Genomic DNA, 72,089 nt, shown 5'->3' on the forward strand with positions numbered 1-72,089 from the left:
TAGCAGGTAGCGCTGAAATGAATAGTCTCCTACACACTCCCATCTACAAATGCAATAAGCACTTGGCTAGGGCTTTATGGATTCTTAATTGCACCAGTCAAGTTCTAGGAAAACACATAGGCTGCTTTCTTGGATCTGTCACAACAGACGTCTGGCAAAGTATATTTAAACAACAACATCATAAAAACCACTGTGCTCAGAAGCACAGATCTAAGCAGAAGTTCACATTTTACTTTCACCCTAAATAGATATGAAAAGCGATGTGTTTTGTAACGTGTGAAGGCTACAGTTATGCAAATCTCTTGCGGCTTCTCACAAATTCCTTAAGGTTGGAACCTATTTCAATTACGAACCTTGCAATCTTCCCTTTAGTAGGCTAGTGATTCCCACCTTCCCCACAGCTTTCTATGAAATTTGTACTAGTCAAGTCATAACTCTGTTGGCTTCCCTACAAATTCTTCAGATGGTTCACCTGAGTGTGGATCCTTTAATCCTTTAATTTGAAATTCAAAATAAATTTGAGTTAGGCAAAATGGGATGGCAACTCTCGCAGAGGAAGAAAGACCACGTTCATGGCCCAGCAAATGTGATTCATGAGCAAAGACAGGCTCTGTAGAATGAGGTTATGGAAGAAATCCCTTTATTAAGCAGCCAGAACTGTCTAAAAGTTCACCTGATGCAGTGAATAATATAAACACAACATTGCAGTAATATAAAATTATTTTTAAAACTTTGAAATTTTAGGAAAAAAACAGAAAAACAAGATATGACATTAAAATATAATTCCACCAATACAAATCTGTTTCTGAAACCTGCTGTAAAACAACAAGAGGCCCAATCAAAATAAATAATATAAAAGCTACTTGAAACAGGTAGTTTTTTAAAGCCTCTTTGAAGACTAAGACTGAAGAGGCTAACTATACATCCCTTGAGAAGCAATTCCATATAGTATAGGCCACTACTGAGATAATCCAATACTTATGTCAAGGCACAAGCACATTCAGGTAAGCCCAAATGTTCCTTGTCCCCAAACATTTAGGGCTTTATAGGGGAAAACCGTCATTTTGAATTGGGCATAGCTCTCCTTGCTGGATGTAGAATTAACACACAAACAATAAGCAGCAGTGCAGATGGCACCAATCACCTTTTCAAGTGAATAAGTAAAGGTAAAGGGACCCTTGACCGTTAAGTCCAGTGGCAGACGACTCTAGGGTTGTGGTGCTCATCGAGGTTGCAGCTGGCCGAGGGAGCCAGCATTTGTCCACAGACAGCTTCCAGGTCATGTAGCCAGTATGGCGAACCAGAGCAGCACATGGAAACGCCGTTTACCTTCATGCCAGAGTGGTACCTATTTATCTACTTGTACTTTGATGTGCTTTTAAACAGCTAGGTTGGCAGGAGCAGGGACTGAGCAACGGGAGCTCACCCTGTCGCAGGGATTCGAACCGCCAACCTTCTGATCGGCAAGCCCTAGGCCCTGTGGTTCAGACCACAGTGCCAATCGTGTCCCTTTCAAGAGAATAGTGGGACAGAATTCAGTCCATCCTTTTAACCTTGATCGTTGCAAGTGATTGATGAAGTGATTGATGCTTTCAAAGCTGACAACATCTATCTGTTTGGTAGGGAGACATCTCCAGTGCAGCATGTTGTGCACAACTGCTAATAGATCGTGACATTTGTTTCACTTCCACATTGCTTGTGGAAAGAGAAAGACTAGGCAGGCAAGCCCAAAATTGGCCCTCCAGCTGTTTTGGGACTACAACTCCCATCATCCCTAGCTAATAGAACCAGTGGTCAGGGATGATGGAAATTGTTGTCCCAAAACAGCTGAAGGGCCAAGTTTGGCCATACCTGGACTAGAGGTACCATCAGATTTTCAGATATACAGCTCTTCTGCCAAGCATATCATTCCAGGTATCCCTATCCCTCTACAACATATAGTTAAAAACTCCCCCATATCCTGATATCATGCTGTATGTTTCTTTCTGCCCACTATTGGTAGCCAGTGATGTGGAGCTGAGGCAAGAAAATCCCGAATGAGGTGATGATGACAGGTTGCAGGTAACACCCTGGATATGTATGGCCCTGCTTGCAGGACCCTACAGTGTGCAGCAGCTCCACTCTAGCAAACTTCCTCAGATGACTTCCACACATCCATAAGGCAGTGGCTGAAAATGCATTGCGTGGACAGGCGGAGTCCCCAGATCCCGAGTGGTCCCCCCCCCCCCCCGTCATGTGGAATAACGACTCTAGACAACGTGCTATGGGATTAAATTGGCCACAACTTTATTAAATTTCAAATGTGGGTAGACCTTGGCTCAGGCATTGGGCGTTCTCCCTCCCCAGTCCCCAGCGGGGGACCTAGGGAGCATCAGGGTTATCCAGTGTGTGTGTGGGGGGGATGGGCCGGCTCTGGAGAACATATGTTCAAGCAGAGATAGCCGCCCCTGTTACGCCGCCGCCGCAGGGGAGAGCAATGACGACCTTTCAGCGTACGGTCAAAGCCTCCCTTCAGAAACCCCTTTAACGGGGAACCCTGGTATCGCCACCGCAAAGAGGAAGATGGACTAAAGGATTCCGCCCAAGGCCTGATACCGCCAAAGTTGTGACGTTTTGCTACAGGAAAGGCGAAACCTGCCAATGCAGGGAAATTCCTTTCCGGCCCTTTAACAGCGACCTTATCGTATCAGCGCCCGCATACCTGCGGAGAAAGGTTAACCTGCAAAACCTATGAAGAAAAGTTAACCTGCAAAAGAAGACATTAACTGAGGGTGGGTAGTGTGGGAGAAGAAAATCCCGAATGAGGTGATGATGACAGGTTGCAGGTAACACCCTGGATATGTATGGCCCTGTTTGCAGGACCCTACAGTGTGCAGCAGCTCCACTCTAGCAAACTTCCTCTAGATGACTTCCACACATCCACAAGGCAGTGGCTGAAAATGCATTACCTGTTACAGCTTCGTGTATCTAAAGAACAAATCTGATGTCTTCAGATTTACCTCTTACAACAGAAAAAAGCTAATGCACCAAATGGTCTGACTTGAACTGCAAATACTTGCTCTTTCTCCTTTTTTAAAAAAAATTATTTATCGTCTGTGCAAGGAGCATGCAAAAGGAAGATCTAAGTTTCCAATTAACATCAAACAGAGACTTCATCTTTCTTTTAAAGTCCACTAATATGGCTTGAATGAATGACTTTCTAATCAGTTAGTCAGGTGGGACTGATGAAATGGAATGAAAAATACTTATATAATGACTAGGAAAAAAAGATCTAATAACTTGAAATGTTCTGTCCTCCCAGCCTCCTGACCTCTACCCTGCTCTTAGGTAAATAAATGACTGTTAATTAAGAATGTTGAGGAAAATGTAGCCTTCCATCTTGTTTACGGAGTTGTAGTTAGGTTAATCCAATTTTCAGCAGCTTATTACTTCAAAGAAAATCCTTCAGTAGACTTATAATCTCTTTATGAAACACTAAATATATTTCCTCTTCAAGGCAGAAATTTGACATGATTGCAATGCACAGCATATGTTGCATAAGGCATGAAGCTGTTGTCATATTCAAGGGCTCCACGAGCACCAGGACTGATTTGCTGCAGCAGGAAAGCAGCTGTTGGCTCTCCAGCGGCACACGTTTGCCTATATCTCTGTCTGAGCAAAGGTTCTTCCTTGGAACATGCCTTGTGGGTGATGTATCTCTGGCATGGAACCTGCAGTGCCGCCATTTTGCTGCAAGAAATGGAGTTTGCAGTTTAACAGTGGTAAACTGTGAGCGGTTATTTAAGAGCTTGCTACTGTTAAACTTTGAACAGTATCCACCACCGTAATGGCAAAGTAGTCATAGCATGGGTGGTCTTTAGGGTCAGCTGAGCTGCCGTGTTTTGATCTCATAACATACACATTTGTCAGAATGAGGCTTTGCTGATTTGAGATGGTGAGCCTTGTTTTGTCTGTACTGCAGCAGTCACCTCAGCAGGAGCTACAGGAGATCAGTAGGTGGGAACAGCAGGGGCTGCTGCATTGCCTCAGGCAGCAGAGTGTGGATCTCTTTGCCTAATCCCAATAGATTCGGTTTTTGTTTTTAAAAGAGGGCTATGTATTTCTTCTTTAATTCTTTCTACCTACTTTTTGCTGAAAACGGGGATGAGGTTGTCTCGCCCCTGAATGCGTCAAAACAATAGAGTTTGAGGACATCCTAAATTAATAGCCACTATAATCAGGGCAGGGCTGCGGGTGGTGGTGTGGGTTAAACCACAGAGCCTAGGACTTGCTGATCAGAAGGTCAGCAGTTCGAATCCCCGCGACGGGTTGAGCTCCCGTTGCTCAGTCCCTGCTCCTGCCAACCTAGCAGTTTGAAAGCACGTCAAAGTGCAAGTAGATAAATAGGTACCACTCCGGCGGGAAGGTAAACAGCATTTCCGTGCGCTGCTTTGGTTCGCCAGAAGTGGCTTTGTCATGCTGGCTACATGACCCGGAAGCTGTACGCAGGCTCCCTCAGCCAATAAAGCGAGATGAGCGCCGCAACCCCAGAGTCGGCCACAACTGGACCTAATGGTCAGGGGTCCTTTTACCTTTATAATCAGGGCAACGTCCTGTGGCAATACTGGTCTTGACAACACCAGGATTCCCATGGGCCTCTGGGAATATCCAGTCTAGAATTTGTACAAGCATCAAGTACCTATGGCTCACTTTTTCAGAAATCAGCCTTGATTTCTTATGGAATGCCTTTTTGTAATAGACACCCTACTTTTTATTCTCTTTAAATAATATTTGTGTGCAGGTATAGAAACAAAAGGGACGTGGGTGGCACTGTGGTATAAACCACAGAGCCTTGGCCTTGCCGATCAGAAGGTCGGTGGTTCGAAGCCCCACGATGGGGTGAGCTCCCGTTGTTCGGTCCCTGCTCCTGCCAACCAAGCAGTTCGAAAGCACATCAAAGTGCAAGTACATAAATAGGTACCACCCTGGCGGAAAGGTAAACGACGTTTCCGTGTGCTCCTCTGGTTTCTCCAGAAGCGGCTTAGTCATGCTGGCCACATGACCCAGAAAAACTGTCTGTGGACAAATGCCGGCTCCCTCGGCCAGTGAAGCTAGATGAGTGCCACAGCTCCAGAGTCATTCGCAACTGGACTTAACTGTCAGGGGTCCCTTTACCTTTACCTTTACCTTTACCTTTATGGAAACAAATGCATGATTGTGCCTTTCCGTTTCTACTATTGTGAAACAAGAAGTGCCTTTTAAAGATAAGTTCTTTCCCTTGATGTTTTAGTTGGTTAATAATAATAATAATAAAAAAACAACAACAACAAATTTTGATCGATTGCATCAATTTATCTTGGGATTCAAACTCTCTGTGCCTGCCTATTCATCTCAACTCTCTGCTATGATTTACACTACTGATAAATAAACCTGCTTTTATTAGAGAAACGGATGCACCCGCAATAGCTAATCTAAATGTGTTTAATAATTAAGCACCAATTTGCAGGGGTGTCAGAGTTAAGGGTTGTTACAAATGGCTGTGTGACACTCCCACCCTCTAAACACAGTTGTATCTTTGGCTTAAACGTGCCTGATCTGTAGGAAATGATAAGACCCTTTAACCTGAACCAGGATCCCCATCTTCTGAAGCTGGAATCCATTCTAATTAGCTTACATATACAGTGTGGCCTTAGAATGGAATGAATATTGGACCCTATAACCAACAGGCATTATGGAGCCTTGGGGGGTTACTTAGGCCTAGCATAAATAGCCTGGCCTTCTGCCCTTGTATGTCCAAAAACGCAACACCTTTTTCCTGGTAGCTTCAGGGATAGGCCTCCAGCAGCTGACCTCTTGATGAGAACACAGCCCCAGGCTGTCCTTGAAATGGTATATCTACCTTGCAACCCAACTGAATTGAAACCTTGAGACTGTGCTCTGCAACCTAGGACCACCAAGGTCAATAGCTGAAGGCCAAAGCTTGAGCTATGGAAGAAAGAAAGCACTGTTCTGTTGAACATAGAAAGACTGAAAGCCAGACTCCATTTATTAATTGCATCTATTTACCACCCTTCTCACACAGGTGTTTTAGAATTTTAAAAACACTGAAACAAATAAAAGATACAAAGGTAGGTGGTTCAGGGATGCTGGTGGAAAGGGCACTGCAACTGGAGCAGGTCCAGATGTTGTCTTTGACTGCCTCTCCTCCTTCCTCTCTTTTTCCTTCCCACAGAGCCATTGTGACATAGGGTCGCAGAAGATTTGCAACTGTGTTTCCCCAATAATAGATTTGGCAGCCTCAGAATTGTACCAGACAACCATTTCACATTTAATGGTTAAGTCCTCACTTGGCAAAAGAACCTTTTCTTCTTCATTCAGGTTCATGTTGGAGGGTATGGAGTTATTCGACCCCCGAGGCATGTGAAGGTAATCCTGTACAGCAGGCACATCCAATAGGTAGACCGTTATCTACTGGTAGATAACTGGACATCTTTGGCTCCCCAACAACTTTGGCTCCCCTACAAAAAGCTCAACATTTTTGCCCTGCACCCCAAAGAAACAGGACTTTCCTCCCTCCAAAAAAGCTCTACAACTTTGACCTGAACCCCAAAAAAGGGGGTAGATCACCGCCAGTTTTTAACTGTGTGAGTAGATCACACTCTCTTGGGAGTTGGCCACCCCTGCTGTACAGGGAAGGGTTAATATTTAATTATGTTTTTACATATGTTGGAAGCTGCCCAGAGTGGCTGGGGCAGGTCAGTAAGATGTGTGGGGTGCAAATTGTAAAATTATCACTATGGAATGTGATGTCCCTATTTTCATTGGAGAAATGTAGGAGGGTATGTTAGGCATGTCCTGTTCCTTCTGTGTTATCAAGCATAATGGTTTTTTTCTGTGTGTTTTTTGAAGGTGTGTGTGAGGGGTGTTAACAGCATAACTCATTTCTCTCTTGGAAATCCCATTTAGAATTCTGACCTTTGGAGTTTCCAAAAGCATTTACTTTGTTGCTAGGAAAAACTAAGTTAAAAACATCACTCTGTCTTTGTGCGTATAACAAATTGTGTGGCTTTCCAAATTATGGGCACAGTCACAAAGAGGTCTCATGAATTTGGCTTAAAGCATTTGCAAATTGCATATACAGTGGTGCCTCGCAAGACGAAAAGAATCCGTTCCGCGAGTCTCTTCGTCTAGCGGTTTTTTCGTCTTGCGAAGCAAGCCCATTGACGGCTTAGCGGATTAGTGCTATTAGCGGTTTAGCGGCTTTTAGCGGCTTTTAGCGGCTTATCGGATAAGCGGCTTAGCAGCTTAGAAAAAGGGGGGGGGAGGAAAAAAAACTCGCAGGAACTCGCAAGACATTTTCGTCTTGCGAAGCAAGCCCATAGGAAATTCGTTTTGCGATGCACCTCCAAAACGGAAAACTCTTTCGTCTAGCGAGTTTTCCGTCTTGCGAGGCATTCGTCTTGCGGGGCACCACTGTATAATTTATGAGCTCTGTGATGTCAGTCCAGATAATAAACAGCCCACCAGTGTCTTCCACACAAAAAAATCCTACTGTTTGCCTCAAATTGCAAAAGAAATCTCTGAGGAACTATGCAATCAAGCAAAAAACTGCATGATATGTTATCTCTGCAGGATGGAAATTCTTGTGCATGGCTACTATATCTTACAGCGCCTAGGCTGAATTCTGTAATAGTTTGCAGATTATATGCATGAGAAATTCATGCAACTCCTGTAATGCTCATTATTCTGTTCAGATTCCCATAGCATATCCTACCCATCTTGCTAACTTAAAAAAAGAAAATGCATATTCCATTTTTGCTATTAAAGCCATTTCCTATTTTACTACTTTAACAAAGTTTCCAAGGCACTGAGCGCCTTTAAGTGTTGAACTGTGACTGATAATGTGATAAAAATATAAGCATAGCCAGATCCAGAAGAATTATTTTGTAATCATTTGAAATAAATCACAGTTTAGCCTATGTATCTTAAATTTAGTGCTTGGTTACTTTTGAATCTGTAGCTGCACTCTTCAGCAACTTTTGATTCCTCATTAGTATATTCAAATTCCGTAGATTTCCCTCCTTTTGCTGGGCACCCCTGCAATTTATTTAATGTTAGATCATAAATTTAAGCAAATTAGAGTCTATTCTCATTAAATATGAACGCTATATATCTAATAAACTCCGCATTCCTGGCATTAAATGAAGCATAAACCACAAAATCAACAAGAGGAGCTGTTGATCAAACTCTTTTGCTGTAATGAATATTAAAGGGTTTTATTAAAAATATGTTAAATGGTTCTCACATAAGTTAAGAAAAAATGGTGATTCTGGTGACCATCAGGAAAAGGTAATTCTTTGGTATGAATTCCTAAACTGCAAAGCATAGTTCTTATCCTTTTATTTCTACCCAGGTTCCATTTGGTTTGTAAGGACAGGACCAGATGTTATAGGAGATGTACGACAATTGTAAAAAGAAAAAGAAAAAGAAAAGAAAAGAAAAAGGAGTCCTGCGTCTCCTTCTTGCTTGTTGGTAATGGGTTGTTATACTCAGAACAGACTCATTGAAACTAATGACCATGACTAACTTAGGTCCATTAACTTCAATGGGTCTACTCTGAATAAAAATTAGTTGCATACTACTCAATGTCTGGAAAAATAAAATCCCGCAGCTTGGACAATGTATTGGGCAGATTTACCAGTGACAGAGGAAAAGCTACTGGGATAATCATTTCAGCAAGTGTTGTACCAAAAATGTCTTCCTCATGCCCCCCCCCCCCATTCTCTCTTGATTAATGAGAAAACAAACAGTAAAAGGTAAAGGTACCCCTGCCCGTACGGGCCAGTCTTGACAGACTCTGGGGTTGTGCGCCCATCTCACTTAAGAGGCCAGGGGCCAGCGCTGTCCGGAGACACTTCCGGGTCACGTGGCCAGCGTGACATCGCTGCTCTGGCGAGCCAGAGCCGCACACGGAAACGCCGTTTACCTTCCCGCTGGTAAGCGGTCCCTATTTATCTACTTGCACCCGGAGGTGCTTTCGAACTGCTAGGTTGGCAGGCGCTGGGACCGAGCAGCGGGAGCGCACCCCGCCGCAGGGATTCGAACCGCTGACCTTTCGATCGGCAAGCCCTAGGCGCTGAGGCTTTAACCCACAGCGCCACCTGTACTTATTATCAAAAGGGAAGGGGGAAATTTGGGGGATGAAATTCGTATGGGTGCAGAGTTTGTACTGCTTACCTTACCTTTTGAGGTAGCTGAGGGGTTGGTTTTGTGAGACACTTTATTCCATTCTACAAATCATCTCTCAAGTTGGCTGCTTCCTGAAACCCTCATCACATCCTTAGAAGGGTTTTGTCCTCTAGGCACCAGGAAGCTACCTACTGTTTTCTAGAAAGTTATTTTTATTGTTTTATAAAATAACTTTTGTTGAAGAGCAGGCAATTTCTCTATCTCTCTTTAAGTGAACTTGCTATCGTCCCATGCTACCACTACACCTAAGCTTAGGCCTGTTCAACCCTAAATCCAGGTAACATGTGGAGAAGTTAAGAAACACCAGACCCAGTGTTATGATCCTTGGGAGAACCCACTTCTTAGCTCCCTTCATTGTGAGAAAAGTCCCTTCAGTCCTATTTTCTTGTTCCTATTCCTTAACCAGTTACTCATCCATAAGAGGACCTGTCCCTTTATTCCATGACTGCTAAGCTTGCTTTGGAGTCTTTGGTGAGGGACTGTTTCAAAGTTTTGTGAAAGCGTAACTACACAGTCTGCTAGTTCAGCCCTCTCCACGAGCTTGCTGACTCTCAAGTAGGGATTACAAGACAAATCTATAAAATCTGCACTTTTCAAAACAGTATGTGAACTGAAACAATATGTGCACTTTTCCACACCAAGTGTTCCCACATCAATGGGAGGGCAACTGACAGCTTAGTTCAAGCTGGCCAAAGACTGGTACCCAATGAGATGAACATGGGGGGGGCGGGGGTGGAATGGTACATTTTAAAACATTGGCACTCAAAGGAGTAAGGTAAAGGTAAAGGTACCCCTGCCCGTACGGGCCAGTCTTGCCAGACTCTGGGGTTGGTGCGCCCATCTCACTTAAGAGGCCAGGGGCCAGCGCTGTCCGGAGACACTTCCGGGTCACGTGGCCAGCGTGACATCGCTGCTCTGGCGAGCCAGAGCTGCACACGGAAACGCCGTTTACCTTCCCGCTGGTAAGCGGCCCCTATTTATCTACTTGCACCTGGAGGTGCTTTCGAACTGCTAGGTTGGCAGGCGCTGGGACCGAGCAGCGGGAGCGCACCCCGCCGCAGGGATTCGAACCGCCGACCTTTCGATCGGCAAGCCCTAGGCGCTGAGGCTTTTACCCACAGCGCCACCTGCGTCCCCCCTACTCAAAGGAGTAAGACTGTCCAAAGAACGCAGCTAGAATAGCAAATAGGAAATGTCAGTTTCCTTCGGCTTTCGTTCTTGCCCCCACCAGGCATTTTAATGACACTATTTAGCACTGAAGCATCTTCCCCTCTCAGCACTGACTAATAACATGCTGAGATTGTTCCACTCTTTTCTACTAAAGTTTTATTGAAAAGGGGAGGGGGGAATGCCTGGGGATTTCACTCCTCACACGTTGGAGGACAAACTTCAGATACGGCATTTTGTAAAAAGGGGGAAAGAAAATTAAAAAGAAAGGTTAGTGATGGAGGCTGAGGGTGAAGGAGAGAAACAAGGGGAAGAGCTAATGAAGGGAATTAAATGGATCGAGAATTACATTGTGGAACAACAGTTGGAGGATAATAAATCTTTGAGTTGCAAGTGTAAAAAGGATGAACAATAAAAACAGGGAGGTGATAGAAATGTCACAATGCATTTTCAGTAAACATAAAATTTCATCTGCAGTTATGTGGATTGTCAGAGGGATTCTGGTATTAAGGCACATGTCCAAACAATACCTTCCCATGGTTTCTTTCTATTATAGAGAGGAATATCCCCCTCCCAGTTAGAAACACTACAATCTGTGTTGGCCTTTAGTTAACCTCAAGATCTGTGTTTAGCTATTTATTTATTTATTCCCCAGTATTTATGGGATGCTCTTTAACTGAGCTCTCAGGGCGGAGCACAAGAAATGACAAGCAAAGTAGAGACACATGCAAGAAAACAGAATTCCAATGAAATGTATAAAAGCAGCATAAAAAATGTATGGCAGACATAAAAGCAAATGAAAGTTGAAGCAGTGTTAAAAGCCTGGGGAAATTAGAGGTCTTTAACTGGTGCTGAAATGATATCAAGGTAGGCATGAGGTGAGCCTCTGTAGGGAGGGCAATCAATACATTAAGTGCCATTGCAAAAGAAACCCATTCCTTAATAGCCACATTCCTATGTCTTTGAAGGTTAAGTAAATGTGGTCTGAAGACTGGTGATCCTTTAGGTCCCTGAACCCAAGCTATGAGGGCCCTTCAAAGTCAAAACCAGCTTAAACTGGACCAGGGAAAGGACTGGGAACCAGTGAATTAGGTTCAGTGGACTCATACTTCCCAGTCTCAGTTAGCAAACCTGTAGCTTTATTTTGAATTAATGAAACGTTTTAAACTATCTTCAGAGGTAGTCCCATATACAGTACAACGAGTTAAATCTGACTTACACTAGCTTGATTTCAGTGTGACAGAAATGTGACTAAAAATGCAATCTTATGCAAACTTACCTGAAAGGAAGTCCCATTGAACTGATGGACATTTATTTCTGTGTGGACACGTACAGGGCTGCAGTGTAATTTAGGATAAATAATGTAGGCAACTGGTAGATATTGTGTCTTAAGGCTTTGATGATTGTATTTTGCTAACAAAACAAATGTTTGCCTACATTGACTAATGAGCAGAAACTGTGAGTTGAAGCGTTCACAAATAAAAGCTGACCTTAAAAATTGCCTCAATAGCTGCTTGGACTGGTCATTTTGTGTGGATGCCTGATTATCGTCTTCCAAAGCAACTATTCTATTCCAAACTTAAAAATGGAAAGCGTAATGCTGGTGGTCAACAAAAGAGGTTTAAAGACTGTCTCAAGGCAAATCTAAAAAATGAAGTACAAACACCAATAACTGGGAAACACTTGCCTGCGAGCACTCCAATTGGAGAACATCCTTTACCAAAGATGTCATGGGCTTTGAAGACTCTCGAACTCAGGACACAAGGGAGAAACATGCTAAGAAGAAGGCACGCTTGGCAAATCCACACCGTAATCAAGTGCCCAGAAACCAATGTCCCCACTGTGGAAGGACATGTGGATCCAGAATTGGCCTCCACAGTCACTTACGGACTCATTGTTAAAACCATGTTTATGGAAGAGAATGTTACTCGGCTACGAGTGATCACAGAAGAAGAAGAAGAAGAAGAAGAAGAAGAAGAAGAAGAAGAAGAAGAAGAAGAAGAAGAGACTCTTAATCTCAGGGTCGTGGTTTTGAGCCCTTCATTGGGTAAAAAGATTTCTGCATTGTAGGGGGTTGGACTAAATGACTGTGGTCCCTTCCAACTCTATAATTCTATGAAAAAGAAGTCTCATTAAGACCAGGCGTCTTTCTTGGCAGAGAGGGAGCACCATGTATTCTTGGTAGGAATGTCTCGCAGTTTCATTTAAAGTTACGTTAATTATCAGCTGCCACAAAGCCAATAGGTATTGATATTCCTATATCATTAAATCAGAGTTTTCAAGATTTACAGTATGCATTTTATATTTAAAAAATAATAATCTGCATGGTGCCATGTGATAGCCAACCTAAGTCATGCTTAGGGTAGACCCACTGAAATGTATTTCAGTAAGATGTATTTTTATGTGTGTCTACTCTGTTGGAAATCACCCATGATGTTTGGAAACCAACCTGGGCAATTTTTGACCTTCCAAGTTGAACACATACCACCAGTTACATGATGTGGCTTATGAGAAGCTCAACACTCCCTTCTGGTTACTGCACACTGTTGCTGTTTTATTCTTATAAGAAAAGAAACATTCAGTTTGCCAAACCCCTAGTGGACCGCCAACATACGGTATATGAATGATGGGCTGCATTCAGCTTGGTCTCTCACTAGTTGTGACTCCACAGTTTTAAGCATGCAAGAAATGTAGGGAGATGGGGACGGACGGACTGTGTTTTTGTTTTTTAAAAAGGAAGCTAACATAATAGCATCCTGAAAAGAGAATCTCTTTAACAAACTGTTTAGGCAATTAAAAAGAAAACCCCTGCTCATATGCCTCTGGTTAATAGAACACCATTTCTGCATAATGCAGTACTAATTTTTTGCTTCTCTTACATCCTATTTTTCATCCCTGGCATCAACGAAACCGCTTGCTGCTGAAATGTTCTTGTTTTCACACTGCTTGTATCCTGTCTGCATTCCTCGAGTGCCCTGGAACTCTCTCATGAGAGTTCATTACCCTTTAGAACACTAGGCAATATATTTTATTTATTTTATAGTGCAGTGCATTTTCTGTTTTGAAATTTGCTTTTTTTCCTACACACAACAAGCTTTGTTATTACTTTAGGGAATAACTGCAGATTACATAAGAAATAAACACATTCTTGGTTGTTAGAAGTTGTCAGGGGGCTATTCCCAGTATGGGCTCTGCAAAGGCAATGGGCGAGGGGAGAACACAGAGGCACGGATCCAACTAAAGTTAGCTGTGGCTGGCGAGGGAGGAGGATTTTGTTTGGCCCATATTTTAAAACGAGTTAACTTATTTATGAGTCCATGGACTTATGTGTGGGTGAGATTAACAATCAGATTGCCTGGTTTTTTTTAAAAAAAAATCTTTGCGATAAAGTTCATGCTCCAAAACTGCATTAAAACTGGGTTTTATGGGGAAAATGTGTACATGTTTTAGATAACTTAAATGTGTATGCATGTGGTGGGGTTAAATTTTTTGCAGAGGACAGGATGGATTTAGGGTTAAGCACATATATTGATATAGCTCAGAAATAGGCTTTGTCCATTCAGTTAAATATAAGAAAAAACCTGTGAGATTAGACCAAGGGTTCACCCACCCAAGCTTCTTGTTCTCCACCCAGACGCCGATGAGAAGCCCATAAGCTGAATCTTCGTGCAACAACCATCTCCCCACCTGTGAATCCCAGTTACTGGCTTTCAAAGATATATTGCTTCTGAAAACTGAATGTAGAATTTAACCAACTTGACTAATGGCCATGAGTTTGTCTAGTCCTCTTTTTTAAAAAAGTGGTGGCCATCATCACATCTTGTGGGAACAAATTTCAATGATGTCTTCTGTTAAGAACTTTGTTCTGCCCCCCACCCCGAATCTCCCAACATTCAACTTGATTAGACAGTCTGAGGTCCTAGTAATATGAGAGGAGAAAACTTCTCTGCTTTCTCTACAGTGTACATAATTTGTAAACCTCTGCCATGTCCCCCCCCAACTTGCCCCCCCTCAAAAAAACCCTCCTAAAAAGTTCCAAGTATCATAGGGGAGTTAATAAAAAGACAACAGGACACTACCCTTGAACAATTTACGGTGACAAGGTAAACCTAATTTTGCACCCATCAACAGTTAAGAGAAATTTGAAAGAAGTACTAAAACTCATTGTGAATGTGGGAGAGAGAAAAATAGAAGTCTCTTTTGCAGGGAAAGAAACCCTTCAATAGATTATGGGACAGACTTTGGCACAAGACTATTCCTAGTTTCTCACAAGGAATAAAGTCAAGCTAACGTAATCATGACTAACTTTATGAGCATAAGGTTCTGTGTATAACAGTAATCATCCACATCATATTTTTATTATTTATATGCCACCCATTTGACTTGGCAGCTCCCAAGAAAATAATAAAAACACACCAAAAAAATCAAACATTAAAAACTTTGAGGCTGCCTCCAGAGTTTGGGCAGCAGAAAAGTTACTGGAAAAAATCTCAACAGTTGTATTTTAGTTGCTCTGTTGATTCCAGAACGTTCCTTCTAGAACACCTGCAACGAAAATAATGTATTTCATTTTTAAAAATCAATACAATTCCTTCTGGAGTTAATTAAAATGAGAAATAACATACTCTGTTTGTCTGGGGACAAGCAGGTATTATCAGAATATCTACAGATAATCCCATGGCAAATTCAAGAGCTGAATATTTCGAGGATTGTAATCTAATTGACAGAATCCTTTAATGACAAATAACGTGGAAGGGAAACTACATTTTTATTCAGCAGTGTTCCTGTGAGCAATAACAGCATCTCAACTTCTTGGAGATGGCTTCATAAGGGACTTGCATTGTATGAAACAACATCTTCATAGTTGATAGGGTAAAGCAGAAAGTGGAAGAGCACAGTTCTGAACTAAAACTTTCTCCAAAGTCACAAAACTTGGAATGCTTGGAACCTCCTCCCCCCCCCCCTTTTAAACGAAATGTGTTAAAGCCTTGTTCTGCACCCAATAAGTGCAAGATGGCATTGCCTGGTGGTGCTGTGACCCAATGACTGCAGCAAAATACCATGCAAGGTTTTGACCAGTATTTTGTTTGTGTGGTGGCTTCATGGGGAAAAGCTGTCCCATGAAAGGACAAGGGCAGGCATGGGCAAACTCGGCCCTCCAGCTGTTTTGGGACCACAACTCCCAACATCCCTGACCACTGGTCCTGTTAGCTGGGGATGATGGGAGTTGTAGTCCCAAAACATCTGGAGGGCCGAGTTTGCCTATGCCTGGGCAAGGGGAAAGCCTATATAATGTTGCTTGCCCTGTAGCTCAGGACCATCTTGCCTCAAGAGCTTCCGGCCCGCCCACCCTTGGTTTGGAGCCTTCACTGAGCAATTTAGGGTCGCTGGTTGACAGAGCCGGAAATGACCCCCCCCCCCTCAGCCTGATTGGCACTTGGTTTCAGAATCAGAAATGGAGTTGTCGATGAACCTTTGGTACAACAATTTATACAAGCACTGCATTCTGATGAGAATCTAACATTTTTTGTCATTTGGGCATATCAAAGACCTATGGAACAAGCCAAAAAGATTATTTTGCAGAAGGAAACCAGATTTAGTTTTCTGCTTAATACTTTACATCCAGCAGGCTTGAACACTGAACTAGATTACATCTATTACCTATGAGTCACAATGTGTTAATTCTTAAAGGTACATCATAAATTTCTTTAAACATGAAAATATGGTCTCTTTCTTTAACATTTACAGAAATTGTAGCCACCTGTGTTAGAATCGATACTGCCTCTCTGTATAAAAAGGAACTTTGGCCAGTGATTGGATTAACTGAATTTATTTTGTTCCATGTTTCCATCATACAAGAATATGGTATGCAAACTTGTTGTTTAATTTGTATGTTATGTTACTTAGTTTGTATAAGGATTCTGTTATATCATGTTTGTTTAATTTAGAGTATGCATGGCTGACGAAGCCCAGTTGGGTGAAACAAGGTATTATCCCAGTATCCTTGTTGTGCCATACCTTCAAGTTTTCCATCTGATCCGATACCTACATACAAGGAACGTTAGAATCCTCAAAGCAGCAATATGTGGAACACAATAAGACAAGCATATCATATTGTGGTTATTGCCAATATGCCAATTTAGGAACTGAATGGACTTTATCTCCTGACCATCCATTGGACTTTAATTTTTCAAGATATGTTCTGTTTACAGGATGTGCTGGTCTATGGAATTACACTTTGTGAGATATTGTATGTTGAATTGTGTTTGAAATAGAAGTTACATAGTCAAAAACAGCCTGTTACATTGTGTGTGTTGTTACCACAACAAGGTTCGACACGGGCTGATTCCCTTGGAATGGATTTGGGAGCTCCAAACCCAGCAAATCTATTCCAACACACTGATCTTTCCTCTGGCACCATGTCAACCCTTACCATTTCTGCAACTGTCAATAAAAATTTGGCCTGATTTTATAACCATTATTTGTCAGAATATTGTACAGTCTGGTTAGCTGCTGCTCTCGTGGCTCATATAATGCACCTGCCTTGGCAATTCCTCAGATATTTAGTTCAAGTAGGAATCTCCTAATTTTCTTTGCATTTCACTTTAGGTGAAAGGCTGCGACCATGTAGGGCTGACCTGAGTGTTCTAAAACGAGCAAATTTTGACTTGAAAAGGCAGCAGAAGGTTTCTCGGGAGCTCCTTTTGTTCCGCTTTTTTGCCTTTTGTTTACGTTTCTGCTGCAGTTCACACCATGGTGCAGTATCCATGTTTCTTCCTTTGACTGTGGGTTAAAGCAGTAAGCACGCCCTTCCTCTGAGGGCCGAACTACCTGTGGCACCCTTCAAACAATTAACAAATTTGTGAGTAGCTTTTTCAAAGTATATTGCAGACTTGGTGGGTGGGTGGGGCTAGGATGCAGACCCTGGCGTGGAGACCATGAGACTTTAACCTAGGCCTGGGGACACCCTCCTTCTCCAGCCTCCAAACAGGAAGCTCCAAAGACAATGTCTCCAAACAGGGATTCTCCCCTATGCCAGGCATTAACTAGTCTCTGAATCAGAGAACAATCATACAGTGTTAGATTATTTTTGTACTGCCAAATGTTGCTGGTTAAGTTCAAAGTTCAAAGTTAGTTTTATTACGGCAAAAGCCAGCGACACAGAACACCACAAGGTCAAACAAAAGAAAATCAACAACAACATCAAAAAAAAAAAATACACAAGGGAACTTCGCAGTGTGCCATTCAACAAAAGAGATTTACGCTTCCTGATTGCTAGAGTGAAAAATTTGGCCACCTCATATGATATTGAGCTTGAGGAATCTTCCAGAAGGTATTTTCATAGAATTTTGGGGGAGGATTCCAAATAATGTTGTAGGGGTATAAATTTTGATAAAAGCGGCAAAATAAGTTGAACTCGTTCTTCACTATAAAATTCGCAAAATAGAAGGATGTGAGTGACAGATTCTACCTTATTAGACATACAGGGGCAGAGACGCACATGCATTGGTGCCCGCGTAAATTTGCCGTACAGCACTGCTGAGGGCATTGTCTCAAAGCGGGCTCTGGAGAAAGCCCGTCTATAAGCTTCATTAGTGATGTTAGTTAGGTAAGGGGCAGCTGCAAAATTAGGCCAAGCTTTTAAACATCTATACGGTTGCTGGTTAAAGAATTGTCAGCTGGAGTGACAAGTCAGTTTGGGTACAGAGTTTGGATTTAATCTTAAATCCAGAAACTAATGGACTTCTCCCAAGATGCACTACATTGAATGAATCATTGAAACAGGACAGATATCTACTCTCTTCACTTTTTTCTTTTTCTTTTCTTGCAGTATATTCCTATATGTTGTAGGAAGTGAGCTCAGGCCCTGGGAATACAATCCTCTCTAAAATTACATCACTTGTAAGCCAAATATCCAAATACACATGGGTTTGATTTTCTCGGTTTCTGTGAAAGTGTTTCACCCACTTAGAGGAGGGGAAAGGCTAATAGAAGCCTGAATAAGGTGTTAAATTGTCCATTCAGCCACCCAACTCCCAATTTGCACCTGTGAGGACACACAGATACTCCTGAGACACATTTTCTCCTTCACTTTTGTGGCAGAAGATGCATCTATTCACGTGCTTCAGTTAGGTTGCTTAATGTTCTTGCTGTTGTTTTAATATGATCCATAAGGCCAGTTGGATGGGGGGGGGACCAGGTCATAAGAAGTATTGTGAGTGCTGAGGGTTTTGTGCAGTCTTGGCAACTGTTTCTAAGGGAACTGGAATGCTGGGAGACTAACAGTTGGGGGCAACGTTCAGCCATGGAGAGGGACACCACTGTGGTGAGTTTGTGGAGACAATGGCAGATTATGCTCAAGTTCTTGGAGAAGCTGAGGTAGACTGAAGAGAACAGTGATGTGAGAGATAAAGGTTGTTGGAGGCTGGAGATCAAGTAGCCTGCAACCACCAAGAAGCAGTGTGGAAGCATTGCCTCCCAAGACCATCCAGGCAACTCCATTGTATCCAAAGGCAAATAGGAGGTGCTGCTAATCTCCTCCCACTCCTAGGGAAGAAATGGTGGGGCTGCCCTCTGGGGTCTCCTGGGAGCTGCACCCACCTGGTGAAATTTGAGTGGGCCCCTTCCCTCCAGTGATAACCTTTGATTTCAGCTTCAACAGTCAAGTAAGTTTGATTTGACCCCTCCTCCCTCTTATTCCCAGTGTAGATTTTCACTTGCCCTTTCTTACCTGGTGTTAAATATTTGGAAAAAGTCAGAAGCCCAAGGCAGTATAAGTTCCTCAACTAAGTTTATTCAACATTTGTCAGTGACAACAGCTCACTCATAGGAACACAAGAACCAAACTGACTGGACAACACAATAAAAAACCTGAGCATGAACTGACCATTGACAGTTGAAAGTACATGCGCATACGTGCCATTAGAACGTTTGTCTACCAACGCATATACATTAGAACGTGCCTTGTAACATAAAATGTGTTAAACCCAATACATAACACTCCTCCTCCCCAACTTCCTAACAAAAGGAACAAACATAGTCATCAAGGTGTGCCAGCCTTTTCCACTCCCGCTGGGACTGTCACTGTTCTTGTGCCTGAGTGGGTGACCCAGGAGGTTCCTCCAGTACCCGCGATCTGAGTGGGGCGATCAGTGAGGCCGGCTCTGAAGGGGTCACTGCTGATGGACCCACTGAGGATTCCGGCCTGAAGTCACCCTGCTGAGGTAGCTTAGTCACTGGCAACCCATCTGGTTCCCACTCTGGCCTGGGCACAGAATCTCCTGAAGTACCCATTTCTCTGTCCTCTGGTTCCACTTGAAGTTCCGTATTCGGAGGTGCCCTGGCTCTGATCTGGTCGAGGTGTTTCTTCCAAACCAGTCCCCCCTCCAACCCTACCTTGTAGGAAACCGGACCTGTACAGTGGGCGATGATACCAGGGATCCAACCCTGTCCGGGCCCATCATTTCGGACGTACACAGTGTCCCCCGGGGAGAGCCCAATTGGGTTGCATACGATCAAGGAGAGTAGTGAGCCTCCTCCCCATAAGTAACTCCTCGGGGTTCTGGCTGGTCACTGCGCTTAGGGTGATGTGTTGGGCCAATAAGAACTCCGCTAGCCAGAGAGTCCAATCTCCATGCACTATGTGCCTAAGCGCATCTTTGGTAGTATGGATCATGCGTTCAGCTTGGTCGTTAGTGGCTGGGTGAAAAGGAGCGGAATGAATATGGCAGATTCCATTCCTGGTTACAAATTCTTTGAATTCCAGGACTTCCGGGTTAGCGCCTCCGGCAATGGCGGAGCTCCTCCGAACGGGAGGAACTTGCTCCATGAAAAGTAGGGTCTGAACCGCCACGGCGAAGGCGGAGACCCACTGAAATCACAGGCGGAAGAAGCCTGTGAACTTGGGATTTGGCTGGCACCCTTTGCGCCTCCCCTACTCGCGGGGAAACCCTGTTTTTGGGGATCCGGAGCGACGTGGGGTGAGCGGCGCGGTGCTTTGAATCGACTGCTTCTTTCACGGTGAAGCCGCATTGCTGCTGCCGGAGAGCGCTGACTTTTTCCTGTGGACAACCCGTGAGTAGTACGGAAAATTGGATATTTAAATACCTTAATTTGACATCGAACGGGGAAGGTTCAAAACAGGAAGTCTGCCTTCCCCTTTTGTAAATAGACTGAAGCAAAGAGCTTACAAGTTAAGGCCTTGGAAAGCCTTATGTAAAGGATTAAACTTCCATCAATTGAAATTATTAGACCCCCCTTGGAAGCAGGAGAAGAGGGGGGAAATTTTGGACCGTGTATCCTGAAGGAGAGAGTGATTGGAATTAAATTGCCACTGCTCTGAACCTGGGAACGGACTGACAGTGATTGACGTTTTGGGAGAGTTCATTGACAGTGAAGAGAACGGATGTTGACAGTCGGTTGAATAAGAGAAATATATTGTTTCCATTGTCCGCTTCTGCATTTAAAAGGGAGGAAAAGTAACTGAAAATTGAAACCAACTTTACTTTTTGAACTTTCTTTGAAAGGATTGATACAAGTGGAGACTGTTCCCCTCTAGAGGGAGCTTTTGAAACTGTTACAAGAGTGGAGCTGGGAAATCTCCAGCTGCTTGATAAGAAGTGTGGGAACTAGAGATTGACCTTGGACATTCGAGAATGTCGACAGGAGAAGCCTTAGTAACTGGATTTTGCAAGATAAACTATTTGCTGGAACAGCTTCATAAAAAATTGGATGTTATGATTACTAAAACTGACATTTTGGGACCAAAAGTGAGCACCAATACAGAAATTATTCAGGATTTGACACAGGAATCTATTTTAGCAGGACAAATTGCTGAAAAGGAGAAGGAGAAAGTTGCTGTTGTCGAATCTAAAGCAATACAAGGGGGAGCCTTAGTCTTACAGACGCAAATCGAAGACTATAAGTTGAGGCCCTTTATGATTAAAACTAGAAAAAGTCAGACTTTGAAGATCGGAGCCTGGCCTGGACTGAAAAAGGAAACTTGGAAAGATCCCTCTATGCAGGGATTAACTGACTTTTGGAATATGGACTTGGGTCAGGAGGAGATTGGAGCTCGGGGGGCCTTTGGAGTTGGAGGAATTTTGAAATATGCCCTGAAATACTTTATGGATCCTAGCTTTAATTGTGGAAATTTGGCTGACCTGTCAAGAGGGAGTGGAGGTGTCGCTGGATTGGAGTTTCCTCGAGATCTGCTCTTTAGCATCAAAGAATATGAAGAAGAACTGCAGAAGGAATGTGGAAAAGAGTTAAGAGCCTCAGACATAAGATCTCCAGGTTGATGGACTGTATGGAATGGATGGAAGTGTCGGTCAGAGCCCGAGACCGGGGAGAGGAGATGGTGGAAGAAGATTGGAAGACTTAAAGTCTATATATAGAAATATTGTAAAATTAATGAGTGACAGGAAAATGTTGGAATGAATTTTTATGGCCTTAGTAGAAATGCTATAAGGAGTTAAGCTTAAATAAGTATACTAATTTTAATGGAAATAAGATTAAAAATATGTTAAGATATTTATATGATAGAAAATGGAGAAAGATGGAAAGGAATTGCTAAAACAATTAATGGAAGTGGAATACAAAGAGGGAGGTGTGAGGAGGTCGATGATATAAGGGAATGAAAGTTAGAATATGGAAAAGGTATGATGTATGTTTTTAAATTGTTTTTGTTTTGTTTTGTTTTGTTCATTGTGTTGGGTGATGTGTTGAGGTTGTGTTTTGTATGGTTTATATATTATATTGTATTATTTTTTTCTTGTTCTTGTTCTTTTTTTGTTTTTCTCTTTTCTCTCTTTTTCCTTTTTAAAAAGTAATAAATATCTTTTTTTAAAAAAAAAAACACAACAAAACACAAATTCTTTGAATTCCGCCAAAGTAAAAGCGGTCCCATTATCACTCACCAGTGTGTCTGGCAAGTCGCATGTTGTGAATAGCTTCCTGAGCACGTTTGTAGTTGCTCTAGCGGACACAGTTGAGGTTGGCACCACTTCGAGGTACTTGTACTGAGAGTCAACCACTATTAGGAAGTGTTGGCCCTGAAAAGACCCCATGAAATCCACATGCACCTGGGACCATGGTAACTGTGTGGACTCCCAGGTCTGTACTGGTGCCTTGGGTGGATCCAGCCAGGAGACGTGGCAGGGCTCACAACGTTTCACCCAGCCCTCTATCTCTGCATCTATGCCTGGCCACTACACATAGCTACGAGCCAATGCCTTCATCCAGACGATCCCCAGGTGAGACACATGCAGCCCTTCTAAGACTTTTTTTCTTAATGGAGGGGGACTATAACACAGCTACCCCATAACACGCAACCTCGGTGAGTAGACAGCTTGTCCTTGCGGGCTGTGTAGCATGAAAATTCTGGACCCTGCTTCCTGGACCACTCCCCACCCAGTCCGAGACACGGGACAACGGTTGCGGCAGCAATGTCCTTCACATGCAAGGGCTGGTCCGGTAAGCCTTCCAGCCACAGGATCTGGTGGGCAGGAGCAGGGTAAGGGCCGCTCTCCGACAGCAGCAAGCGGATGAGTACATCTGCATGACCCATGGCTTTCGTGGGTCGGTGCTGTAGCCAGTATTGGTAACAGGACAGGAAATGGACCAGCGCAATACTCATGGTGAAAGCATCTGGGGCGTCTGGCGGTCAGGTGCAAAAAGTCCTAGGAGTGGCTTATGGTCGGTAATGATAGTGAAAGGCCGACCATAAAGGAAGTCATGACTCCCTTAACTATTGCCAAACCCTCCTTGTTGATCTGGGAGTAGTTGTGCTCCGCCGATGTGAGAGTTTGGGAGAAGTAAGCCACTGGAACTTCCCTCCTGTGCAGAAGTTGGTGGCCCATTACTGTGCCCACTCCATAAGAGGAAGCATCGCAAGCCAGCATCACTGGAAGCTTTTCATCGAATTGTGCCAACACTGAGTTGGACACAAGCAAGTCTTTGACCCCTTGGAATGCCTTGGTCTCTCAAGGGCCTCAGACCCACGAGACTTTTTGTCCAGGAGCGTGTGCAAAGGCTCAGCTACGGCTGCCTTGTATGGGAGGAACGCATGGTAAAAATTAAGAAGTCCCAAGAAGGCTTGTAACTCTGCCTTGCTCTTTAGGTCTGGGGAGTCGCAAATGGAGCACACTTTGTCCTCTGCTGGATGGAGACTGTCCGCGTCAACCCGAAACCCCAGGAAATCCACACTGCTCACTCCTAACATGCAGTTTTTCTGTTTTACCTGTCCTGCTGCCTGGAAGCATTGGAGCACTACCCGTAATCCGGCAGCGTTGGAGCACTATCCGTAATCCGGCAGCAAAATCCTCTCTCGACGATGTGGCGATCAGCACATCGTCAAAAAACGGCGTGACTCCAGAGATGCCTTTAAGGATATGGTCCATTAGGCTCTGAAATAACCCTGGGGCCACGCTAACTCCAAACTGTAGACGTTTGACCCTGAAAGCACCCCTATGAGTCACAATTGTCTGCGGTGGCCTCGTCAACGGTTAGTTGCTGATAAGCTTGTGCTAAATCCAGATTCCCGAAGATCTTGGCTCCAACCAGGGTTGCTAACACGTGGCTCACCACAGGAACCAGGTACGCGTGGTACTGTAAGGCCCGGTTCAGGGTGCATTTGTAATTGCCACAGATACAGACTGAGATGTCCAGCTTAACTGGTGTGATGATTGGAGTTCCCCAGGTCCCTGAAGCTACCGGCTCTAAGACCCCTTGGGCAACTAAGTGATCAAGCTCCTCTACGATCCTGGGTTTAAGCGCAAACAGGACTCTACGGGCCTTAACCCGAATGGGTTGCACCGTGGCGTTGAGCTGTAGGGAAATTGAGGGGCCTGTTGTACAGGCTTACTGTGAGGCGGCAGGCAGCGGTGCTGCGGTGCACTCTTGGGCCTCTGGTAGCCAGCGGGAGCTCATGTATCCCATTCTCATCGCCAATGTTAAATGTTCGGAAAAAGTCAGAAGCCCAAGGCAGTATAAGTTCCTCAGCTATGTTAATTCAACATTTTCAGTGACAATGGCTCACTCAAAGGAAAACAAAACCCAAACTCACAGGACTACACAATAAAAGCCCCAACAAGAACTGATGGATGACAGTTGACAGTTGAAAGCACATGCGCTTACTTGCCATTAGAACGTTCGTCTACCAATGCTTATACGACTGGTTAGAACACACCTTGTAACATAAAAAGTGTTAAACCCAATACATAACATCTAGGTACCCCATTCCACTCCCTCCCCTGCCACAATCAGTGTTTCGTGTTCATTAAAAATAGAGGTAAAGGTAAAGGACCCCTGACCGTTAAGTCCAGTCGCAGACAACTCTGGGGTTGTGGCACTCATCTCGCTTTACTGTCCGAGGGAGCTGGCGCTTGTCAGCAGACAACTTCCGGGTCATGTGGCCAGCATGACTAAGCCGCTTCTGGCGAACCAGAGCAGTGCACGGAAACACCGTTTACGTTCCCGCCGGAGCGGTACCTATTTATCTACTTGCACTTTGAAGTGCTTTCAAACTGCTAAGTGGGTAGGAGCTGGGACTTAACAATGGTAGCTCACCCCGTTGCGGGGATCCGAACCACCTACCTTCTGATCGGCAAGCCGAAGAGGCTCAGTGGTTTAGACCATAGCACCACCCGTGTCCCTTGTGTGTTCATTAGGCATGCCCAATGCTTACTGAGATTTCTGCCCCCCCCCCACTTTAGAGTTTTCTTCTAATGTTTTGTTGTACCTCTGGAGACATTGGAGTTTTCCCAAGGCTGCTGACTCTTCCCTCTTCTGAATGGGTGCTACTGTGTTGGCTACACAAGGTTCGGCACTCACAAAATGAGTTAGATATAAACATATGGGAAAGGTGTCATCTCGGAGATCTAGTCTTAACTTGATTCCACTGCTGCCATAAAGGTGGCGCTGAAACACATGCAAAGAAGCAAGGGACCCCGTTCTGTTGGGAAGAAAATGTTCACAAGGCAGATCCATTTAGAGGTTTCTTGCTTTTGCTTTCTTCACAAAAGCACCCTCATCTGCCCTGAGTCTTCTACCAAGCCAATATATTGATACAATGAAGAAAAAAATAACCCCAGTTGTAAAAGAATTGGCATAGCATGGTCTGCCATGTTTAAGCATTGATATTGCTTAGAAGAGTATTTAACCCAAATTAGCTATTTTCTCATGTGAAATTAATTAATTAATTAATTAAATATCAACTACTGTTGCAGAAGGAAAATTTGCCAGTGGTACTCATGCCCATTTATGTGGTGCAAGAGAAACACTGGCGGAGGAAGAGGGGGCGGGGGGAGCGCACTGCCCCAGCAGGCGCAATCCCTGTGGGGTTCCATCGCGGCTGCCCCCCGCCCATGCTGGTTGCCCCACCCCCGCAGGTGGCGTGCCATGCCCCCAGAATGCGTGCCACACGCCTGCGGGCAGCACCTCCACTCCCAGGACACATGCCCCGCACCTTTGGGCGGACCACCATGCCCCCAGGTTGCACGCCAGTCCCACCCCCGCCTGCTCTCCGCCCCCGGTGCCAGAGCATGAAGCTCCGCCACTGAAGAGAAAGGGATTCTAGAACATTCTCTTTAAACTGTCCTTGTTGTTGTTTAGTCGTTTAGTCGTGTCCGACTCTTCGTGACCCCATGGACCAGAGAACGCCAGGCACTCCTGTCCTCCACTGCCCCCCGCAGCTTGGTCAGACTCATGCTGGTAACCTCGAAAACACTATCCAACCATCTCGTCCTCTGTCGCCCCCTTCTCCTTGTGCCCTCCATCTTTCCCAACATCAGGGTCTTCTCCAGGGAGTCTTCTCTTCTCATGAGGTGGCCAAAGTACTGGAGCCTCAGCTTCACAATCTGTCCTTCCAGTGAGCACTCAGGGCTGATTTCCTTCAGAATGGAGAGGTTTGATCTTCTTGCAGTCCATGGGACTCTCAAGAGTCTCCTCCAGCACCATAATTCAAAAGCATCAATTCTTCGGCGATCAGCCTTCTTTATGGTCCAGCTCTCACTTCCATACATCACTACTGGGAAAACCATAGCTTTAACATGATAATCTGAGATAGCTCAGTTGGTAGAGCATGCGTATCTTAATCTCAGGGTCGTCGGTTGAAGCCTCACATTGGGCAAAAAAGATTCCTGCATTGCAGAGGGTTGAACGAGATGACCTTTGCGGTATCTCCCAACACTATGATTCCACGAAATGTCTTCCCGAGTTTCTGCTTGGTAAAGAAAAGTTTATTATTAAGCAATACGTGTCTGTATATTTTAAAAGTCAGCAAACCTTATATTGCTGTTCTTGACTCCCATGATGTGAATTGCCATCCCAATGACTATGATGAAAATAAATTTATCAGCACCTTTTCCTCCCTTACTTATTGGGACAATGTTTATGAAATGGATTTTTATTATTTTATATCATTCAGTATTGTATATTCTGTTGTGGGCCATAGCTAATGCAGGAGTAAAATCGAATTCAATTGGCATTATGCCACATTATATAACATAAAATGCCTTGCTGCAATGAATGCAGCCAGCAATAACTGCCCATGGTCAAAATCTTATAGGAGAACAAAGCATAATATCAGACAATAAAACTATGGGGATTAAGTGCCCTCTGTTTTCATAAAGCCAATCTATTTCCCTACCACCTTGATTTCATAAAACATGTCCTTAACAAAACACTACTACTTTTTTCCAGAACACTTTATTTACAGGTCCAATTGAATCTAAAATAATGTGATATCAACAAGGCTTTCTCACATTTAATGTTCGGTCTTTGTAAGTAACATATGAAGACACCTGCTCAACATCTATTTGAAGAATGGTTCTCCTTGCCCAGATATTCTTTTTCTATTCTGATTTCACATTCAACCAATCACAACAAAGGAGCCAAGTCAAAGTATATCCTCTAGGACTCAACAGACTGTAGTTTGAGAATCACTGTAGTTTGGGGTTCGGGGAAGAGGTGAATTTTGGTAAAACATTCAGGGAGATGTTTGGTGACACTTCAAAGAGGCCCATAGATCTTTTTCACTTTCACTTTTAATATAAGTCCTCAAGCCTCTCACTAGCATCTACCTGGCACTGTATTAACTTAGATTAGAACAACCATAGGCGCGTGTTAAATCACTACATCTCTCACAGGCTGGGGGGGGGGGGGGTGAAAATGTATGTTTGCCCGTAACTGGCATAGATTTTATTCTGCCAGTTTGTGTCAGTGGCAGGGGGAAATTTTAAAATGGCTGACTCAGTATGGGGCAACCCCCATCCCCTTTCTGGCAAGGCTATGGGTACATCCGATGTTCTACCGCAGACCTCGACCTCCTGAGTGTGTAGGATTGTTTTGCCCATATAGTATAGCTGCTCTCATCTGTATGGCTAATGCCAGTGTTCCTGTACCAGGCAAGGCCCAAGCACTCTCTCTGGTGCTGTCTTTACATGCTAGACAGATCTGCATTCTGCATTTACCTCCAGTTTAACCCTTCTCTCCTCGGTGCCGCAATGCCATGGTCCCTCGATCTGTTCAAGTCTGTTCATTCTAGGGCTGTGTGGTATTGCCTGGTGCACAATTTATTTTATTTTATTTTTTAATCACAGGGGACATAAATATGCAGTTGCTTCCTTCAGCTCTTCACCAAGGCTTAAAGCTCATGGAAGGCTCCATTTTCTGCTGCACCAAGCACATAAATTCTGAGCAACCAATCTGACAGTATTTTCTTGTAACAAGAGTTCTGATTACACTCCAACCCAATTCCTGTCTGCTTGCATTTAGCTCAACATATTTTGATATTATCTGGGGCTTCCTGATGTAAACTGAATTGCCTTTAGATGAAAAAGAAATCTCCAAAGAGAAGGCATACTTTTCACATTTTCAGTGCGAAAAGTTCAATCATCATTCCAGTCTGGCCATGGTATTGTGCATATGAAACAAGCACTGAGACAGAAAACATAAAATTATATGGTGGAGTTAATTGAAAATTATATAGTGGGTTTAATTGAAAACTCTGGAGGGGGAAAAAACTACAACTTGTGCCTTGTACTTTAATTACCAGACACTGGTACTTTGAAAAGGGAATATAGTGAGTTTTTGAAAATTAAAACTTTTATTTTAAGGGAATCACAAACCTACAAATTATGCAAACTGAGGGCTTAAAGCTCCTTAACATAATATGGTGGTTTTTAAAAAAAGATTGTACGCTATAAGGCAGTTGCAGTGCTGACCTTCAACAAGAGCAACCTGGGTCAAAATCCCTATTCAGCCACATGCATTTCAGTCCTTACAAACAAACAAATATCTGTTTGTTATAGGGCACCAGTAGGCTATCCATGGCCTGCATGCAGCTCACAATTGCCACCAAACTCACTCCTCACCCTGTGCTCCCTAAGCCCAACAAACAGCTGCTATAGGGGCCAGCAAACTTTTTCAGCAGGGGGCCAGTCCACTGTCCCTCAGACCTTGTGGGGGGGGCAGACTATATTTTGAAAAGTAATAATGAATGAATTCCTATGCCCCACAAATAACCCAGAGGTGCATTTTAAATAAAAGGACACATTCTACTCATGTAAAAACACGCTGATTCCTGGACTGTCTGTGGGCTGGATTTAGAAGGCGATTGGGCTGGATCTGGCCCCGGGCCGCAGTTTTCCTACCCATGGATTGGGAGGAACACAATTTACATGGGAAGAAGGGTACATTCCCTATCTGTTCCATGCATCAATCACTGGGGAAGGAAGGAAGAAGTTGATGATGGGATAGCCCTCATGGCTAAAAAGTTACCCACCCCTGCTATAGGGGATTAAAAGCCATGACAACAATTCTTTTAAAATGCATTTCTTTATTTTTAGTCAAATTTTGAATTTAGCCAGCATGGCCTGTGAATCTTGTCTTCTTGCTCTACGAATCTTAATTTCCTTTCACAAATAAAGATTCCAAGAGTTGAACACTGATCTAGACAGAAAGAGGTTGGCACATGCCTGGGTCCTTACAAAAATGGACATCAAATATTACCGTTTTCAATTAGCAATAATCAAGCCTTGGGTGAACCTCATTTTGTATCACCTCACAATATGGAAGACAATGAAAGCAGTTCATACAGTCAACTGTTATCAAATGTTGACTAGTGAACATATACATGAATATGTGAACTGGCCAGTAAGAGTCCTTTTTAACAGCCTACAAAAATGAGCTGGAGGGCACAAATGGAAATAATGTAATGGAAATAAGAATGAAATCCTATCTTAGGTACATTTACTCAGACGTGAGTTCAATGGGGCTTGCTTTCAGGCCAGTAGCTATAGCACTGCAGCCCAAGTTTAATATTCCTAAATGAATGCAGAATTATTGGCTATTACATGAAGCATTTTATCTGTTGTCCTCTTTTCTCACAAAAGCGTTCCGATATCTCCAAAATACATCTTTCTTTCAAAGCACTAGAAAACTCATTTTAATTACTGTTTTTTAAAGAGTGAATCTCTTATTAAAGTATGTATAAGTAATTCTAACTAAATGTGACAGGAAAATTGGCAAGACTGCATATGTGTGCACATACTACTTTGTGCTATGGAATAATCAATATAGCTAATTCAGGTCTTATAGTATTTGCTTAATTGATTGGTTCAAAATAAGCTCCAGCAATTGACATTGTAAGTCAGGAAGGGCCTTCTTGGATACATTAACATTGCGTTCTTGGACACCTGTTGAATTCTTCATTTTGTCCTATTGCACAGCACATATATATACAGTGGTACCTTGGTTCTCAAACGTAATCCGTTCCGGAAGACCGGTTTCCGAAACATTCGAAAACCGAGGCATGGCTTCCCATTTGTTGCAAGAGCTTCTTGTACTCAGTGGAAGCCGCATCACACATTCAAGTTCTGAAAAACGTTCAAAAACGGAAGCATTTACTTCTGGGTTTTTGGCATTCGAGAACCAAAATGTTCGACAATGGAGGCGTTCGGTAACCGAGGTACCACTGTATTCCCATTGGGAGAGGGCTCTTTCTGTGCCTTGCAATTTCCTTCATGGGGCAGAGTCATCATTAAGCATTCTATGGTGCTGGATAACACCCTCCAGGCCCTAGATATTTGTGAAGATAAAAGGCTTGGCAGATCAGGAAGTACACAAGGTCAACATTTCACAGGCTGCATGCTCAATGGGAAATGACACTATTCTTAGCAAGATTTAGTTAGGATTAAAACATTGTGGGACACGGGTGGCGCTGTGGGTAAAACCTCAGTGTCTAGGACTTGCCGATCGTATGGTCGGCAGTTTGAATCCCCGCAGCAGAGTGAGCTCCCGTCTTTCGGTCCCAGCTCCTGCCCACCTAGCAGTTCGAAAGCACCCCTAAGTGCAAGTAGATAAATAGGTACCGCTTTATAGCGGGAAGGTAAACGGCATTTCCGTGTGCTGCGCTGGTGCTGGCTCGCCAGAGCAGCTTCGTCACGCTGGCCATGTGACCCGGAAGTGTCTCCGGACAGCGCTGGCCCCCGGCCTCTTAAGTGAGATGGGTGCACAACCCTGGAGTCGGACACGACTGGCCCGTATGGGCAGGGGTACCTTTACACATCCCTTGAACATTAATATCTTTTAAGAGAAGTTGTGGTTTCTTTTTTCTCTCATATTAACTAAAAAATGGACTCAGCTACACAGGTCAATTATACCGTTAAAATGCATTATAAAATGTGACACCAGGGGGCATTGTTCAGCAATCAAGGTAAATTTGCTTTGAGAACTATATAACGGTTCTTTTCTTAGCATTTTTTTAGATCCTGGTAGTTGTAGCCAATGTTGTCAATAGGCAAGTCACTCATATAGTCTCACTTTCCTTTCCTTTCCTTTCCTTTCCTTTCCTTTCCTTTCCTTTCCTTTCCTTTCCTTTCCTTTCCTTTTAAACAACAACTTTTGTGACTCTGGCAAGAATGTCTGGTGCATAGTTTGATTTAACAGCAGCTTTTCCCGATGCAAATTGTAGCTTCAGAAGAAGCATTTTTGCTCAGGACTGCAGAAAGGAAGAAAGTGGTTAAATTGCCCCTCCATATTTGCTGTGATCTCGAGAATTATATTAAAATAAATAGCTGAAGTGATGCTATTTGAGTTTGTTTTAAAACTTGTGCACAAAATGCAAAGATTTGTTCAATGTTATGTCTAGTGTAGCCCTTATGTGAGCCTGACTCAGACTTCCTAAGTACAGTGGTACCTCGGGTTACAGACGCTTCAGGTTACAGACTCTGCTAACTCAGAAATAGTACCTTGGGTTAAGAACTTTGCTTCTTAACAAACAGAACAGAAATCGTGCAGTGACGGTGTGGCGGCAGCAGGAGGCCCCATTAGCTAAAGTGGTACCTCAGGTAAAGAACAGACCTCCAGTTCTTAACCAAAGATACCACTGTAGTAAATAATATAGTTTCTTTGGGAAACGGAATGGAAGAGATAAACTGTTCTTATCCACTTATGTGCCCAGGTACCACATCACCTGCTGCCCTGTCTCATGTAGAGTTACCAGACAAGACAACATACCTCAGGTAAAATAATGCCATAATTTTTATTTATTACAGATGTAAGAGGTTTGGCATACACATTGGGGACAACCATTGACCTCCAGCCTGCCTGCTGGAAGTATTTCCTGTAGGGTCAGCCCAGAAGAGAGGGAGCCTATGACTTACATCAAATAGGAACACCCTCACAGGATTGCTGCCTTGAGGAGTGCTGTGGCCCTGCCAGATCATCTAGACAGAAGCAACTCCTCCCAAATGCCTATAATGGGGCAGGCAGGGGCTACAACCTTCTCTCTGACAAAGACCAAGGCTCATCCAATGCCAAACCACCCAAAGTTGTGACAGTTGCTGTGAGGCAGACAAAAGCACCAGGCGAGAGCCAATTGGCCTAGTGGGAAATTCCTGCCCGGCCCCAAATGCAGCGAGCAACAAAATCCATAGCAAGCTCAAGCACAGAAAACAGAAATAACACAAAGAGAAGGAAGGAGTAAGTAACAAAACTTACTGAACGCTGTTGTTTTATGAACGTTCTGGAAGAGAGGTCGAGAGACAGATTTGTGTGTGGAGGAGCTGTTGATTTAAAAAACCCAAAAGCAATTATTGGCTGACCTGAGACAAAACTATAAAGGTGGCAACTGCCATGGAAGCAGCTGTGAAACAGTTATAGGATTTGCATCTTGACAATTAAACAAAGCTCAGAATGAGTGTGTAAACGAAGTGCAGGACTCACAACAAAGGTTTTGGAATCTGGGTGGGTGTTTTCATTGTGGAGGAATGCATTCAGTTTCTGTATGTAAACAGAGAATGTCACACTGCTATAAATCTTATTCTTTCTTCTTTGATGATCACTTGTAACCAAGTAAGATTGTCTACACCAGATCCAGCTAAATGCCCAGTTTTTCTTGTAACTTTACACTGGCTTAACTTACTCCAACTTGCTTTATGTCAGGTTCTTGTGCATTGGATTGGTCCCTTAAATATTGTCTCCAGTTGTTATTGCTTATTCTTGTGCTTTTCCTATCCAGCTTTGAGTTACCCTGCTCATCAACTAACAACCGCTTAAAGGGTAAAGGGACCCCTGACCATTAGGTCCAGTCGTGGATGACTCTGGGGTTGTGGCGCTCATCTCACTTTATTGGCCAAGGGAGCTGGCGTACAGCTTCCGGGTCATGTGGCCAGCAGGACTAAGCCACTTCTGGTGAACCAGAGCAGCACACGGAAACACCGTTTACCTTCCCGCCAGAGCGGTACCTATTTATCTACTTGCACTTTGATGTGCTTTCAAACTGCTAGGTTGGCAGGAGCAGGGATCGAACAACGGAAGCTCACCCCGCTGTGGGGATTCGAACCACCGACTTTCCGATTGGCAAGCCCTAGGCTCTGTGGTTTAACCCACAGCGCCACCCACGTCCCAACAACCTCTTATTCTGGGCCTATAAATTGAGTAACCATGCTGCATATTAAATAAGAATATTTTCATTGAGGATTCCTACTTGCACTAGAATTTAGCTCCAAACTTATTTAGAAAACATAAAAGAAAGCCCAGTGGAGAGGAATATTCTCCAAAACACAGCAAGCAGTAATTGCAACAGTGAGTGCTGTCTGTACTGAGGTAATAGCACTTTCCAAGTAAATTTTTCACACAAGAATTTAATGGTGACATTAGAGGAATATAATAGGAATTTCTCTCTTGCCAATAGCGTCTCCTTGGCAGCTATGCTAAAAAGCTTGTCAGCTGCAGCTATTCAAGTTATATACCACCCAGAAACTTTTCCTCCCTCCTCTGCAGATTATGGACACACACAGAGAGAGCCATGTTATTTTGCACCCAAAAAGCAACCAATATTGTTTTGTCACAGGCAACACTTGGGATAAGAAAACCTTTCCGAGAGCAAGCAGCCCTACATCCTTCCCCATTCTGTGAGAAAGACAATTGTTTAGTGAGCAGAAGAGACTGCAAATAAGGTACACGCATATTTGTGTACACTACACAGATATTTGTGTAGTATACAATGCCAACGCTATAAGAAATGCAGAAACAACCACCACCAACAAATTTCAGAAGTTGCCCCACATTCTGAAACCTTGAGCAATAAGGGTTCCAGATTGTGTTACATTCACTGTATGGATGTTGGAGGCCAAGAACCATGAGGCGTAGAGGGCATCATTAGTGACATAACTTTGCTGCCCATAGATGGAGTGACACCATCATGTGGGTAACATAGCTGAGATGATTGTAAGCATTAAGGAGGCTGGAGGTCTCTCTAGCATGTAGGTTTTCCTCTTCGAGAGAAATGTCTCAGTCTGGCCAGAGAGATTGTTCATTACTAAACAGAGGGTATCGCTGATAGCTCTCCACACATGGTGTTGCGACTGTTCCCAGTTGCCCACCAAATGTCCTTGTTGTCTATCAACATTAGATTTTTTCCATTATTCTTATTTGCTGCTTCTTTCAAATGAGCAACTGTGCCTGCTTTATCATAGCAGTAATTTTAAGGAACACTGCACATTAAAACATTGTGAAAATCACTAGAACACATTATGCCAAATCTAGTTTGATGAATAAGCTTTAGGGGAATCAGGCAGTTCCGTGTGAAGCTCTTTCCATAACACTATCTCCCTCAAACATGCTTTTCTCTTCTTATTTGACGTGAAAGAGATGGATATGGAGGAAGTGTTCATTTAAAATTTTCAGTTTCTAGCTGCCACTTGTGGTCTATTTTGTGTGTGTGTGTGTGCGTGTATGTAGTTAATGATATCATTTTAAAAAATGAAATTGAGCTTTTTGTTAATATGTGGCTTCTGATTGGATTAATTACAACAGATACATTCTCTGGAAACTGGGGACAAAGAAATAATCTGCATCAGCAGAAGCAGACTATATTTAAAACCTTCTGTTCACATCTCTGGAATATTACTGTTCTGTAAGTATGATATGCCCATATAGGAATAATATGAATAATAATCTTTATATATGTGGGCAGCCTCATGCAAGTAGACTTCTGCTCAGTCAAAATGACTCGCCATTATCTCTGGAACACATTTGCTGGGTGGAGATGGAATTTGTTCTACCCAAATCAGTCATGTGTATTTTTACCTACTGTAACATTCTGTTTCTATGAATTTGTGCAAATCAATACTTACCACTTATTTTGACTTGGGCATGATATAGCCATGATCTATTTTGAATCCACTGATTTCAATAAGAGGTAGAAAGAGATATGCTCTCTTCATTTGAAATCATTAATGAATTAAAGATGTCCCTTTCGTCTTATAAGTATTTAACTTTGACTGCATCATGCCCATATTTTACACTTTGCTGTTTTTGTTCGTTAGTTGGATCCTCAACATCAAATTATAATGAAAATCAAACCCTAATCTTTGGTTGTATTTCCCAGAAAGTTGGACTTTTCTCCTTTAATATATATTTCAATCTGAGAAAACGACATCTCAGCAAAATGAAAACAAATGACAGTGCTATCGCCAACGAGACAATGTATTATTTTAAAATGTATGAAATGGTCCATGCTCTGCCCTATGACAGTTAAGTGTTCAAAATGAGACAGCTAAAAAAAAATGTAGTTAACTCGTTCAAGGAGATATGAAAGTGAGGCTCCTTTATAATGTTCCTCCCTCCTATGTGTAGACAAAGAGGTACAAAGAAGAGAAAACCGTGGATTAAAATAAATGTTCTCAGTGCAGAAAATGAAATGAAGGCAGCAGGCTTTGTGTCAGAAAAGACAAATACTGGGTTTTGGAGGGTTGTTTCAATGTCGTTTAACGCACACACATGCACACACAGATGCCATTGGATAACATAATTAATTAAAGGTACTAACAGATGGAAGAAGAACAGTTGGAAGTGAACTGAGAAGCAAGCACTTTTGAGAACATTTGTGCCAATTGGCCTATAGGCTTCATATTCACTGGGGTTTTCCTCGTTCGGGAGTGTTCAGGATTATAGCTCATGTTTGTAATTACTCGGGAACTGTTCCTAAAGCATGTGATAGTTTTAGATCCCTTCTTACCTGTCACTCTATTGTAGACTCTTAGAAATAGAACTTGTCACACACATTGACACCCTCCGTATGCCTCCAATTGTAAGATGTAAATAAATGTTTCTTTCTTTAATTAACATAGAAAGTTCACCAAGGATTTATAACAAAAAATTATGCATCTTTAACGCTTCTGAAGTTGTACTGGCAGGGCAAATGTATTAGTATAATGATCAGGCTTCAAAGAGCTCAGAGAATGAGGTCAAAGAGCCAGTGACTTACAGTAGTTTGAATAGGGTTCAAGTCTCCATTCAGCTAGGAAGCTTATTAGCTGATTTGGGGCCACTGATGGACTCTTAGACTAACAAAACTGACCGGGTTGCTGTGAGCAGAAAATGGGGAGGCGGAAACATCTGTATGCCAACCTGAGCTCCAGGGAAGAAAAAATGCAATATAAATATGATGCAGAAATAAATTTCATTGACCCATACAAGGATCCTATAAATACAACCCAATCACTCTTGTTATTTAGAGTGCTTGTTTTGACCTGTTAAAGCTTTAAATCAGGAATAAGTGAGGTTTGGTTGGATGGGAAGATGGCTCAGCTGGCTAGAGTGTGGTGCTAATCATGCCAAGGTTGCAGGTTCAATCCCTGTATGGGGTCGTTGCATATTCCTGAAGGTTGGACTGGATGATCCTCAAGGCACCTTCTAACTCTATAGTTCTATAAACATCCCTGATTATTGGCCATGCTGGCTGGGCTGATGAAAATTGGAGTCCAGCAGGCGTCTAGAAGAGTGACGGGCATTCAGGAGTACACGTGGTGCCGCACTAAAGGGAAGATTCCTCAAAAATGCAGCAGAGACACTGTGTGGCACATAAAGAAATGCAGGTTCTGTAGACTGAAGTGACTGAGTCAGCTCTTATGGGGTCAAACCATATAGTGAAGTGAGATCATAACAGAGGCGAGATTTGAGGTGAGTCTGTTAGCCTCAGTTCTGCTCTTTGTGTTGCATCACATTCCAGTCAATTATTCATTCTGTGATTCCTTTGTAACAAACTATCACAACTTTGCTAATCCCCACTCTCTCCTGAAGTGTAATATACTTATGGATAATCCCCCATTTGTTTTGGCTGCATGTTTCTCTAGCAGAAATAAAACGTTGCTTCTGCTGCTGAATTGGAAGACTGTTTTAAAGCACGTAACACAAAGAACCAGCATTTTGTTTAAAAACGGCACATGGAGTGCTAGATTCTGCACTCTCTGAAGCCAGTTATGCTTCTTATGAAGTCTATAGGAACAAGGAGTGAAATAGTGAGGAGTTTAAGTCAGACATCTAAAGGACCAAATATTTATTTTGATTTCCTAGGTTGTGGATATGAGATCCCAGAATACAGACTGGGCTATTCAGTTGAGCAAAACATGGCAGTTTATATGTGGAAAGGAATAGGATCTCCACTGTTTGCCATGCCTGTGATCTTGATCTGTGTTAATCTACCCAGATCCTATGTTAGTGCAAATGATTTGCATGTAGCATCTTCTTTGTGCTTTATCTGGAACCCTGCAAAATGCAGAAGTCCCTGCATGGGGATCCTATATGCCTGAACTCCCTGTACACAGAACCATTCAAGAGAGCTGGATCCATAGCTGTCAACATTTCCCCTTATTAATGGGAAATTCCCTTATTCCGAATAGGATTCCTGGCAAGAAAAGGGAAAAGTTGACAGCTATGGCTGGATCAGTGTGTGGTTAGGTTTAGGGCCAGCAGGAATGACCTTAACCCTCCTCTATGATTGACCATCCCCTGTTTGGCTGACGGTTAGTTTAGGCATTCTATCAAAACCGTCTGCCACGGTTAGATAAACTGAAGGTATGAAACTGTTCCAATTTATAACGTTCCATTCCAGTCCATGGCTGTTTGGCTCATTTCCCTGTATCGACATTCCTCCTAGACATTCCTCCGTATTTTCTCTGGAATTGCTATTTCACCTAAACTGAAATCCAGGTCACACGAAAGCATGAGAAGAATTTTGAGGGACAGGAAAACAGCTTCAATAATTTCTAGAGTGTTTTTGCATATATTTAGGCTGTGAAATTTGCTTTATAGGAGAAATATTTGACAAATTTTGACTAAAACCAGAATATCTTTTTTGTGGGGCACTGGAAGAGCTGGTACTCCAAACAACTCATGGCTATCAACCAGAATCTTCTTCCTGAGTCAGAGGTTCTCAACAAAGCCTTGCTAAAGTGAAATTTCAAGATAGGATTGTACTTCTCTTATTGTCCATTGGCATGAGTGTAGTTCTCAGACACATTTAGTTAGTTAGTTCATAAAAATTATATACTGCTTGATTGTAAAAAAAAACCCAAACACACCTCAAAGTGGTTTACAAAAAATATCATACAAAAGTTAAAATACTAAAACAGATTAAAATTACCTCATTTCTAAGCACCTATGTCCACTAAATTGCTGTATAACTCAAATTATATGACTTTTCTGCATTGTTTTGATGAGTGACAGTCTTTGTCATTATGGTGAAGTATATAATATCCTTGAACTGACTCCATCTTTTGTCATTCTCCTCTAACATGTCTGTTTAGAGATTATTATTTTTTTTAAAAAAAATCAGCACTACAAATTTATCTTGTATTCATTTTCATATCCCCAGCACTAAGACCTACCCTTTGTCCCCCTTAGCATAGCTGGGCTTTGTTCTTTGCTATTCAGTGGATATTGCCACCAGCAGTATTGCTATGCAATATAATGAGAATGAAATGTGCCTGTTAAAATTAGCAATGCCTCTGCTTTGGGCTAAAAATGTAGGCAGTTTCAAACCTTGATAGCAAGTGAAGGGTGAAGACATTCTTTCTGTCTCCTAAGTTTTTGTCATCCATGTAATAGTAGTGGAGCATAGTAATAAAATAGTTGCAGGTAATGGGTAATTTCCTTTTAAGTAATTTCCTGCTTACATCCATATGAATCCTCCAGAAATGAACTGCGACAGTAATCGAGCATTATGCTACATCAACTGCTGCAGAGAGAATAATGATAAGTTTTCTTGCAACTTAACAGGGTTTCCATTGGCCTTTTAAAACTTCCATCAAAATACAAGCAATGCTTCTATTACTTATCTATTAAATAATGCTACAGAATTAAGGAGTCGGACATTTTGTTATGTGTTGTATGTTCTGTAAATAAGTATGTATGCTTAATATCCATATAGTTAAAGGTCTGTATAAAGCTATGCTTTTCCCATTAGTGATGTGTGGAAGTGAGAGCTGGACCATAAAGAAGGCTGAGTGCCGAAGAATTGATGCTTTTGAATTATGGTGTTGGAGGAGACTCTTGAGAGTCTCATGGATTACAAGAAGATCAAACCTCTCCATTCTGAAGGAAATCAGCCCTGAGTGCTCACTGGAAGGACAGATCGTGAAGCTGAGGCTCCAAGACTTTGGCCACCTCATGAGAAGAGAAGACTCCCTGGAAAAGATGGAGGGCACAAGGAGAAGGGGACAAGAGGACAAGATGGTTGACAGTGTTCTTGAAGCTACCAGCATGAGTCTAACCAAACTGCGGGAGGCAGTGGAAGACAGGAGTACCTGGAGTGCTCTGGTCCATGGGATCACGAAAAATCGGACATGACTAAATGGCTAAACAACAACAATGCTTAATATTAAAAAACCATCAAAATATTGTCCGACTAAAGTAGCACAGGAAGAATCATCTGGATTCACCTCAAAATAACTCTAGCCATCACTTTAAGCTACATAATCATCTATCTTTAAATCAGTTGACACATGTCTCACTTCTTTCAATAGTAAAATGTACTATCTTATATCGCAATCTGAAAACACCATGTGCAAATATAAATTCCCTTGATTTCAGAGGTACTCCCCTTCAAAGCAGTGAATTTAGGGCAGGCCTGCATAATTTATGCCCACCAAACTGAACTCTCTCTATCCCTCTGTCAGTAACATGTTCCATCACAGTCTTTAGGGGAACAATCCTAAATCCCTGAGATGAGCTGCTCAGGGTCTATAGAATAACATGGAACTCCCTCTCTATAGTCAGAGAGGGAGACCTACGGTCAGAGAAGGAGGCTTGCCACTTGAGTCCTCCTCTGGTGGAAAGTTTCATCCAGTGCTTCAATGTCAAGTGAGCTATTAAAAGGGCCATGACAGAGAAATTTAGAGAAATCATTGGATCCACAGGATTCAAAGCCTTCCTGTTCCCCTGATATGCTCCTGAAAACTGGTCACAAAACTATGTCACCCCTGGAGGTAATGTAATTCAAATGAAATCAAATTAAATTTTACTATTACGGTCAATGATCAGCGCAAGAGTTGATGGAAATAATTGACCATCCAACTGTGGTGAATGGAGATGAAATTAACAAAGAAATCCTATGGCAGGGGAAAGGAGAAAAAGCAGTTTTCCTACAACTTCCATTCTAGCCAGCACAAGCCTTTGACCCGCAAACTTAATACATCCGGACAATCCCGCCACATGTGCTGGTAGGTGCCAATTTATTGACAACCTCCAAATATTATTAAACTTCAGCTTCCATATAGGGATGAAGGAGGAATTATTTTGCTCTACTTTTTTTTGCAGTGGAGCAACCCTATGCTTCTGTGCATGCTTGGGCATCAGAAAGCAACTCTCGGTTAGATTATATGCGTCTTTCGGATTTCCTGATACAGATTTGGTGTGTGGAAAGTGCACATACAAACATATTCTATGTAAATGGCAAATGATTTATGTGATCTGAAGAGAAACCAGAATATACATGTATATTTTAAGTACAAGATAAATATAAAATGCTTATTTTATGGATGAATGTATTGGAAAGCATTGGAAAGTACAGTGGTACCTCGGGTTAAATACTTAATTCGTTCCAGAGGTCCGTACTTAACCTGAAACTGTTCTTAACCTGAAGCACCACTTTAGCTAATGGGCCCTCCCACTGCTGCTGCCGTGCTGCCGGAGCACGATTTCTGTTCTCATCCTGAAGCAAAGTTCTTAACCCAAGGTACTATTTCTGGGTTAGCGGAGTCTGTAACCTGAAGCGTATGTAACCTGAGGTACCACTGTACATATTTAACTTTTAAAGTGTATTTTATGCGTACAATTTAAATGTGAGCTTTTGTGTATTTTTCTTTAAAATCAGTACAAAACAGAAGGGAACAGACCTATAATGAGACAGATATCAATGTTCAACTCATCCTTGCTTCCTTCAGCTCCAGCCAGTATGGCCAATAGTCAGTGATAACTGTTGAAGTCTAGCAACATTTGGAAGACCATAGGTTACACACTCCTGCCTCAACCTGTCCTTATACGGAAACTCTTCCAGTGGTTAAATTCTGATATTCCCTCACTCAGCTCATGCCCCAATGTGAGGATGGCAAGATATATTTTTGCTTTTATTCCCTGCAGTCAGTGTGTCTGGCATCCTTACTGGGTCCTTTGTAGATGGCCTTCTGTTTTGTTTTGTTTTCTAACCCCTTGCAGCTCCCCTTGCAGCTGCTGATCCAGTAAGGCTTCATCTACCATGTTTGAGGCCTGCAGATTCTCTTCCAGGTTTGTTTGACTATCATTCTGGGGTTGTGAGCACTTTGGATAAGTTAAGACTGCGGAAACCATAATCACATCTGTGGTAACAAATCTCACAGTTTAACTGTGCTTAGAAAAGATACAACAAAAACCTGTCTTCCACTGTCGTCTTCAAAACGAGTTTGGTAGTGAACAAGTTGTATTTCAGGAAAGCTTGCTTGCTATTACTGATCTAGTAAGCTTCCAAGCCTTGGGTGCCCTCACAGTTTGAAAGCAACTGGCCTAATACCCTTGCAACAGAGACATGCCATCATGGTTTGTGATATTGTGCTGCCACAGTAATTGGTATGTCCCGCCCTAAAGCACTTCTTTTCTAATGTGGGAAGTTGTAGGATTCAGCTGTAACAGTTCTGAACTCCCTCGGCTATTTTGACATTGTTCCCATATAAGTTGGACCACGGAATCCTAACATCATTTATCATAGTCTGGTAGAAATACGATGCAGTTGTTTATAGTGCACAGAATCTATGTGACATATAAGGCAGGGATGTGTATCTTTGCAAGAGCTGACTGGCAAGTGTGAAAAATGGTTCTCAATAGTGATGAAGACTTTTCTCATCCAGGACAGCTCGGAGGGGATTTCCCTGGAGTACAGTTTGGAAAATCAAAAAACCGGGGCAGAGGCTTCAGCTAAGCGGAAAAGGAACATTGTCATTAGCTGTTATATAGGGGGCAACCTTGTTGAGAAGGTTAGAAAAACTCAAGGAGGAGAACTAAGGATTTTTATGCTAACCAGGTAGCACTGCTATGCAACTAAGTTTGAATATAATAGAGCTGTAGGATGGGACATGGCTCTCTCTCTCTCTCTCTCTCTCTCTCTCTCTCTCTCTTTCTCTCTCTCTCTCTGTGTGTGTGCGTGTGTGAAGTTCTTACTGCTATTAATTTACTTTCTTATTTATTGAATTTATATATTGCCCTATACCTGGAGGTCTCAGGGCAGTTCACAAAATAAAATCAAAATGCAAAATACATAATCAAAATAAAAGTAACAATATCCCAATAACACCCCCTCCAACCCTACCCCCACATTTTAAAAAGGCATAGGATGCCAATCAAATCAACCAAAGGCCTGGTTTAAAAGGAACATTTTTGCCTGGTGCCTAAAGGTGTATAATGAAGGCACCAGGCAAACTTCCCTGGGGAGAGCATTCCACAGATGGGGAGCCACTGCAGAGAGGGCCCATTCTCGTGTTGCCACCCTCCGGACCTCTCAAGGAGGAAGCACATAATGAAGGGTCTCAGAAGATGATCTCAGGGTCCAGGTAGGTTCATATGGAAGGAGGCAATCCCTGAGGTATTGCAGTCCTGAGTCTGGATTCATCCCTGCCATTGTGGGCAGATTCCTGCTACTGAGATGGCCCAACCTCTTAGCACAGTTTTCACAAGATCAGGCGCTAACAAAGGTGGGGAGCGGAGCCAGAATAGCATGCTCTACAGCAAGGGTGGGCAACTTTAATTGCAGGTGCCAGATGTGGCCCTCTGGCCCTTGGGATTTTCCTTCATCCATGAACACCCCCCCCATGCCTGGATTGGCTGTAAAGTGCCCTAAAATAGCATCTTTCTTATCAGTACAGAAGATGGAGCCTGTGTATGTAAACCTCTGGCTTCTGCATGGCTGGAGTGTAGGTACAAGTCATAGCCATTGCTCCACCCTCAGGCTGTAAAAGTTTTCCCATCCCTGATCCGTAGGGAGACAGGAGGAGACAGCAGTTTGGATGCAGCTTAAAAGGAGGCCCAGAATAAGTGAGGAGGACAGAAAGAAAAGCAGGACACTAGCTGACAGTGAGAAATATCTGGGTCCTGGAAGGTGGGGCTCACCCTGGGAGACGAGTCAGCAAGCCTTTGGGCAACAGGAGTGCCTCCAGTGATGCAACTATGATATCTCACTTGAGGAACGGGGAGAAAGGGCAACAAGAATCCTTGCCTTATATACTGTCAGACTCAGAAGGAAGAGTGCAGGATTACCAAGAAGCTACAAGCCCACCTGGGGAAGAAAACACTCCAGTGAAGTCCCATGGAGTCAGGCCTGGGTTACTGAGCCTTCCTATACTCAGCTGTTTACTGCTGATGGAGTACTCCTGTCTCCTGATTTCCAGGAGAGAAAGGATGTGCTGAAGGTAGTCTAATAGAGAGGGCCTATCCCTTACTCACATGTGTATCCACAAAAGCTTGCCGATGGATTCTGACAATAGCCAGTGGACTCTGTGAGCAAAACTGCTATCCATTAACAAGGCATGCTGAGCCATCATGGAAACTTTCTAATCCCAGTTTAACGTGGAGAGCAGAATACAGAGAGCAATCCAAACCCAAGATCTGCCAGCATGAGCCAAGTTTGGAACTGGTGGACTCCAGCTGATCTGGATGAAGCGCCTCCTCCTGGCTCAGCCAGAGATACGCTGACATAAGTCTTCCATCCTGGCTCAGTTAGGGCTCAGCTAAGGCTGGGGCTGAAAGAGGGCCATTCTGGGGGCAGCACAGAGCAGAGAGAGACTCACCCCTAGTGCAAACTCAATTCTTTTCAATCATGTGACCTAGCAACCCAGCATAAGTTACCCTGGTAAACTATTTTAATGGCTTACTTTCCCTCTTCCAGACTTAATCTGGCGCAGAGTTTGGAACAGACATAAGTTACACTGGAGTAATTTATGAATTATTTTGGAGTAACTTGTCAATTATTTTGGCTTCCTGTAGTTTGGATGGTTTTGCTGGTTGATCACTGGCTTTCCTACTTTCCAAATATTCATGTTCTCAGTTTGAAATAGCATCAAAGGAGATTTAAATGACAACTATTGAAACAAAATACATGTAGAAAACTATATTTAAATATTTTAATTTTAAATTGTATTTCTGTGCAAAAAAGTTCCACAGATCAATGCAGAAGCAAGACAGAATAGGCTTCCGATGAGTGTACAAATGTAGATGTGACAAATACAGGACATAGATGGATTTGCCCATCCTTAATATTTAGTAGTTGCTATGATTTGATGGATGACCTGGAAGAGTGTGTTGTATCTGACAGCTGGCATACATTAGAATTTAGAATTTAACTGGAGACATATAATGGTATTTGAATATTTTAGCAGTGTTTAATAGATGACATGCAATGTTATTAATATTTACCAGTATTAAGCAGATGACAGCTTATGCGATTCTATATCTGATATATCCAAAAAAACAAAGAGGAGAGGACGATGTACAATAGAGATAAAAATCATTGCTGCATTTTCTATGCATGTTATCTGCAACTGGGTATCAACTGAGCACCAGCTTAAGCATTCAGTAACTATTTCTCTAGCCCTGTGTATCTAATAATAATATACTCAAACTTGCATATTATTCAGGGTATGTATTAACAACTACCAACTATTTACACCAGAAACAGAAATGTGCAGCATCTCTCATTATCATTACTAAAATGAATACCAACCAAAACACTAGTTCCTAGCTCCCTTTACACCCTGTGTAGAAGAGCACCAATGTGCATTCCACACACACTGGGCTTTACTGCCTTCTCTTCAATGATGGGCAGCTTACATTCATTTTTTTCCTTGCATGAAGGATGCTAACAGAAGCCAACTCACACAAGAGTCCCATGTGTGCAGGGAAGAACCTGTGGAGTTTTGGATGAGGGTATTTTCCTAATTAATTGGGTCCCAATTAATCTCCGTACTAATCAGATGTCCACTGGGGAAAGCTAATAAAAAAAACAGCCCGAGAACTGTTTTTTATAATCTAATATTTTATATTATTATGAGCATAGTATTTCCCACACAGCTTTAATGAATTATCCTACCCAAAGGCTAGGCAACAGTATCAGCGATATTAGCTGGCTGAACCCCAATGGATTATTCTTTCCCCACTTTTTTGAAAACAATTTTACCCAGTATTTTGTTTCTCAACTACATGGAAATCTCTAGCACATTAGAAGAAGCTTTGCACAACATGCCAAAAATTGTGAAAATGAACTCAGAATAAATTGCATTTCCTCTCTCCAGTTTCTCAACATACCCTTTGGTATTTTTCTTGATGTGCAAGAATATTGATCCAACTGTGGATAGAAAGAAGGGACAAAGACTTATAATGTGATCCATAAATAGTAAGAGGAATAATTTGGATTAAACCAGTATAGCCTCCTGAAAGAGATAACATGGGATGAGGTGGGCTGAAATCTTAATACTGATGACTGTGATAGATAAATTTGTTGAGCCGACATGGCCTGTATTTAACTCATACCAGGGATCTGCAGGTGATATAATATAAAAATGGGGTGAGTTCAGGGAATAATTTTTTAAGCTGTGTTTAGGTCTTGGAAGAGTATTGAATATTCCTCAGTGAAATCACTAGTGGGATGAAAAGACACTAGCTTGCTTCAGGTGACGCTTAGACAGGGGGCACACACTGGGTGCGACCACTCTGCACCCAACTGTCCTGCACTGAGCAGGAAGGTCTGAAGGGAGCTTCTAAGCACATTCAGCTGAACATCCTTAGATGCCTCCTGATCATGGGGAGCTTTTAGCTGAATATACTTCGAAGGTGCCTTCAGCCCTGTCCACTCAACATAGGAAGATCAGGGGCAGAGTGGGTGTACCCAGCACGTTGGCAGTGGAACTAATGAGTTTGTTGGGAAAATTAGGAGGTTCCCTTACTCAAGGTCAATAATAACAAGACAATGAATTCAAACATGTTTAAGCAAGCCAACTGGGGAAGTCACTACGAAGGATTCAAACAAAATACAAGTATAGATATAGCAATGTAAGTCTGCTGACCCTTCAGATGCAGTGGTGTTGCAGGGCAGCAAAGCCTCCGGGCACCCTCATCTGGCGGGGGGCCCGGTGCCTGGGACTGTCCTGCTGGCCAGGGACATCTAGAAGCTCACCTCGCTGGCTGGTGTCTCGGATCCAAGCCTGCCTGCAAATTGGCCAATGGCAAGCAGGCTTGGAGGCAAGGACCTCTCAGGGGGCAGGTCCGACTAGGGTTGCCGTATTTCAAACAGTGAAAATCCAGACAGAAAAGCTGTGGAGCTTTTTCTGGCAAAGTTGTTGAGCTTAATTGGCAAAATCACAAAAACACACACCATTTTTGAGCTATTTTTATGGGTAAAAATGGCACTGCTGGGATGGGTTGCCATGCATCCAGATTTCCCCAGACCCCCCCCCCATTTTAAACCCAGACAATGTCCAGGAAATTCCAGACATATAGCAACCCTTAAGTTAGGCTCTCTTCATGGCCGCTCCTGGGAGATTTAAAGCGGCCATGCATTGGTTTCTCTCTGTGTATTGTTTTTCCACGCTTAAATTCACTTCTCCACATTTCCACATCAGATTGCATTGCTTTTTAAAACAAAGTTCTCATGGAAATCTATCAGCATCTTTGCACGGATTTTTGCTGCATAATATATATCCCCCCCAACCCCCCCCCCCACAATTAACGCTACTATAATGCATTTTTGTGCACTGTTTTCACTATTGCTCACAAACAGACTCAGATGACACCTTGGTAAGATTATACATGCAAACCAGTTTGGGTTTCTCCCAGGCCACCATATAATATATGGGTAGGCAAACTAAGGCCCGGGGGCCAGATCCGGCCCAATCGCCTTCTCAATCAGGCTCATGGACGGCCTGGGAATCAGCGTGTTTTTACATGAGTAAAATGTGTGCTTTTATTTAAAATGCATCTCTGGATTATTTGTGGGCATAGGAATTCATTCTTTTTTTTTTTTTTTCAAAATATAATATAGCGCCCCACAAGGTCTGAGGGACAGTGGAACGACCCCCTGTGAAAAAGTTTGCTGACCCCTGATATAATGCATCCAATCATCAGAGACTTCAGCATAATTCATTATATGTAAGCATATTAAATGTGAATTGAAACTAATTTCTCCCTCATCCGGAGGGACCACTAGGGGCGCATCAGAAGATGGCTGACAATAACATCTCTCCAACCCACACGAGGTAAATTGGAGGCTGTGATGGGAGTAAATAGCCTCCCTACCCCCCCCCCCCGGATTGCGGGGGGGGGGACTGCCCTTGCCTGCTGTGCCCTATACCACCCCCGAATTTGTGGGGATGGGGGCACTAGGCACAATGCCCTCCTCTGGAATTTCGGCGCTCCTGGACGCCGTCTCTGATCTGTGCCACTAGCTGCAAGAACTTCAAAAGAAACAATTTGGATGAAGCGAATGCACATGTTTCAAGGAAGAAGGGGGAGTAAAGACTGCTAACAGAAGAGATCTCTGATAAAATAAGATGAGTCGGAGGAACAAGTATAAATCATGAGAAGATACGCCAAGACTCGGTATGGCAAAGGGACTGATGGGGGAGGGGAAAAAAACTTTCCTTTCTTTCCCTTATGTGATTAAACAAGAATCCCCCCCCAGCCAGAAATGTCGTTTTAAGGACTTAAGCTGTGGATTTAAGGCTGTGTGGAGATAAACTTTCGAACCAAAGCATGTTTTGAGAAGAGCGTGGAATGTATAAGGGCTTTGGAATGACGCAGTTAATAGTGCCGTCGCCATATTGGGAAGTTCTGTCGGAGGACTTAAGTCTGAGAGGAGAAATAGAGAAATAGAGCTGTTTTTATATTGTGGGTGAAACTCCTCAGTGGGACTTAAGAACGACAGTTCTGTAATTAATTATGGAAAGAGCGCTGTTATCTATGAAGGTGATGATATATGGAAACCATCTTGATTTGAGGATTGGAAGAATGGGAAAATTCACACAGGATTATTATTGGTGTTTATCGGCTTAAGGAGACTATCAGAAGAGATCATAAAGAAAAAAGAGAAAATATATGAACAAGATGTGATGTGGAAACAGCAAGATAAGACTGGATAGAATTATGAACTCTGTTTGGACTGATTTGGACATTAACGCAGTGGCAAGAAGATGATCAGAATCCCCCTTCGGATCTTGAAATATGGGTTCCCTCAACAAAATTTAAAATTCGGCTTTGTAAATCAGAATTTATGTGATTTGATTTGATTTGATTTGATTGGCCGGTTAATAAAATTTATTTTTTTAAAAAAAAAAATTCTCCCTCATCCCAAGTTCCAAGAGCTCTGACCAGATGTCTTCAGTGAAGTATGAATTTGGTTTCCACGCACACACAGATCTTCTGAAAAAGTGGGTGTGAGAGAGCTGAGAGCTTATTACAAATTCCAAAGATTCAAGTACTATCAAGCCTTACATTGAAGTCTTCTTATCTTGAGTTAAATAATACAATCAAGTGGAAGAGAAGTTTAAGTGTTTATTAATAGAAATAACTGAGTACTGGTGCTTTTGTTTTTGACACCAACAATGTTGATTCACATTTTTAATCTTTCCCATTTTGAGCAATTTTATTGTATCTTATCTTTATAAAAGCTCTTTCTGTTAAGCAAATCGTTTTTCACCTCATACAGTATTTACAGAACACAGTAAGTAGTAGTTTCTTCCCCACACCCTAAGATCCAGTGCCAACAGAAATGAAATTACATGTCTTTAGAAACATCAAATTAGCTGTACTTGGGAACAAGCTAAAGCTTTGCCTAAATGTCGCAGAATGTATCTTTTCAATAAGTTAGTTATATTAATAAAATTATTTATTAAATTGCACACATACATATATTGCGGAGTGGGAGGGAATGAAGAATGTGATGACTTAGAAGAATATTTATATTAAAGGCCAGGCAAGATGGAATAGGCAGCCCAATCTTCTGCATGTGCAATTAAAAGTAAAGTTTACTAAGTACATTGGGACTTATTCCCAAATAAGTGTGCATTGGACAACAGCTTGGGTCACCTAAGCAACTGAGCCTTTGAATGTGCTCTGTTGTAAATGACCCAACCGTCACACTTGCCTGAATGCTCCAGGTCCAGCTGATCATCCCATATAAGCTTGGCAGGTCTACTTTTGCACCTTAGTCTTCCCTAAGCCATGCATTGCACGCCAGCTCTTTAACTCACCGTGGTACAATTTATTAAACCTTGGTGTTGCTTTTATCTCCGCTATGGTGTGCCTTTTCTGTTCTGCAGTCCGCTTGCCGCTCACAAATATCTTCTGCAAATGTATGAATGATACTGCTGACTCTAGCAGGTTAGATTGGATGACCTCTGAATGACTTCCAGACAGACAATTCTGTGATTAATGGCTGATAGCAGGGCGATTCCTCTTGCAACCAATAAGAGTATTGATTTATAAAGAGCTGACCTATCGATTTAGAGCTGGATCTTGAAATATTTACTGAGGAAAAACTCTTTGATGTGAGTGTAGCCATGAATGAGTAGCATAGGATAATTGACTGAAAATGCATTAGAGCAAGTTGGAAGATACCATGTGCTTTTTATTATTCAAACTGACATTCATTGTCATTATGGTCTGCTTTTTCAGCTGTAATCGGCTGAGAAGTACCAGGAGCTTTTGACAAGGCAACACATGGCTTATGTAAGGAAAAGCAGAGAATGAGAATTTTTATGTGGTGTCTGCAAATTGCAAGTACTCTTGCTGTTTAACGTTATGCAGTTGGTCTACAGAAGCATCATGTGACTCAGTTATAGCTAGGTGATCTACAGAAACACAATGTATGTACTGAAGGATCATGTATGTAATCTTTGGCATAGTCTAGGTGCACTGCTAGATAGGAGATATAAAATAGAAAATGGAGATAGAATAGTTCTAACCTTGGTTCCTAGGGTTGGGCTTAGTTCCAGGCTGGATTTCAATGCAATAATTGACATCTCGATCAGAGGCTGTTTGCTACAGAACTACTTAAGAAAAATGTGAGGCTTGGAAGCAAAGAGATTTCATTGCAAGCAACATTTTTCAAAGATATATAACATTCAAAATTAACAGGAGCCAGATAACTGGGCATATCCAAGCAACCATGATTTGCCAGTGCAGTGCAAGCTTGTATTTGAATTATGATTTACATTCTATAAATAAGATTTTTTTTTTTTTAAAGAAAGATTAATTACAAATTTACCTACAGAAAGAATCCCCTCCAGGTTTAAATATTGTATTATTTTTAAATGCTTGTCAGAAAACCTGATGAGTGCTGAAAGTGATTTTGTATTTGCATAGTTCTACAGATGAGATTTAGTTTCTTTAATCATTTTCTTGCAGTCTTTTCAGTGTTTTTTGTGTGCCTTTGAACTGATTTGATTCCATATCCATTTAATACCAGCTTTTGTTAGACAAGTTTCATGTGCACACTACTCTTGAAGCAGACTTTTACAATTCATAGGTGCTAAGGGATGTTAAATCTGCTTTCAATGTATCTCAGTAAGCAAAAATCATATGCCCCATTTGCTCTTATTTATCCAATGGACACCAAAGGAGATAGTGCTGCATGGAGTTCTCAAACACAGTTGGCTCTCAAAGAATCTATTTTAATCAACATGAGAGGGTTCAGGAGTCTTCCAGTTTTAAGCTGTAGTATCTGCTGAAAGCCATTTGTCCTCTTACAGTTGCACAGCTTGCATACAAACTCTTTTGCTGTCTTGTATCTCCTGTATGACCTTGGCTCCCCTACATTGCCAAGTGACATGGGAAGGATGCTGTTAGGTCAGAAAAGGCACTAAGAATGTGAACGCTGAGAGGCAGCTATTGTAGATGCCCATAGAGAACGAAATAAGCACTTCCTGGGACTTCTGCAGAGACTCATTTATTCTACAATAATATACAACTATAAAAAAGAGCTTTGATAAAATATGATGTGCATAAAAATTTCACTCTCAAAGAAAAGCACACTCTTAACCACCAAATGCCAGCCTTAATGACAAAGTAGACATCCCAAAGCAACAACAGTTGAAATGGTTTGGGGTGGGGACTTCAGGTAATGTTGATACCAGCCACTGGGGAGATGGCACTGTCATGTGGGAATTATCTGCTCCATCTACTACTGTAGTATTGGCTCATTTCAAAGGTGACCATGACCCAGCCTAGTCAGAAGTAGCAACCATGGCCTGCAAGAAATGGAAGGTCCTTTCACATGCACCTTGGAAAGCCAGGTTGTCACTGTCTTTGTGTTTGTTCCCATGTTTCTAAAGGTCCAGGCCTAATATTTCCCCCACGTAGTCTATGACCTGCATATTTAGTGTACTAGGCAGAGTATGCCTGGCAAGTAGAACTACTTGCAGGAGGAAAGTTTTTGACTTGCAAGTAGAAGGCCAGTGTTTTGGGGTTTTTTCTAAAAAAAATATGTTTAGGTGTACTCTCATTTTCCTACTCATTGAAATACTTCCCCTCAATGAGGTCAAACTTAGATTTCCAAAATGTTTAGGGGTATGCGTACCCCTGCATACCCCCCAGAAAAAAAGCACTGAAGAATGCTATTCTTTAACTCTGACTATTAGCCTAAATGAGATACTGCCAAGGCTCTAGTCCCTTAGTAGTACATAAAGCAGGAACATGTCCATATATTTTGAACCAGTCTTGTCAGTATGACATATTGTAGTTCACGTCCACTGGAGAAATGATCTGATTCTGTAAAGGGAAGTGTTCCTATGTATTAGACTCTAGTGTTTCTATTTGCTTAAGGACCGCTCCAGACATGGGACTCCTGCACATCTACATTCATTCAAGGGATGATAGAGTAGCACCTGGCTTCTTGGTATTGATTACTTCGTGGAAGCACTGTACAGTCATTGCCCTTTCATATGTCCTTGAGAGTGTCTGCCGAAATCCAATTGCCCTACCTCACCCTTTCCCCACACTTGCTGATCTTAGTTATTGTGTGGGTGAGGCCTGTGAAATAGCTGGTTCCTCATGGGAATGCTGATAATAGAAATTAAACAAACATTGGTACTGAAATAAGTTTCCAATGTCAGCAGTGGCAAATTGTATGCAGCTCCAATGGTCTATCAAGCTCGAATCTCTCCTGTAGTCCTAATATATGTTTGGCCTTCGGTGTGTTAAAAATAGTATTATCTGACTTTAAAATAAACCAACAACCATGACATTGACTTAGTTCCCAAGATCCTATTAAGTATGTCTACCTATCTGACAATATGCTGACCTGTCACTGGCCTTCTTCTTTTCCAGTTTAATTTCTTGGATTTATACAGACTCTAGAAATAGAACAGTTCCTGCCCCACACTAGCTAGAACATTTAACAGATTTTTTTTTTTTAAAGGGGGAGGGTGCAAAACAGTGGCTAAAAACTGAGTTGTGAACCGAGAGGTTTTGAGTTCAGGTGTGGCCTCCTTCATGAGCTCCCTAGATGGGCTTAGGCAAGTCAGATTTTCACCCCCACCTACAATGCAGGGATATTAATATTGAATATACTGATATACCTTGAAGGGATTACACAAGCAAGCCTACATATGTGGAAGTGAAAGCAGATTGGTAAAGAGGGGCAAAATATGCACAGATCCTTCTGTTCCCCAATTGCAGTGCATGTGATTAAGGCACATATTGTCATCTGTTCCAACTAGAGTTCAACCAAATTTCTCAGAAGACATTTTTGCATGAGGAAATTTCTGAGATCCCCCCTCCCTTTTTTTCTCACCTAGTAAAAGGTCCATTTGTAGAGTTTTCTCAGAATATTCTACTTGTGTTTTGTGGCAGCTGCCATCCCGCACCCAATGTTCCTGAATGATGCTAAGACTAGGGCAAAATGGTGGCAGGTTGTCAACACAGTTGCTGCTGCTGCTGTCACTTGATGTAGCAACAAAATCAGGGGGGAAATGTCAGCAGAAAGAAAGAAGCTATGGCCACAGCCAATGGTGAACCCCGTCTCAAGAAACTGTTGGATCATTTATCCTCCCTCTGAAGAAATTCAGTAAAATGGTGCCCTCAGTTTCTCTGTAAACAAATAAGGTGCATAATTTCACACAGAACTCTAGTGCCAACCTATATGCATTCATTAGAGTGTGTACAGGGAGCATTTGCACATTCCACTGTATGTCGGAAAGCTCCTGACACATTTTAAAATGCAAATCAGTCATGGGGGAGCCTGACGCTCCCTTGCATATTCATTGTGCTTTCTTTCAGTACCTGAAAAGTTGGTTTAAGTGCCTCATCCAAATCATATATTTCACTATTGATACCTTTCGTGTACAATTCTGGATTTTGTTTACCTATACTTTATTTTCAACCTTACATAAATGCCTTTGAAATAAAAGGTTTCGTGTTACTCCATGTTCATCGAAACTACGTTTTTTACTCAGCTTCATTATTCTCTTGACCGAATCATGACCCTTTTTATTGTACCCCAGTAGTAGAATCCTATAGCTTATCCTCATTCAAACTGATGCATTATTATTTAGTACTTTCACACATTCCCTTTTATTCTGATATGTGCCTTTCTGGCTCCTTCACATATGAGTTTCTCCATGGTCTTAAATGTGTGAGTGATTTGCGAGTGACAGGGATACATCTCTCCGCCTCCCCCCAACCCCGTCCATCAATTCTTTTTGCCTGATGCTCTGAAATAGAATTGCTGATCCCTCTTTCAAGGCTACAGAAAACAATAAAGCTCAAGGAAACCTGAGTTGTTTATTGTGCTGGAGAGTTTCCATGCCATTTACTCATTATGTAAACCTTCATCTTCTCAAAGACTTCGGATAAATGTCTTTGTCGATCAGATGGCAGCATTCAGTGAAAGTCTCATGGCTCAAACATCAGTGAAGGTTGTAATGGGGGGATGCAGGGAACAAGTCTCTGTTTACAGGGACTAATTACAGCTCAACAAGTTAAGGGGAGAGCGAGGCAGTTACGCTACCAGCTGCACAGACAATGGCAGCTTTAATTCCCACCAGTATTTCTCAAGGGGAAAAAATGCTTCGTGAATCTAAAAGCAACACATAATCAAGAAACATATTTGTCTATGAAAATAATCCAGCTACACACATCAAAATTGCCATTTATACCCCAACGCCTCCCCCAGGTTTTAAACAAACAGCTTTCCGATATTCAGATAATTATATTATAGCACCTCGTAAAGGGCAATACTATAACAAGAGGCACTAGGATGATGCAGTGAATCTCTGGCTCAGGCAGCTGATTCTTGGCTTAGTTGTGCCCAGGCACAAATAAGTCCCCAACCCCAGCTCAGCTGGCAGTATGGAAGAGTAACCTGCTCATCTGAAGCTGGTTGATCTGAGGCCAGTGATCTTCTCCAAAAAGGGGCATTGCAGGGCCACGGCAGGACCAGAGAGGCAAGACCTAGGCTGGATCCTAAGCTCTTTTAGCTTGGTCACGTGACCTGACCACCCAGCATCAAAGACTATTTTCAAAGCTTGTTTTCTCTCTGACAGGCTTAGGCCTTGCTGCTGAATGCAGTTTGGATCTGATGTAACATTAGGATCACTTCCCTTCCAAATATAATACAGCAATCCAAGAAGACAGTTTATTTCAATAATATTAAAATTACACCATTTAACATTCATTACAAAATAGGGACGCAGGTGGCGCTGTGGGTTAAAGCCTCAGCGCCTAGGGCTTGTCGATCGAAAGGTCGGCGGTTCGAATCCCTGCGGCGGGGTGCGCTCCCGCTGCTCGGTCCCAGCGCCTGCCAACCTAGCAGTTCGAAAGCACCTCCGGGTGCAAGTAGATAAATAGGGACCGCTTACCAGCGGGAAGGTAAACGGCGTTTCCGTGTGCGGCTCTGGCTCGCCAGAGCAGCGATGTCACGCTGGCCACGTGACCCTGAAGTGTCTCCGGACAGCGCTGGCCCCTGGCCTCTTAAGTGAGATGGGCGCACAACCCCAGAGTCTGTCAAGACTGGCCCGTACGGGCAGGGGTACCTTTACCTTTACCTTTACCTTTACAAAATAGGCAGTGCCATTCATTAAAACACAACATTGTGGTATTATTTATCAACTGTTAAAATATATAAGCCAGAGTCAGACATAACAAAAAAAAAATTCAGTGCAGTAAGGTATGAATACAATAAGATAATTAGCCAGTCCCTCCAAATTTAGGAAATAGCCCACCTGTCCAGGCACTGTTCACCTGCAACTAAACCAAACCGTGACTAAGTATGAGTCACTATGCTGATACAGTAAAAAACCATGACTGCTTTGTTTCTCCCACCAATCCTGCTGTTACCACGCTATCTGGAGCAGAAGCTGGGCTCACTGTATGTCTTCCCCAGGCAAACCACATAGTGGTAAGCCAAGAACAAACCTTGGCTACAGCTTGTAGCTTGTCTGGAATAAGTCAAACTATGAGCTAGGGCTTGGATATAGCACTAAGCCAAGCCATGGTTTAGCTCCAGGCAGTAGATCAACAGCAGCATTGACTAGCGGAGGAGAGCATTCATGCTTAGACATGGTTTGGCTTGTTACATGCAAACCAGGCCATTGTGAGAAGTGTTACAACAGAGAAGTCAGGATAATTTTAGTTAACTATAGCAAAGGGGCCCAGGGGCATCTTACCCATTGAGGCTAGTGGTGCAGGGAGCCAGGGTGCCAAGTTCTGGAGGGTGCCAGGGAAGAGGCGGAGGCTGGATGTGGTGCCTCCTGGCATCAGCTCGCTGCCTCCTCCCACCTCTGCCATGCCGCACCTGGAGCCTCCATCTGCCGTGGCCACCACAGCACAAAGCAGCCAGGTGAGCCGGGAGGCACCGTGTCCAGCCTCTGCCTCTTCCCCGCCGGAAGAGCCGCCCTCCAGCTGCTGCCCGCCTCCTCCAGCCCCGCCGGCAGGGGCGTCCTCCCTAAAAAACTATGGGAAATGGAGGGGGCGCTGGAGGGAGCTTTGCACCACAGCCCCAGATATGCTTAAGACGGCCGTGGAGGGGCCATACATATAGAGTCTGGAAGTTTCCAAAACTAAAACACACTTGAGTAGGGCCTTATAATCAGCCAGGCCACACACCCTCCAAGATGGTGCCAAGCCTAATCTTAATCAAGATGACTCCCACTACCAAACTGTTCTTATATGCAACAACAGCGGCAAGAATGTTGTTAGCCCAGAAATGGAAGCAAGAAGAAATTCTGACGAAAGAAGAATGGCAGATGAAATTAATGGACTATGCAAAATTGGACAAAATGACAGGAAGGATTTGAAACCTGCGGGACCAGAGATTTACAGAAGATTGGAAGAAGTATATGAATTATTTGAAGAGCAACTGTAACCAACAAATTATGCTCGTAGGACTACAAGTTTTGTAAGGAGAAATATATGAAGTGTTACAAAGAAGAAAAAGATAGAGATATTGGTTATGAGTTTGAAATGTAATAGGGAAAATAAGAAATGCATACTAAGAGATTAGATTGGAAAATTTTCAGACAGGACTGATGGAAGTCAAAAAAACTGAATAAGATGTAAAAGTATGTTTAATTACTGTTGAAAATGATATGTTAAAAAACGAATAAAAAATTATATATATATAAAAAGATGACTCCCGCAACTTCAAGTGTATTTTTCTTCTCCCTTTTCTCCAGATGAAGACAGAGTAGCCCCCTCACCTTCATTCCACACCACAGCAGTAATACAGCACATGAGCCAGAGGCAGATTCAGGGGAGCACGACTGATTCACCCGCACTGGGCGCTGAGACAAGAGGGCACAGCAGGAGGTGCTGCAACAGTGACAAACAACTGAAGGTAAGAGGTGAGGGCACCAAATTTTGGCATCACACAGGCACTGCTGAAATTTTAAAGCCCAAAGTCCACCACTGCGTGACTAAGCTATAGGACTCAGCTTGTTGTTGTTTAGTCGCTTAGTCATGTCAGACTGTTCGTGACCCCAGACACTCCTGTCTTCCACTGCCTCCCGCAGTTTGGTCAGACATTAGTAGCTTCAAGCTCCTTCATGGATCACTGCTTGAATAACTCAGAGAAGCTACGAGCTATGCCGTGCAGGGCCACCCAAGACAGACAAGTCATAGTGGAGAATTTTCACTAAATGTGATCCACCTGGAGCAGGAACAGGCAAGCCACTCCAGTATCCCTGCCAAATTCAATGTGTTTTTCAAAATGTTTTCTTAAAAAGCATTTCCACAGTGCTTTTTAAAATATATGTGTGTGTAGATTCCACCTAGATGTTACAAAGCAGAGGCTCCCAACCTTTTGGGGCCCAGGGAGCATTTGGAAGTCAAAATACTCATCTCTGAGAGGAAAACACAAAACACATGGAGCAAGCACCATGTAGGAAACTTCAGGTCCAAAGCTTCTCCTTGCCCCTCTACTCTCCTGGCTGTTGGAGACTGCCCTGCAGCTATTAATGTTTCTCCTGTCTTTCTCCTTCTCTCTCTAATTCTAATAAGTACTTAAAGGCTCCTGCAGCGGCAAGCAGGGGTGTTGAGGCTCCTCACCCGAGTTCCAAATGTTCCTGCTGCTTTGCTGTTCTTAGTGGATATTGTTTTGTATAATGGGAAGTAACGTTGCATTGCTTCTATATTCTTCTTTCATTACAGTTCTCCCAAAGTCTGCTGCTCATTGGAGAATTTGATGGGACTAGAGTCATTGTCTCTTGATGCCAAACAACTCCTTAGGTGGGTTATGAATGTGGAGCTATTGCGACAACACACAGAGATTTCTGTGGTGCTACTGGGATCCTCAGCAGGGGATGAATTAAAGGGCAGGTTGCTTATTTCAGGTGAGACATGAGATGTTAACATTTTCAAATGTCATTTAAGAGAAAATACTTGCTTTCAGAAACAGTTTTTTGATGGTCAAGGAGAACTTTTACAAGATGCTGTAGAACAGTAGGAATCACAATATACTGAAGGAATCTTGCTTTAAACTACCCTGGAAATTTTGAACTGAAGCAGGCCATTTTAAAAATACAACAAGAATGTCTTTGCTTTTAAAAGAAGTCATCTGCAGTACAAAAAAGATGTAGCTAGAAAATTTTGGTGTTTGGAATATCTGCTGTTCAAGAGGATGTGTTAAAGCCAAGCACATGTTTTTGTTGAAGCCATAAGTAATATTTAATCCTAGTTTTCAAAGCTTGACAAGTGGAATCCATTCATTCCTTCTTCTGCCTAATAATTTTTTGCTCACTTTCCAGCTTTCGTGACAATTACTATACACTTTTTTCTGGTTTTTGAGGACCGTATCTATTTCCTCCAGGGTGATAGGACCGTCTATGAATTCCTGTTCCTCATCAGTTAAGGTAGGCATGGTCAGCCCTGCTAGGAGTTATCTGATTTTCTCCTCAATTGGGTCGTGGGAGGTGTATAGGTTAGAGTAAAATCCTGCAAATTCTGAGGTTCTTTGGGGGAGAATGTTATGTTGCCATCTTTTTGGTGATGCAATGTATTCTTGTTTTGAGTGATTTTTTCCTACACCTTTTTGCTAATAGTCTGGAGTTTTTCCCTCCATACTCATAGAACCGTTGTTTAGATTATAGAATGTTGATCATTGTTTTTTTTTTATTTCTAGGGAGTCTAGTTCCCTCCTTTTTCATTCTGTAGGTTTAAGGAGGTTTTTTTTTAGCTCTTGTTTGTTTGTAGTGTGATGAGAGGGCTATGATGTCTTGTTCTATTTTGCTAACTTTTGAGGGTTTTTTTAAAGGGATCCACACGTTCCAGTCTGGACGCCAGGGCACAGTGTCCAGACTGGACAGCATTCTGCTCACACAAGGTTTGATCCCCTTGGTGGAATCAGCGAACATAGGTAACATCAAAATCACAGATCACGCCCCAGTAGAAGTTACTCTTAAAATAGGAGAGGGAACACAAACCACCCCATCATAGTCCTTCAGTCCTATCCTAACCACAAATAAGCAAATTAGAGAGAATCTCACAAAAACTCTCCAAAACTACTTCAAAGAAAATGATGTAGACAATATAACAACCCCCTCTCCTGTAGGAAGCAATGAAAGCAGTCACCAGAGGAGCCTGCTTTAAAGAGAAAACATCCCTTTAAAAACTGTACCCTTTTTCTGTCACAATCAGTATTGGCTTCTGCACTCTAAACTTTTACGGAAAGGCTTCCTCTTTATCTTCAGGTTTAGAGACCAGTGCTCAATATCTTCAACAGCTAAAATAACAGGTCAACAGTGATTGAAGTCCTACCTTCCCTTTTGCTGCTAAGGTGTATGTCTGACTCCTTTTTACGAGAACAGTGGTTGCTTTCCATTGTTAACAATTAAGTGATGATTGCAAGAAGCCAGAAGTATGGATTTGCGTGGGCTTCTTTGTTTTGTTTTGCCTGAACCACAAGTTAGATGTTTTAATTATATGCAGCTGTATTATTTAGAAAGAAAGATTTATACAACCTGAAGAGAAACCAGAGTATTTATGTTTCATTAATTAATTAATTTGTTTAAAATATGGCAGCTAAAATCTTGGGAACAACTTGATTTTATAGCAATGTAACAAAAGCAAGGCCTGACTTAAACTGGTTTTGTTTGGAAGAGCCTTTTGTGCTTCTGAGCTCCAGAGGCAAAATAATGAAAAAGTTTCAACAGGAGAAAAAAATACCTTGGGGTAAATTGTAGCTAGGGGGCAACAATATGATAATGGAAAGTCCGCAAGCAGGACACAATCTTTTCAAAGAACTAGTTCAGATATATTCAGTGGTGACATATGAACTGCTGAATAATCAAGTGAAATATCAGACCGTTTTAATCATGTTCGAGAGAGACCTTGGTGACTGGCAGTTGAATGTGAGTGCTAAATTGACTGAAATGTCTTGCATTTGAGTTGACATCTTGCAGCATGAAGGTTCTGGTATAAAATTAAACTGCTGATATCTTGTTTGCATATGCAAGACATCTGTTGATTCTGCTAATTATGAATGAGGCACTAAGTGACCTCAGTAAGTTTCACTGAAATGACCATTTCTAACTGGGTTGCACAGGTGGGTTTAAGAGCAAAATGAATATTCTGAAATCAACTTTCTTTAAATGGAGGGAAGGTGTGCGTGTGATGGAACTCTTTGTTTGCTCTGGTAGCTTTGTTGGTTACAAAGGGCACAATCAATAGTCATTAACAGGAACAGAAGTCTTGCTATTGGCTTCAATAAATTGTGCACTGCATCTTGAATTAGCAATGCAGTCACAGATTTTAATTAAAAGTTCCTTGTAAAACTTCAGATTTCTTCTTCTGAATTATCCGCTTTTTTCCTGTATTTCACAACATGCAATGACATGTGTGCATCATGTCCTATATTTCACAGGCAAAGCAACAGAACTTTGATTAGACACACCATATTCAAAACTGCACTGAGAAATGACAGTGTTTTCTGCATTTTTAAACTTTTTGTGCATTTTCTACAAATTCATTAACTCTGTGGCAACCATATCTTTATTCTGAAGAGACCAAGATCCAGCTATTTATTCCTTGTGAAAATTGCTTTGGCTTTTTAAACTCAGTGGCTTTGTTTTGTTTGCTGTTATGGTATGCATTTTTGTGTTTTTATATTGCAAAACACGCTGTGATCTTCAGATGAAGGGCAGTATAGAAATTGAATAAATGAATAAATAAACAATAATTCTTTTTTCTTTCTTTTTTTAATACTCCAGTCCTGTAGTTTAATGGTGGGGAACAAGGTGTGATTCAAAGATAGTTACAGGCCAGCAAATCCTGTACTGTAAAAAGAAAATAGAGAACTTAAAATAGACATGTTAAGGAATGTTGTGAAAGGAAGCGGGGATGAGTCAACTTTCAGGACTACATTCAGCTAAAACATATGCAGAGCAGACACACTGAAATTAATGGACTTAATTTGGTGTTGTTTGAAGAACCACCTACACCCATATGAACTTCTGGGCTCTTTGATCAACCTCTGAGGCCATGATTTCTGTCCTACTACTGAGGGAAGTCTGGTTGGTGAGTACCAGAGATGATGCCTTCACACTGATTAGATTCCATGCCTCAAGAATGTTGCTTGATCCCTTCTCTTGTGTGTTTTAAATGGTACTTAAACATTTTGTTACCCCACTAAGCTTTTTATTGATATTACGGCATGCCCCCCCACCAACACTTTCCTGTGATTAACAAAATATATATTTTATTATGTGACAAAATGTCTCTCATTCTGACTTTGTCAGCTGCTTTGATAAATATTAAATGAGGCTTTTCCCAAGGTGGCAGTTATACAGTCTGGGAATGTTCCGAATGGCTTCATTTGCTGGAACTAAGTGATATTTGTGTGATCCTCCAGTATCCATCGTCTATGTTCAGAAGTTCTCCCTCTTTGCTAACTTTGTAGGATCAGTTGGAGTCACTAAGCAGTTCTGAGCAAGGCTGAAAGCTGTGGTTATCAGAACTGAAATGTTTAGCAACCACAAGCCAAAGCGTTCTGCCACATAAATGAAATCTCTGTTTTGTTAATCAAAGTAACCTATATATTATTTTTGTGATGGACAAAATCCTAAATTGGATGCAGTGCTGGCTTGTGTGAAATGCTGTTTGATGCTTTTAATTGTAAGCTGAATTGTAAGGCTTTGCCTTAAATGATAGTGCAGATGTTAATGATTACTAAGGACTGATGGGCCTGCCTAGTACACCGTCCAGAAAGGTTCCTCCTCAAAGCCCCACCCCACCCCACAAAGCCCCCTTCCCAGTTACTACTCACCAATGTCTCCTCCCCCACCCCTTGCCCAAGCCCTCTCCCCTAATTCCTCTCTAAACTTTCACAGCTCACCCCTGCAAGCACACCACCCTCTCTCTTCACCTGCCCCCCCCCCAAGTCCAGCTCACTTTTCCATTCCAACCACCTGCTGAAAGTCCTTCTTGCCCCCCCCCCCCCGCTGCCTGCTTCTCCCTGGTGTTTCCCTCCCTCTGGGGGATAAGCAATCTTTTGCCAGTATGACAACAGACTGGTACAAATATTGTACAGAGAGAAATACAGCAGCTCCTTGTCACACTTAGCATGTTGTTTCACCTTCAGACACACTGCAGTTTTGATCGAAGATAAACTAAACATATATTAAACAGACAAACAAGAAGTCCAACATTTTCATCTGGCTCCATTGTCACAAACTGAACTGATGGGAAAACAACAAAGTCTATCTGAATTTTTAGAAAACCTTTTCTCCTTGCTCAAATGCTAACGTCTTGAGCGCTATCTGAAAGCAAAAGTAGACAGCTCAGATTTTGTTACTTTTGAGACAGTTTGGAATCAACTACAATACATTAATGACTGCATATATATATATATTTAAAATAATATTTATTACTTTTAAAACTTACAAAGAGAAAAGAGAAGAAAAAAGACAAAAAGGGGGAAAAAACAATACAATACAATATATAAACAATACAAAACACAACATTAACCTAAACAAAACTGTCAGGGAACTGCCATCGGAGCCAGAGGCGGAGGGAAGGCTCCAGAGCGATGCCGGAGAGGGTCCCAGCAGGGAGAGAGGCAGCCCATCTGCTGGGGAAGGAAATCAGTGTAACACCAGGGGTGAAGGGGGGCAGATGGGGGAATCGGAGAAAAGGCTCCAGGACTCTTCAGCGGAGACCAGTGGGGAGAGCACGGGTACTCCGCTGCCCACACCCTCCCTGCGCAGAAGACTTCTGCGCAGGGAGAGTAGGAGGAGACTTGGTGTCAAAGAACTTCTTTGCTGGAAGAAGTTTAAGAAATGCCCACTGACGGATTCTGCCAGCGACTGAGACAGCCACAAGTGCAAGGCTGTCCGGAGAGAAAGGGTTCAACCAGGCAAGCTAGCCAGGAGTGACGGCAACTTACGCACGAGGAACCCCCTTAGAACCATTACAAAAACAAAACAAAAACAATTTAAAAACATACATTGTACCATTTCAGTAGTCTATCTTTCATACCCTTGTTTCATCGACCTACTCTCACCTCCCTTTTTGTATTCCACTTCTATTAATTGTTTCAGCAATTCCTTTCCATCTTTCTCTATTTTCTGTCATATAAATATCTTAACTTATTTTTACTCTTATTTTCCATTAATACTATAATGCTTATTTATGCTTAACTCCTTATAACATTTCAACTAAAGCCATAAGATTTCATTCCAACATTTTTCTAACACTCAGTAATTTTACAATATTTCTATTTCTGAAAATAAACTTTAAAACTTTTCCCAATCTTCTTCCACCATCTCTTCTCCCTGGTCTCGGATACTGCCAGTCATTTGTCAATTCCAAATAGTCCATCAACCTGGTGATCTTCTGTCCGAGGCTTTTAACTCTTTTCCAAGTCCCTTCTGTAGGTCTTCTTCATATTTTTACATGCACTTTACTTTGTCTTCTACTGATCTTGTTCTCATTTTCTTTCCCTTGATACTGAAGAGCAGATCTCGGGGAAGCTCCAACCCAGCAATGCCTTCACTCCCTCCCAACAGGTCAACCAAATCTCCATGGTCAAATCCAAAATCCATAAGGTATTTCAGGACATGTTTCAAAATTCCTCCAAATCCAAAGGCCCCCACAGCTCCAATCTCCTCACGACCCAAGTCCAAATCCCAAAAGTCAGCAAATCCCTGCATGAAGGGATCTGTCCAACTTTCCTTCTCCAGTCCAGGCAGGGCTCCGATCCTCAAAATCTGACTTTTTCCAAAACCAATCATAAAAGGCCTCAACTCCTAGTCCTCAATTTGCCTCTGTAAGGCTGGGACTCCCACTTGTATTACTTTAGGTTCAACAACAGCAACTTTCTCCTTCGCCTTCTCGACAATTTGCCCTGTCAAAGTAGATTCCTGTATCAGATCCTGAATAATTTCTGTATTGATAGCCACTTTTTGTCCCAAGTTAGTCACTTTTTGTCCCAAGTTATCAATTTTAGTAGTCATGACATCTGTCTTCTTGTGGGGTTGTTCCAACGAGTGACTTATCTTGCATAATGCAATCACTAAAGCTTCTTCTGTCGACATTCTCAAATAGTCCAAGGTCAATCCCTGATTCTCACAGTCTCTTATCTTGCAGCTGGTTCCCCCAGCTCAGCTCTTATAACAGTTTCAAAAGCTCCCTCTAGAGGGAAACAGTTTCTATTTGTGTCAATCCTTTTAAGCACAGTTCAAACAGTAAATATAGTTTGAATTTTCAGTTACTTTTCCTCCTTTTTAAACACAGAAGAGGACAATGGAAACAATATATTTCTCTTATTTAGTTAACTGTCAAGATACGTTCTATTCACAGCCAATGAACCCTTTCCAGGTTCGGAGCAATGGTGATTTAATTTTCAACACTCTCTCCTGCAGGCTTGCGCGATCCAAAATTTTCCCCCTCTTCTCTTACTTACAAGGGGGGTTTATTAGTTTTAATCAATGGAAGTTTAATCCTTTACAGAAGACTTTTGCAGCATCTTTGCTTCAATCTTTTTACAAAAGGGGAAGACGGACTTCCTGTTTAAAACTTTCCTGTTTCGGTGCCAAATTAAGACATTTATAGATCCAATTTTCCGTTCTACTCACGGGTAGTTGCTTAAAATCGAATTGTCCACAGGAAAAAGTTAGCGCTCTCCGGCAACAGCAATGCGGCTTCACTCCGTGAAAGAAGCAATCAATTCGAAGCACCGCGCCGCTCACCCCACGTCACTCCGGATCCCCGAAACCAGGTCTCCCTGCGAGTAGGGGAGGTGCAAAAGGTGCCAGCCGAATCCCAGGTTCACAGGCTTCTCCCGCCTGTGATTTTTAGTGGGTCTCTGCCTTCGCCGTGGCGGCCAGACCCTGCTTCCACGGAGTAAATTCCTCCCGATCAGAGGAATTCCTGATCAGAGGAATTCCGCCATTGCCAGAGGCACTAACCCGGAAGTCTACTGACTGCATATATAATTCATTATTCATGCCATTATTTTCTAAATCATTCTGGTTTGTTTGCTGGATATTGACATTATTTTCTACTGTAAAAAGTGAAGCATTCACCAAATACCTTGAATGAACAGGTTAACAGTAGGCCTCTCATTTTAATCTATACAAATTCCCTTTTCCATTTAATTCACTCCTTTAAAAATAATTTCTTTGCTTTTCAACCAATATGACAACTTTATAATTAAATGTTTTGACATGAAAAAGCTTTATCCATTTTCCTGATAAATCAGCTAACTAAGCAAAGGTCTTTATCACTGAAAGCATGGGGAAAGAAAGGAGGTGTTATGAATACTGAGTAAATCTTCTTAAAATGATTAATGGAGAAAATACATTTATGTAGACTTGAAATAGAGATGGACAAGACAGTTTGATATTTCATTATCACTCAGCCATAAGTACATTCTTTTCCCGTTCAATAAAGACAAGTCACATAGTCAAGCTCACTTTATTTGGAACAAGAAAAATGTACAAAATAGTGGCCCAAAAGGGCTAGGGTATAACATATATTTATTTTAACACACTTCCAAGGAGATCAAGCAAAAAATGACTGGGGTGGTTTTTTCCCCATATCAAGACTGTAATGTGGGTTATATTGACTGGGCTGATGTATAATGCAGTTGTGTGGAAGCTCTAAATCACATATCTCAAGTAATAGTTGCATGAAGAATGCAATTCTTTCGCATATAAACATTTCCCATCATGCCACTGGCACTTCACAACAGCTTTGTGCGAAAAGCCCTGAGAAAAGGCATGTCCATTTTCTAGTGGCTGTGAATCAACCCACCTATATGGATTAGCTAAAGTCCACCCAAAATACTTTTGTGACTAAGCAGGAACAGGCAAACTAAGACTGTTCAAGAGACATGCCTTTTCCCTTCCTTTCTGCTTCCTAGACATATGCTTGGATGAAAGGAAGTCAGGAAGAGACGTAGCTGGCTTCATTTATTCATTGTGGAATCTACTTTGGTTTTAAACAAAACCCTGGAATCCATCAACAGGAGCCAAATGTAAAATAATGACCATACTGTAAATTCAGGAATCAAGCATGTCTGAGCACATGCTAAAAGAATTTGCTTCCAGTACCTGAACTGAACTCACAGTTCTTTCACACAAATACCCACTCCAGGTGTGCTCCCAAACTTTCTTCATTTTTGTTGCCCCCATTTTTTTGCAGGGGTTATGGACTTCTTTTTTATTGCAATTGGTAAAATGATTGGGGATCAAAAACCTTGTGGATCTGCTGCAAATCACCCAAGATCTATCAGTGGGTTCAAATTTATCTTCTGGTGCCGTCCCCGCCCTGACAGAATTCAGTTCTGTTGGCTAAAATAGAGGGTCCTTTGGGCTTATAGATTAGGATGAATCTCTTGAAATCGAGTAGATGGCCCAGTGTCATATGGCAGAATCAAAGCAAATCCAGTTTTGAAGTCCAATAGTATTTGACATGTCTAAATAATTTATGAAACTGTCTATTCACTTGAGATGTACTACACTTTTTTGGGGGGGGGGGGAGATTGGCAGAGAGGAAGAAAACCTGCCTTGCCCCTCATTTTTCCTTGGTGACTCACCCCAAAGCCCCGACCCCCCAAAAACTTGCCAACCAGCCCCCTGCCAGTTGACTGGCAACCCTGGTCAGGAAGAAGGAAAAGAACAATTGTCTTTTTGAGGTGGAGGGGGTTAGAGAGTTCTAGATTATTTGTCTCTGGAGGAAAATGAATGAAATGGTAGGAGGAACGGTGAAAGCAGGTGGTGCGCAATAAAAATAGCACTCTAACTATTTAAAAATAATAAACCCAATATATTTTCCTAACCTTTAAAAGTGCCCCAAATGTTCCACCTGGAGGAACTGCCTTATTCTACCTGATCTTAGGGTCTGTCTTCCTTGCTGACTTGTGTGTTGTGTTGTCCTACTTGCTCAAGAGTGTTACTTACTATGCACTGCATGCTTTCTGGAGAAACTACTAGACTGAATAAGTACTGTCCAAAGTTAAGGCACAGTTAAGAGAAGGACGCATTCACAAAGATCGCCAGCCTGCATGTATATCCTTTAAAATGTTGCTTTGATTACATTTTGAATTACTCCAGCATCTCATAAAAGTATAAGCGTCCAAAACTGAGCACCTTTAAAATGGGGAAACAGTTCAGAATTAACAATTCCACCATATGGACACACAGACTAGTCAGAAGGGGAAAATCCTTTAAAGGGATAGCAGTTTAACGAAAATATCTTTGCTGTTAATGGTAAGCACTGAAGTAGGTTTCATTTATAGCAATTTAATGGCTCTTCTGTGATGAGCTAGCTGAAGCTATTTCAACACAGAATATTAAGTTTGTACTTAAACTTCAAATTATAACAGAAAATGAACAACCAGAAAAACCTCCTAGCCATTAAAATGTTTCAGCAACGAGAAGTGACCGTTAATAGTGAATGTGAAACAGACAGGCATATAAACTGTTGAGATAAGAGTTAAGACTTATTTAGAGCCACTTTCCCTTTTCCTTCTGGTAATCTTGCATGTCTTTCGGGTTTATAGATGAAACATTCCTTAAGCCCCATAAATAAATATTTATGTTTTAAACTGAAGAAGCCACAAAAACTCTACTTAAAGAAGAGTCTTCTTAATTACTTAGGAAAACAGATAAGCCATGATGATATTTGGCTTAGGCCTCACCTTCTTTCTGCCCATCAGGGGCGGAGGAAAGGGGGGTGCGGTGGGTGCGGGCCACCCCAGGTGTCACCACTGAGGGGGTTGACAAAAGGCTGGGTGGTACTCACCGTGGGGCCTGCAGCATGTCCGAGCCACGTATCTCTCCTGGGAGAGACCCGGTGACTTGGATGCGCACAGGCTCCGCGCTGCCCAAATGGTCCACCTGCTGCCTCCCCCCCCCCCCAGCTGTAGGGTGGCTGACTGGGAGAAGGCAGGCAGATTCCGGAGGCCCCACCCTCACCCCACCCCTGTGGGCAGCTCGCCCCATCCCTGGGCATGCCACCCAGGCGCCTGAGTGGCTTCCTCCACCGCTGCTGTCCATTCATTCCAGAAGATGTTTGATAATGCATATGGTGCCATTGGGATTGTGCTGGCTTGCCCTATCATCTCCAGTGAACCCACTCTTTCTTCTGATTGCAAGTTAGACCTAGCATTGTGAAGCATCTCCCTCCCCTGATCCTGGTGTCTTCCTTAAGCTAGAGACATATATTTCAAGTTTGCACAGCTTCTCCCCATCCTCTCTGCATCCACACCCTGGCATTTTCTATATTTTGTAAGCTTAGGGACACAGTTTTGCTTTTAATGCCATTTTTGTCAATGTCTGGATTGCTGAGGTGTTGCAAAGCACCACCAGTTTCTGTGCCTCAACTTGCATGACCTCCAACAAAATCTCACTTCACCTCAGACAAGTCCAAAATCACTTTGAGCTACCTTGTTTCCCGTTGGGATTCAGGATCTATCTGAATCCTATCCACAACATGTGTCACTTTCTGCCCATATAATGTTTGTTGTATGACCAGCTGAGTTCTTTACGAAAGCACACAGTGAATGGGTGTCTTTTATTAAATGGAATCCTTAGTGTTTATTAACAACTCGTGTAAAACATATCAAGAAATTCTGGCTTCCTTATGTTTGCAAGAGTTATTTTTCATTATCTTGACTGAGGCTAGAATATCAGTTGTGGAATCCAGACGCATGCTGTCAACATTTATGCACTGAACGTGCAATGAGAATAATGCGCCTGAGGTAGAAAACAAATAACGGATAAGCAACAGTTCTATATTAAAAATAAGCTTCAGAATGGAACAAATATGGCAGACGGTTACAGTATATACGTCTTGCTGGTTGTTCATTTTATGTGGACAAAAACCTTTAATGATGTTCAGGAAGGAGATCTAGACTTCTAATGCCGTACAGGGGCTCCTACTACCCTTATACAGGACGACAGCTGCAAATCCAGTTCCCCACCTGAGTTTGTCCCCTTAATGGACCTGAACACTATTTACTTGAAGGCAAAGTCCTTTGGTAGCTGCAAAGCCAGCTGGTTCTGCAGTACCCTTGGACAAATAAATACCGGTACTCCAATTATCCTTTGCCATCACACATCTTTGTGATTATGTCAGGAGGCGGCAAATACCTATGTGTGCAATTGTTTTAGAGTTTTAACATCTGGCCCTTTATTAATATCAGTATAACATGTGTTGTGGAATCGGTTGTAGAATAAGCTGTGATCCGGTGACAGCCAGTGCTCTCCGGTGCATTTTCAGGTGGTCCCCAAGACTACAATGAAACTAAAAGAGGAAAGTTCTAAAGAGCCAGTTGGTACTGTAAAGTTTTCCCCATCTGCTCAAAAGGCAACCCACTTTTCAGCTCTTTACCCCCCCATTGAAACTGGAATTGTCTTATCTTTCCAGCTTTAGAAACAGCTGCAGTTGAAATGCCCAACAGCTTCTTACCCACCCCAGAGCTTTGTACTCAAATTGTCTCCATGTGCACAAGCGGTAGTTGAATTTTAACACGGAAGCTGTTCAAACGTTCTCCGCCATAAAGTAAGAAAATGAGGTGTGCAGCAGAGTAAAAGTGGAATATTGGGCCACAGTGAAACAGTTTGAGAGATGCTTTTGGAAGGCATTTGCCATTAAAAAAAGCAGATCTCACAAAATGGTAGTTTGCATAAGTGCCAAGTTAAAATTCTCAGCATGGCTTAACAATCCCTCTTTACAGGGAATTCTGGAAATTGCAGCTTTGTAAGGAGAAAGGGAGTCTCCAAACAACCCTCAGCACCCTTAGCAAGTTACACGCCCTATAATTTTTTGGGGGGAGCCACGACCGTTTAAATACATGGTGCAAATGCGACTTAAGTGCAGAAAATCATCAGAATAGTCCAAATGTTTGGTGAAGTGAGTATCTGGGGATACATTCTGTGGATGGGCTGAATACTATAGTTAGGAACAAATACTTGAAATCGGTGAATATTAAAGTGCGGTCCCAGTCTGGACTGTCTGTCTGATATAAGAGGTCACATAACCTGATGCTGAATGGCAAACAAAAATGTCATTTTATGTGCAGGTTTATAGAAGAAATACTAGGAACATACTCCAGGCCTCCAGGAAACAAAATCCCACAGCTTGTTATTTGGACTTAGGTACAGAAGTGTGTTTCATAACCTCTTTTTTCTGGTCTTCTTCTTACATAAAAAAAAGCCCTTCTTAAAGTAATTTTATTTTTTCTTCGCTGTTGCTTGGCAATAATAAATAGCAACATTGTAATGACCATGAACAACTTTGGCTACTGCAGTGTAGAGTTCATCAGTTCCATAACAAATGTTGTATGAATTTTTGTAATGCAGTTTAACACAGCATGAGAGCTTCTTGTGCTTGATGCCAAACCAATTTGATCAGCACAGCTCCCTAGAAACTTGACCTTGTAAAAGAAAATGTAACTTTATCTTGGTGAAAGAAATAAAATGTCACACGGCTGAGCAAGTTCTGTGTGTGTGGGCTAATGGTAGGAGTTGAAATGAAGGATCAAGTTATCAAGCAAACACTTCTGATTGGAAGTTAATTAGTATTCTTCACTGCCCATGCCTCAAAGACTGTTTAGGGAGCCCGAGAATACATTGCTTTGTTGGGAGCGTCTCTCAACACCATGAGGCCTCAGATGAGGCAGATAAAAAACTATTCCAGGGGGTACAGTGTCAACCTATTACCCCTTCCCTAGTGTTTCAGGCCAGATAATATTGGTTAACCCATTGTGAATATTCATATTCTGTGAATATTGTTGAAAGCAGCTGAAAGGGCTTTGAACTAGGTTTGTATGCCAACAGCACAGCCTTTTTCTTGGACAGGATAACTGTTTCAATTGTGTTGATAATAATGCTGCAATTATTGTGATGCACAAGCAGATTATCATGCTACTAAAATACACTGTTTTCCTGTCACTAACCCTGCAATTACGTGGTCTTGGAATGGTGTCCCATGGGTCATAGGAAGCATGGGATCTCCCTCTCTCAGGGTAGAGAGAGAAAACTGGTTTCAGAGACGGAGACCCAGTACAGGCCGACACTTTTCTGACACTCTCTAAACCTCTGCAGCTTTGTTCTTCCAGCAATGGTCCTCTGATGCTGATATGGCCGAAAGAAGGAAGTGGCAGGGTGCCTGGGATCATGCTCAGGTAGACCAGGAGAAGTCATGGATCCAAAGAATCCTAGTCTTTCCCAGTCCCCATTCCTGTCCCAAACCACTGGGAGGGAAAGGAAGGGGGGGAACAAAATGATAATTGCAAGAGAGATTCCACTTGTGCAAGATTGGCAGGCCATGGGATGACGTGGTTCAGCTGTGTTTGGCTCTCCTTCTCCCCTAGTTCTCCCTCTCAAATATGTTCAAGAATAGGGATTTGAAAATTGCTTTGAAGCTTGCTGTTAATCATCAATATTTCTTTCCTCCCAACTGAAATCATAAATGCCAGGAGAGAGGGTGCCAATCAGATGAGAATATCTGATTTAACCAGCCCCACCTATATTGCTCAATATTAATGATTCGCTGTGGGACTGAAGCTTGTTACAGATATGGGGATGCATGTGAACTGGCCTCTAATCTACAAAGTATAGAACTCAAAATCTGCACTTTCTTAACTACCATTTCTTATTTCCATTGCTGCATTAGTAGAAATACGGAATCTAAACTAGGACATATGCAAACGGTGATGCAATTTACTTTTCACTCTTTCAATTTTCTGCATATATGAACTTTCAGAAATAAATACTCCAAATTATCATAAAAATATTAAGGCAATGACAAAATCTTTCCTCTTTTTCTCTCTCTCTTTCTCCTCCTATCAATACTTCCATTTCAGTTTCTTAATTCCAAATATTTTCAGAAATGACATTCAGGTAAACAACAAAATGTATTTTGATTGATTGGTTGATGGTATTTATGAGTTGCCT

General features: G+C 42.3%; 3 long non-coding RNA genes across 3 annotated transcripts; 2 read left to right on the forward strand and 1 right to left on the reverse strand.

The window, feature by feature from the left end:
* Nucleotides 1-16,209: 16,209 nt before the first annotated feature.
* On the reverse strand, nt 16,210-19,293 carry LOC307214467. The gene is made up of 2 exons (XR_013838124.1): nt 18,043-19,293; nt 16,210-17,490 (listed from the first exon to the last, which is right to left on the reverse strand). It is a non-coding gene; the product is annotated as an uncharacterized lncRNA (long non-coding RNA).
* Nucleotides 19,294-33,512: 14,219 nt separating this feature from the next.
* LOC307214452 lies at nt 33,513-35,736 on the forward strand. The gene is made up of 3 exons (XR_013838106.1): nt 33,513-33,857; nt 34,717-34,816; nt 35,229-35,736. It is a non-coding gene; the product is annotated as an uncharacterized lncRNA (long non-coding RNA).
* Nucleotides 35,737-56,872: 21,136 nt separating this feature from the next.
* Nucleotides 56,873-58,540, forward strand: LOC307215356. The gene is made up of 3 exons (XR_013838480.1): nt 56,873-57,035; nt 57,841-57,918; nt 58,437-58,540. It is a non-coding gene; the product is annotated as an uncharacterized lncRNA (long non-coding RNA).
* Nucleotides 58,541-72,089: the final 13,549 nt, after the last annotated feature.

The sequence above is a fragment of the Podarcis cretensis genome (genome assembly GCF_951804945.1).
Source record: "Podarcis cretensis genome assembly, chromosome: 4".
Taxonomy (NCBI): Eukaryota; Metazoa; Chordata; class Lepidosauria; order Squamata; family Lacertidae; genus Podarcis; species Podarcis cretensis.